Source organism: Ranitomeya imitator, chromosome 2 (assembly GCF_032444005.1).
Source record: "Ranitomeya imitator isolate aRanImi1 chromosome 2, aRanImi1.pri, whole genome shotgun sequence".
NCBI lineage: Eukaryota > Metazoa > Chordata > Amphibia > Anura > Dendrobatidae > Ranitomeya > Ranitomeya imitator.
Window position 1 is genome coordinate 846,337,690 of NC_091283.1, and position 72,089 is coordinate 846,409,778.

A 72,089-nucleotide genomic window follows, 5' to 3' on the forward strand; every position below is an offset into this window, starting at 1 on the left:
ATAATTGTATGATACAATATTGTTCTGCTCCAGGAAGACATCCAGGCCTCTCTTGAACCCCTCGACTGAGTTCGCCATCACCACCTCCTCAGGCAAGCAATTCCAGATTCTCACTGCCCTAACAGTAAAGAATCCTCTTCTATGTTGGTGGAAAAACCTTCTCTCCTCCAGACGCAAAGAATGCCCCCTTGTGCCCGTCACCTTCCTTGGTATAAACAGATCCTCAGCGAGATATTTGTATTGTCCCCTTATATACTTATACATGGTTATTAGATCGCCCCTCAGTCGTCTTTTTTCTAGACTAAATAATCCTAATTTCGCTAATCTATCTGGGTATTGTAGTTCTCCCATCCCCTTTATTAATTTTGTTGCCCTCCTTTGTACTCTCTCTAGTTCCATTATATCCTTCCTGAGCACCGGTGCCCAAAACTGGACACAGTACTCCATGTGCGGTCTAACTAGGGATTTGTACAGAGGCAGTATAATGCTCTCATCATGTGTATCCAGACCTCTTTTAATGCACCCCATGATCCTGTTTGCCTTGGCAGCTGCTGCCTGGCACTGGCTGCTCCAGGTAAGTTTATCATTAACTAGGATCCCCAAGTCCTTCTCCCTGTCAGATTTACCCAGTGGTTTCCCGTTCAGTGTGTAATGGTGATATTGATTCCCTCTTCCCATGTGTATAACCTTACATTTATCATTGTTAAACCTCATCTGCCACCTTTCAGCCCAAGTTTCCAACTTATCCAGATCCATCTGTAGCAGAATACTATCTTCTCTTGTATTAACTGCTTTACATAGTTTTGTATCATCTGCAAATATCGATATTTTACTGTGTAAACCTTCTACCAGATCATTAATGAATATGTTGAAGAGAACAGGTCCCAATACTGACCCCTGCGGTACCCCACTGGTCACAGCGACCCAGTTAGAGACTATACCATTTATAACCACCCTCTGCTTTCTATCACTAAGCCAGTTACTAACCCATTTACACACATTTTCCCCCAGACCAAGCATTCTCATTTTGTGTACCAACCTCTTGTGCGGCACGGTATCAAACGCTTTGGAAAAATCGAGATATACCACGTCCAATGACTCACCGTGGTCCAGTCTATAGCTTACCTCTTCATAAAAACTGATTAGATTGGTTTGACAGGAGCGATTTCTCATAAACCCATGCTGATATGGAGTTAAACAGTTATTCTCATTGAGATAATCCAGAATAACATCCCTCAGAAACCCTTCAAATATTTTACCAACAATAGAGGTTAGACTTACTGGCCTATAATTTCCAGGTTCACTTTTAGAGCCCTTTTTGAATATTGGCACCACATTTGCTATGCGCCAGTCCTGCGGAACAGACCCTGTCGCTATAGAGTCACTAAAAATAAGAAATAATGGTTTATCTATTACATTACTTAGTTCTCTTAGTACTCGTGGGTGTATGCCATCCGGACCCGGAGATTTATCTATTTTAATCTTATTTAGCCGGTTTCGCACCTCTTCTTGGGTTAGATTGGTGACCCTTAATATAGGGTTTTCATTGTTTCTTGGGATTTCACCTAGCATTTCATTTTCCACCGTGAATACCGTGGAGAAGAAGGTGTTTAATATGTTAGCTTTTTCCTCGTCATCTACAACCATTCTTTCCTCACTATTTTTTAAGGGGCCTACATTTTCAGTTTTTATTCTTTTACTATTGATATAGTTGAAGAACAGTTTGGGATTAGTTTTACTCTCCTTAGCAATGTGCTTCTCTGTTTCCTTTTTGGCAGCTTTAATTAGTTTTTTAGATAAAGTATTTTTCTCCCTATAGTTTTTTAGAGCTTCAATGGTGCCATCCTGCTTTAGTAGTGCAAATGCTTTCTTTTTACTGTTAATTGCCTGTCTTACTTCTTTGTTTAGCCACATTGGGTTTTTCCTATTTCTAGTCCTTTTATTCCCACAAGGTATAAACCGCTTACACTGCCTATTTAGGATGTTCTTAAACATTTCCCATTTATTATCTGTATTCTCATTTCTGAGGATATTGTCCCAGTCTACCAGATTAAGGGCATCTCTAAGCTGTTCAAACTTTGCCTTCCTAAAGTTCAATGTTTTTGTGACTCCCTGACAAGTCCCCCTAGTGAAAGACAGGTGAAACTGCACAATATTGTGGTCGCTATTTCCTAAATGCCCAACCACCTGCAGATTTGTTATTCTGTCAGGTCTATTAGATAGTATTAGGTCTAAAAGTGCTGCTCCTCTGGTTGGATTCTGCACCAATTGTGAAAGATAATTTTTCTTGGTTATTAGCAGAAACCTGTTGCCTTTATGGGTTTCACAGGTTTCTGTTTCCCAGTTAATATCCGGGTAGTTAAAGTCCCCCATAACCAGGACCTCATTATGGGTTGCAGCTTCATCTATCTGCTTTAGAAGTAGACTTTCCATGCTTTCTGTTATATTTGGGGGTTTGTAACAGACCCCAATGAGAATTTTGTTACCATTTTTCTCTCCATGAATTTCAACCCATATGGACTCGACATCCTCATTCCCTTCGCCAATATCCTCCCTTAAAGTGGACTTTAGACAAGACTTTACATAGAGACAAACCCCTCCTCCTCTCCGATTTTTACGATCCTTTCTAAACAGACTGTAACCCTGTAAGTTAACTGCCCAGTCATAGCTTTCATCTAACCATGTCTCGGTTATTCCCACTATGTCAAAGTTACCTGTAGATATTTCTGCTTCTAGTTCTTCCATCTTGTTTGTCAGGCTTCTGGCGTTTGCGAGCATGCAGTTTAGAGGATTTTGTTTTGTTCCAATCTCCTCACTGTGGATTGTTTTAGAAATGTTCTTACCTCCCTTCTGAGTATGTTTTCCTGGGTCGTCTTTGTTCGAGTCTAATGTTTTTCTTCCCGTCCCCTCTTCTTCTAGTTTAACGCCCTCCTGATGAGTGTAGCGAGTCTTCTGGCGAATGTGTGTTTCCCAGGTTTGTTGAGGTGTAGTCCGTCATCACCGTACCACCTAACGTCATCACTACCACCTAACGTCATCATTACCACCTAACGTCATCCGTACCACCTAACGTCATCACTACCACCTAACGTCATCACTACCACCTAACGTCATCACTACCACCTAACGTCATCCGTACCACCTAACGTCATCACTACCACCTAACGTCATCACTACCACCTAACGTCATCACTACCACCTAACGTCATCACTACCACCTAACGTCATCACTACCACCTAACGTCATCACTACCCCCTAACATCATCACTACCATCTAACGTCATCACTATCACCTAATGTCATCACTACCACCTAACGTCATCACTATCACCTAACATCATCACTACCATCTAACGTCATCACTATCACCTAATGTCATCACTACCACCTAACGTCATCACTACCACCTAACGTCATCACTACCACCTAACGTCATCCGTACCACCTAACGTCATCCGTACCACCTAACGTCATCCGTACCACCTAACGTCATCCGTACCACCTAACGTCATCACTATCACCTAACGTCATCACTACCACCTAACGTCATCCGTACCACCTAACGTCATCCGTACCACCTAACGTCATCCGTACCACCTAACGTCATCACTACCACCTAACGTCATCACTATCACCTAACGTCATCACTACCACCTAACGTCATCCGTACCACCTAACGTCATCACTACCACCTAACGTCATCACTACCACCTAACGTCATCACTACCACCTAACGTCATCTGTACCACCTAACGTCATCTGTACCACCTAACGTCATCCGTACCACCTAACGTCATCCGTACCACCTAACATCATCCATACCATCTAACGTCATCACTATCACCTAACGTCATCACTATCACCTAACGTCATCACTACCACCTAACGTCATCCGTACCACCTAATGTCATCCGTACCACCTAACGTCATCCGTACCACCTAACGTCATCCGTACCACCTAACGTCATCACTGTCACCTAACGTCATCACTATCACCTAACGTCATCACTACCACCTAACGTCATCCGTACCACCTAACTTCATCACTACCACCTAACGTCATCACTACCACCTAACGTCATCCGTACCACCTAACATCATCCGTACCACCTAACGTCATCCATACCACCTAACATCATCACTACCACCTAACATCATCCGTACCACCTAACGTCATCCATACCACCTAACATCATCACTACCACCTAACGTCATCACTATCACCTAACGTCATCACTACCACCTAACGTCATCCGTACCACCAATCATCACAGCCAGCCCAAACAGAAGCGGCTCCATTACGGATGAGTTAATTAAATGCTTATATAGCAGGATCCAAATGGCTTCTGGCAGAATAGGCCCCCACCCCTGCCTTATTCTAACAGCTGCCTGACGATAACATCCGGGAGAGGCGGCCTTTTCAAATGGTATGTAAACTTTTGCAACCAGGTATTTTTTCTCTCGAATACATCTATAATAATAAATAAAGTCACTCTACAAATCAACCTGATTTACCATTTCTGACCATTAAGTGTCTGTAGCTGCTGTGCAGTTTCCATGGTAACAGACCACAAACAAACCCTCTGTAGTCAGATTCTTCAGTCCTGTTACTCTCTTCACTTCTAGAACAGTAGTGGGGGAGGGGGGAGCGGAGCTGGACAAGAATGAATGGTGGAATCACAGGATGGAGACATCATTGATCTGTAAACGATGACAAAATGGAAACAAAATTAACAAAACCTCTGGATTTATTGATGGAGGCCACGTGAGCAGCGAGAGGAACCGGATAACCCCTATAAATGGTGGTCACCCAGAGAGGAGGACTGGTGGTCATGAGCTGTGCTATGTGTATAGTATATACAGTGGTGCAGGGCCGGTGCTGTGCAGAGGCTGGGGTATAAGGGAGTTATCACCGGGGGGGACACAAGGGGGTGCACTATAATTACCAGACACCGCAGATTGCTCGTGGCGCACCTGTGTGGCGGTGCGCAGAGCCGGCGCTCCGGGGAGGGCTGACCCAGTGCGCCTCTTCCCAGGATCTTCCTTCACATTCACTTCTCTGTTCCTAATTATTTCCCCTTCATATTCCTGTGACTGATTAATCTGGAATGAGCAGCGCGCCGTTCTCCCACATTAAAGAGGCGCGGGAGGAGGCTCATCTGCTGCTCCACCGCATTAACTGATGCTGAGAAATAAGCATATTACATGCATTATGATAATTGCCTGATAACTGAGAGAGCCAGCGGGTTCCACATGAAGAGCGCGCTACTGTAGACTCTGCGCTAATTGTTCTGTATGGATCTGCAGAACAGGATAATATCATTCTACACCCATCTGAGCCAGGGGAGGGGATGCGGACTATATGGCACAATGTGACGGAGACACATAGGTGCGGTCACAGGTCAAGTCACAGGTTTGCACACAGGTCTGGTCAGTGGTCTTGTGACAGGTCTGCTCACAGGTCCAGTCACAGGTCTGCTCACAGGTCCGGTCACAGGTTCAGTCACAGGTCCAGCTACAGGTTCAGTCACAGGTCTGCTCACAGGTCCGGTCACAGGTTCAGTCACAGGTCCAGCTACAGGTTCAGTCACAGATCCAGCTACAGGTTCAGTCACAGGTCCGCTTACAAGACCACTCAGACGTACGGTCACAGGTTTGGTCAGAGGTCTAGTCATAGGTCCAGTCAGAGATCTGGTCGCAGGTCAAGTCACAGGTTTGCACACAGGTCAGGTCAGAGGTCTGGTGACAGGTCTGCTCACAGGTCCAGTCACAGGTCTGCTCACAGGTCCGGTCACAGGTTCAGTCACAGGTCCAGCTACAGGTTCAGTCACAGGTCCAGCTACAGGTTCAGTCCGCTTACAAATCCACTCAGACGTACGGTCACAGGTTTGGTCAGAGGTCTAGTCATAGGTCCAGTCAGAGATCTGGTCACAGGTCAAGTCATAGCCAGTTTCCTACTCCACACTGATGAGAGGCAAAAACCCCTAAACAGCTGTCTGTGGATGGATACCATGCTTGGCATAGGTGGTTTTCCTTTATTGGATGTTTTCCTTTATTGGATGCTGCCCTTCCCGTGGTTGTTCCTTCCCGGGGAAAGGCCTGGCTATTCATTGCTTGCGTTGAGAAACACGTGGTGGTGTCTCTGCAGCTTACTTTACATGCATTTGTATGTAACGTAAGTCCGTTAATTCCGCCATTACTGTCCATGGCGAACGCATCGCTAGCGCACGCCCACAATGGGCGTGCGCTAGTGATGTGCCGTCATTGAGTGACGGACCCGAGACGCGGGCTGCAGCGTTTCCGGGTCCGTCACTCCTAGCGCACTGCTAGCGCAGATGGAGCAAGCAGATTCTCCATCTGCACTAGCGCAGTGCCAAAGTCGGCACTTGCGTTAGTGCAGTCCGTTTAACAGATTTGTTGAACGGACTGCACAACGCAATTGTGAACCTAGCCTTAGTGAGTCTGAGGGAGACAGTGGAGGGAGACAGTTGGTCTCCAGGAGTGAGAAGAAGGACGTCTGGAGCAGACGTGGGGGCTGAGCAGCCACAAAGGAGCTGCAACCCCTGGAAAGAGGATAACTGAAAGAGTTGAATTGTGGAGGAGCTTAGAGGGAAGAAACACAGAGGAGGAAGAGGCTCAGCAGGGGAACAGCGGAAGGACACCCTGGGAGCCAGAGCGCAGAATCGGGTACTGGGAGCCCGAGGCTATAGTGGACTCTAGGACACTTAGCAGAACCGGAGGGCATAGGACTGTATGTCAATTGCCTGCATCAAGTCTGAGGTGAAGCAGTAACCTGAGAGCCCGGGTCATGATAGAGACCCTATAAACAGGCTCGAACTGCCTATCGTACAGACATCTGTCTTAGGACAGGAGAACGGGGGATGTTGTGAGTTCTGTTTTTGGGCTCCCTCTGGTGGTTACTGATGGTACTGGGTGATTTGTGTTCTGGTGTCCACCTGTTCTATTAGGATTTGGGAGTTTCCTATTTAACCGGGCTTTCTTGTCATTTCCCCGCCGGCTATCAAGGTTATCAGAGTGTTTTGTTTCCTCAGCTTCTGGCTTCAGTAATCTTCAGGACAAGCTAAGTTTTTGATTTTCTTGTTCCACGTTTTGCTTTATTTTTGTCTTGTCCAGCTTGCATATAATTGTTTCTTTGCTGCTGGTTGCTCTAGTGGGCTGTAATTGCTCCTCATGTTCCATGAGTTGGAACATGAGTTCAAGTAATTACAGGATGGTTTTTTGAAGGGTTTTTTGCTGACCGCGCAGTTTACTTTTGTATCCTCTGCTATCTAGTTTTAGCGGGCCTCATTTTGCTGAATCTGTTTTCATACTGTGTATGTGCCTTCCTCTCATTTCACCGTCATTATATGTGGGGGGCTGCTATTTCTGTGGGGTATTTCTCTGGAGGCAAGAGAGGTCTGTGTTTCTTCTAATAGGGGAAGTTAGATCTTCGGCTGGTGCGAGACGTCTAGGATCAACGTAGGCACGTTCCCCGGCTATTGTTATTTGTGTGATCAGGTTTAGGGTCGCGGTCAGCTCAGGTTCCATCACCCTAGAGCTCGTTGGTGCTTGTCCTTTTGTGATTCCCTGCCATTGGAATCATGACAGGGGGACTTGCAATAAGCTTCAAGCGGCAGGGACCTAATCAACTAAATAGCGCAAGTAGGAAAGGCTTACAGACCTCACCTGGGAGAGGGATTTACTATTGCCTCCAAGCCGGCCGGATCACAGCTACTCTGCACTTGGTACCCTGGACTGAGGGACTACTACTACCATCAGTAAACCAGGTAAAGACTGCAAACCTGTGTCCTTGTTCTTTGCTATACCATCCACCGCACCATCGGTGCCCTACACTTGGGAAGCCCTGGGGACACAGCTTCACCTGTGGAAGCATCTCCATCTTGCTGCATACCATCACCCCAGAGGACCCCTTTAAGCAGCGTCGGTCCCCACTGACCGAACACCACAGGTGGCGTCACGAACAATAGACTTTATTCACAAATCCCCTTAAAGACCTTTCCCTTTAATTGGGCGCCCAGGGCCACGGACTGGGTCGCAACCACCGCAGCATCCTCTTTAAGACCGGACCCGGTACCAAGTACTCCGCTGCCCTGGTAGGGCGATCCATACACAGCCTCCTACCTTACACGCAATTTACAACATAAGAACTTCCATACATATAGCCTTTGGCATTTGTAAACAAGTCCATACATTTGTGTGAAATAACATGATAGATATTAACATAATAAAGTCACCACTAAAAACAAGGAAGTGCAAAAAAAAGTTGTGTTACCAGCAGTCAGTACTCAGCGGCTCCTGTGACTGCAACATACGTTTCGCCTAATGGCTTTCTCAAGGAGAACAGTAGTTGTTCAGTACGGATGTTGAACTTTACTGTTCGCCCATCTCTGGTGGTGATACCAGTAATTGTGAGTAATGATTATATTATTCCTACTGCTGGTGGTATTTGGTGGTGGTCTGGCGGGATTTCTTAGGACACGTTCCCATGATGAGTATTTGCTGAGCTATTGATAGTCCACCTTTTCTGCACCTATTAGGTAAATTAGGTCGCGTGCATTTTTCTTGTGGTTTTCTCTTCTTTGTGGGTCATGATGTAAATGAAGCTGCTTTGTTTTTGTTCTTGGTATTTGCCTTTTTTTTACCTGCGGATTTTCCACACCTGATGCAAGTCTATGGGGGAAATCCGCACATAATCCGTAGCGTAGCCGCATGAGACATTGATGTGTCATGGATCTGGAACTCGCACCACAGGTAAAATTACACTGCGAGTGTGATGATAATGTATAATATGATTTTTAGTTTTCCTTGTTATCACACACGCTGGGGGCTAAACCGACCCCCCTCTCTTCGCTTCCGCTGCTGTGTGTGTGCATGTGTGTGAATACCAAACCTCTCATTCCCTCCCACCAAAAGAATGTTTATTGCCCCTGTAGCTGTGGTAGACAATTCTCCCATCTAGTACCAGCTGAAACTGGTATACTCCCTCTCAAAAGACATGAGGTTCTTTGTTCTATTATAGTAAGATATTGGGCCACCGATTTGGGCTAGAAAAACAATGAGTACATATTGCGAATTGCCAACCACTGTAAGCGCTAGCAGCCAAACACAGCGAGTACAAAGTGCAGATTTCTCCTGAACTGTGTGGCATAACTAGTACGAATTTGGTATCATTAGATAGCTAATTTCAGTGCAAGATGAATGATGTGTGTGCCGTTACTCTGCTAGATTCGCAAGCCAAGTTATGAGAATTATTAGTATTGCTGCTAAAATCTGTATCTTTTATGAGAGGAGAGGGTGCAGGTAAACCAGCCCCATTAGTGATGTCACAAGCCTGCAAGTATAAGGCATGGCACTCAACCCAACCTTCAGTTTTGCCTGAGGAGCTGTTACAGCAGGTCCCTCTGATCAACTGAGACATTTGGCTCCGCCCACAGGCCTGGTTAGCTGAAATGATCTGAGCACATGTGAGTGTTACTTCCTTCTTTAATCCCTGTTTATTTTATAATTGCTGTACATACTTTAAATAGTCTCATTGTAAAATCGTATATACCTTTTATAAACACTGCCTACTCTTTTATGGAGTAAAATATAATAATTACTAGCTTCATTTTTCTTACTCTAAAACGTACCCTAAGTCTTCTGAAGTTAATTATGCTACTAATTTGAGTTGGCTCTGAACCCCTCTGTGGAGAAATCTGAGCTGGTGGCAGCGAAGTGTGTTTTGGGCTAGGTGGGTGCCGCTGGCAGCGACGGAACGGGGTTTTATAACGTATTGTCTGGCTGCGGCCTGAGCATTTATAATTCCCTCGCTGCAGCATGCCTGCTAGCAAGTCCACAGTGAAGTGGCCCATCCTGCGACCAATTATCCTAGGTGTAGTTCCCTGACTGACCTGAGGGTGTCGGAGAGCTGCAAGTTCTGAAGCGGAACTGGAAAGCGGGATATACATAAATCCCTGCAGTTCGTGTTATATTGTAGCAGCAGTGGGATGACTAAAATAAGCCCCTGTGGTAAATTGGTATGTCAATAGCCTTGTTTGTGTTTTCATCACATTGTAGCAGTGGTGGGATAACTAAGATAAGCCCCCTGTACATGTGATAGCCGTGTGCTGCCAAAGGTCACCCCCAATTCGTGACATATTGGTGGCAGCACGGTGGGATTCATGACAGCGAGAAAAAAAGAGAAGAATGACTCAAAGGGCAGGAGATGTCTACAAGTCACTTCTGCTGTTCCGCTGTGATCTTCTGGGCAGCAAAAATAGGCAGCGTGAAAAGCCCACTGAAAACTCAATATTATCATTACATTGAATATGGCAGTGTTATTGGAAGTAGAGGGAGTAGTAAACATTGATTTCCATCTGGCATATTACTAATGGAGACCCCCATCTGGGGATGAGGGCAGGGACAGTGCGGTCCTGGGGGCTCTGAATTGAGTCCTGGCCGCGGGTGACAGCTGTCGGGTATATGGGGGGCATTAGACTGGAGACCCTTCATCAGCTCGAGGTGTAATGTGAGGGTCCACAGCGTCCTTCATTCAAGTCGCACCCCGGACTGCCCTCATTATAATTTGTGCATTCGGATGGTGTCTGGAGCTGTCACATTTCTGTTCATGGCTGATGGCAGCAAGCGCCAGAGACCAGCACATCGGTTCAGATCCCGCTGTCACCTGTCCGGAGAGCAATTAACAGAGAGCCCGACATTTGCAACGCATCCCGGCCACTAAGTGGTTAATGATTTAATGAACGGATGAAGAAGAAATCTCATTTGTGCTGCCCCTCGGAATTAGGCGAACCTCAAAGAGCAGATTTTCTGTGTATCTGGGTCCAATATTGCTACCTGCTGGGCTCCCAACGCGGTCTCTAAATAAATTGCAAGTGGCCTTGGGCAAATGAAACACCGTGGCTTTGATCCAGGCAGAGAGAACATCGACAAGTGTTCAGTCAATCAATCACATCCAGAAACTTCCAGGCTGGAGTCTTCCTGACAAGATGCTATTATTTATTTTTAAAATCATATATTTCATTATTGCAAAACACAAGGTCCCCGATGGGGCACGCTAAATTATTGATGGCGCTTCTGTAGGACGGGTTTGTTATTTCTGACATGCTTGTCACTAACTATTGTTCAGAAGAGTTTACGAAAGAATCAAGTTGGAAAAGTTTGTGCGTCGCTCTGTGGAGCTTCGATTCACCGCCGCGTTCAAGACACAGACGTCTCTTTCCTCCTCACTGATCTCCTAACTGGCGCTGACAATCAGATCTGGAGGCCGCGCTCTGCATGGCTCCCGGGCAGCGGATAATAGCTGGAGACGCGGCACGGAGCCTACAAGGCGCAGGGAGTAAACTGCGCAGTGACAGACGCGGCTCCACGGTCACTGCTATGTGTGCGGAATACCGGCTGTACTTAGGTGATTGCAGCAAAAGCAGCGAGAAGAACAAGAAAATCTGCAGAGGGAGCCGTCTGCATAATGCCGAGAACCGGGGGGAAGGAGAGAGATACTAATGTATACACGAACAGTGACAGCAGCGCTCAGTGTGCACAGCGTCCAAGAGACTGATGTCAGCACATACCTTATATGCAGAAAAGTATGTACCCCCACATCTATAGACATTATCTGCAGAAAACCATGTGCCCCCCACATCCATAGACATTATATGCAGAAAACCATGTGCCCCCCACATCCATAGACATTATATGCAGAAAAGTATGTGCCCCCCACATCCATAGACATTATATGCAGAAAAGTATGTGCCCCCCACATCCATAGACATTAATATGGAGAAAGTATGTGCCCCCCACATCCACCTCCGGGGGCTTCTCTGTCCTCATCTACATCCATAGACATTAATATGGAGAAAGTATGTGCCCCCCACATCCTCCTCCGGGGGCTTCTCTGTCCTCATCTACATCCATAGACATTAATATGGAGAAAATATGTGCCCCCCACATCCTCCTCCGGGGGCTTCACTGTCCTCATCTACATCCATAGACATTAATATGGAGAAAGTATGTGCCCCCCGCATCCTCCTCCGGGGGCTTCTCTGTCCTCATCTACATCCATAGACATTAATATGGAGAAAGTATGTGCCCCCCACATCCTCCTCCGGGGGCTTCTCTGTCCTCATCTACATCCATAGACATTAATATGGAGAAAGTATGTGCCCCCCACATCCACCTCCGGGGGCTTCTCTGTCCTCATCTACATCCATAGACATTAATATGGAGAAAGTATGTGCCCCCCACATCCACCTCCGGGGGCTTCTCTGTCCTCATCTACATCCATAGACATTAATATGGAGAAAGTATGTGCCCCCCACATCCACCTCCGGGGGCTTCTCTGTCCTCATCTACATCCATAGACATTAATATGGAGAAAGTATGTGCCCCCCACATCCTCCTCCGGGGGCTTCTCTGTCCTCATCTACATCCATAGACATTAATATGGAGAAAGTATGTGCCCCCCACATCCACCTCCAGGGGCTTCACTGTCCTCATCTACATCCATAGACATTAATATGGAGAAAGTATGTGCCCCCCACATCCACCTCCGGGGACTTCACTGTCCTCATCTACATCCATAGGCATTAATATGGAGAAAGTATGTGCCCCCCACATCCTCCTCCGGGGGCTTCTCTGTCCTCATCTACATCCATAGACATTAATATGGAGACAGTATGTGCCCCCCACATCCACCTCCGGGGGCTTCTCTGTCCCCATCTACATCCATAGACATTAATATGGAGACAGTATGTGCCCCCCACATCCTCCTCCGGGGGCTTCTCTGTCCTCATCTACATCCATAGACATTAATATGGAGACAGTATGTGCCCCCCACATCCTCCTCCGGGGGCTTCACTGTCCTCATCTACATCCATAGACATTAATATGGAGACAGTATGTGCCCCCACATCCTCCTCCGGGGGCTTCACTGTCCTCATCTACATCCATAGACATTAATATGGAGAAAGTATGTGCCCCCCACATCCACCTCCGGGGACTTCACTGTCCTCATCTACATCCATAGGCATTAATATGGAGAAAGTGTGTGCCCCCCACATCCTCCTCCGGGGGCTTCACTGTCCTCATCTACATCCATAGGCATTAATATGGAGAAAGTATGTGCCCCCCACATCCACCTCCAGGGACTTCACTGTCCTCATCTACATCCATAGGCATTAATATGGAGACAGTATGTGCCCCCCACATCCTCCTCCGGGGGCTTCTCTGTCCTCATCTACATCCATAGACATTAATATGAAGACAGTATGTGCCCCCCACATCCTCCTCCGGGGGCTTCTCTGTCCTCATCTACATCCATAGACATTAATATGGAGACAGTATGTGCCCCCCACATCCTCCTCCGGGGGCTTCACTGTCCTCATCTACATCCATAGACATTAATATGGAGAAAGTATGTGCCCCCCACATCCTCCTCCGGGGGCTTCTCTGTCCTCATCTACATCCATAGACATTAATATGGAGACAGTATGTGCCCCCCACATCCTCCTCCGGGGGCTTCTCTTTCCTCATCTACATCCATAGACATTAATATGGAGACAGTATGTGCCCCCCACATCCTCCTCCGGGGGCTTCACTGTCCTCATCTACATCCATAGACATTAATATGGAGAAAGTATGTGCCCCCCACATCCTCCTCCGGGGGCTTCACTGTCCTCATCTACATCCATAGACATTAATATGGAGACAGTATGTGCCCCCCACATCCTCCTCCGGGGGCTTCTCTTTCCTCATCTACATCCATAGACATTAATATGGAGAAAGTATGTGCCCCCCACATCCTCCTCCGGGGGCTTCTCTGTCCTCAACTACATCCATAGACATTAATATGGAGAAAGTATGTGTCCCCCACATCCTCCTCCGGGGGCTTCTCTGTCCTCATCCTCATCCATAGACATTAATATGGAGAAAGTATGTGCCCCCCACATCCTCCTCCGGGGGCTTCTCTGTCCTCATCTACATCCATAGACATTAATATGGAGACAGTATGTGCCCCCCACATCCGCCTCCGGGGGCTTCACTGTCCTCATCTACATCCATAGACATTAATATGGAGAAAGTATGTGCCCCCCACATACTCCTCTGGGGGCTTCTCTGTCCTCATCTACATCCATAGACATTAATATGGAGACAGTATGTGCCCCCCACATCCGCCTCCGGGGGCTTCACTGTCCTCATCTACATCCATAGACATTAATATGGAGAAAGTATGTGCCCCCCACATCCACCTCCGGGGGCTTCACTGTCCTCATCTACATCCATAGACATTAATATGGAGAAAGTATGTGCCCCCCACATCCTCCTCCGGGGGCTTCTCTGTCCTCATCTACATCCATAGACATTAATATGGAGACAGTATGTGCCCCCCACATCCTCCTCCGGGGGCTTCTCTGTCCTCATCTACATCCATAGACATTAATATGGAGACAGTATGTGCCCCCCACATCCACCTCCGGGGGCTTCTCTGTCCTCATCTACATCCATAGACATTAATATGGAGAAAGTATGTGCCCCCCACATCCTCCTCCGGGGGCTTCACTGTCCTCATCTACATCCATAGACATTAATATGGAGAAAGTATGTGCCCCCCACATCCACCTCCGGGGGCTTCTCTGTCCTCATCTACATCTATAGACATTAATATGGAGACAGTATGTGCCCCCCACATCCACCTCCGGGGGCTTCTCTGTCCTCATCTACATCCATAGACATTAATACGGAGGAAAGTATGTGCCCCCCACATCCTCCTCCGGGGGCTTCTCTGTCCTCATCTACATCCATAGACATTAATACGGAGGAAAGTATGTGCCCCCCACATCCTCCTCCGGGGGCTTCTCTGTCCTCATCTACATCCATAGACATTAATATGGAGAAAGTATGTGCCCCCCACATGCACCTCTGGGGGCGTCACTGTCCTCATCTACATCCATAGACATTAATACGGAGGAAAGTATGTGCCCCCCACATCCTCCTCCGGGGGCTTCTCTGTCCTCATCTACATCCATAGACATTAATACGGAGGAAAGTATGTGCCCCCCACATCCTCCTCCGGGGGCTTCTCTGTCCTCATCTACATCCATAGACATTAATATGGAGAAAGTATGTGCCCCCCACATGCACCTCTGGGGGCGTCACTGTCCTCATCTACATCCATAGACATTAATACGGAGGAAAGTATGTGCCCCCCACATCCTCCTCCGGGGGCTTCTCTGTCCTCATCTACATCTATAGACATTAATATGGAGAAAGTATGTGCCCCCCACATCCTCCTCCGGGGACTTCACTGTCCTCATCTACATCCATAGACATTAATATGGAGAAAGTATGTGCCCCCCACATCCTCCTCCGGGGACTTCACTGTCCTCATCTACATCCATAGACATTAATATGGAGAAAGTATGTGCCCCCCACATCCTCCTCCGGGGGCTTCACTGTCCTCATCTACATCCATAGACATTAATATGGAGAAAGTATGTGCCCCCCACATCCTCCTCCGGGGACTTCACTGTCCTCATCTACATCCATAGACATTAATATGGAGAAAGTATGTGCCCCCCACATCCTCCTCCGGGGGCTTCACTGTCCTCATCTACATCCATAGACATTAATATGGAGACAGTATGTGCCCCCCACATCCTCCTCCAGGGGCTTCACTGTCCTCATCTACATCCATAGACATTAATATGGAGAAAGTATGTGCCCCCCACATCCACCTCCGGGGGCTTCTCTGTCCTCATCTACATCCATAGACATTAATATGGAGACAGTATGTGCCCCTCACATCCTCCTCCGGGGGCTTCACTGTCCTCATCTACATCCATAGACATTAATATGGAGACAGTATGTGCCCCCCACATCCTCCTCCAGGGGCTTCACTGTCCTCATCTACATCCATAGACATTAATATGGAGACAGTATGTGCCCCCCACATCCTCCTCCGGGGGCTTCTCTGTCCTCATCTACATCCATAGACATTAATATGGAGAAAGTATGTGCCCCCCACATCCACCTCCGGGGGCTTCTCTGTCCTCATCTACATCCATAGACATTAATATGGAGACAGTATGTGCCCCCCACATCCTCCTCCGGGGGCTTCACTGTCCTCATCTACATCCATAGACATTAATATGGAGAAAGTATGTGCCCCCCACATCCACCTCCGGGGGCTTCACTGTCCTCATCTACATCCATAGACATTAATATGGAGACGGTATGTGCCCCCCACATGCACCTCCGGGGGCTTCACTGTCCTCATCTACATCCATAGACATTAATATGGAGACAGTATGTGCCCCCCACATCCTCCTCCGGGGGCTTCTCTGACCTTCTCTGACCACCCCAGTAAGAAATCAGAAGCTTCTTGAAGGGAGAAAAAGGAGCGCTGTGGTGAAGAAGAAAAGAGAGTGATGGTCATGGGGTATTCCCTACTGAGAGGAACAGAAGCTGCTATCTGATGATCGGACATCACCTGACAAGAAGTGTGTGGTCCTCCAGGTGCCCAAATCAAAGATGTGTCTGATCAGGTATCAAGACTCCTCAGTTCTACAGACGACCACCCACGTCTACTAATACATGCAGGAAGAAATGACTCAGCAAGAAAGGACCTGGGGACTATAGGCAGAGACTTTGAAGACCTAGGCCGGAAAGTGAAGGATCTGGGAGCACAGGTCATCTTCTCATCCATCCTCCTTGTAGATGGACATGGACCAAGGAGATTGAACAGGATTCTACACGTGAACAATGAGCTTTGTCGATGGTGTCATGAGCAATGTTTTGGGTTCCACGACCATGGAGTGAATTACCTGTATGATGGACTCCTTGCTACAGATGGGTTGCATTTTACAAAAACAGAAAAACACATATTTGGTAGACACCTTGCTGCACTCATCAGGAGCGCTTTAAACTAGAGCAATATGGGATTGGAAACATACGGCCAGAAAAAAAATGCAGCTAATGAATTCTTGTGAGAACCCAGCTAAGAGAAGTAGAAAGGAAGAACAAAAACAACAAACTCTGAATGAAAACGGAGGAGAAAGAGAAACCGACTACAAACTAAAATGTGTCTATACAAATGTACAGAGCATGGGAAACAAACAAGGAGAATTGGAGCTGCTAACACAGGAAGAGAGATACAGTATGATGTTATAGGCAGCACTGAAACTTGCTGGGATGATACATATGATTGGAATACAAACCTTGAAGGCTACAACTTATTTATTAGAAACAGGATTAACAAGAAGGGAGGAGGTGTTACATTGTATGTTAGGAAAACATATTCAACAGAGATCCAAGCTTCAGAGAATGGTAGCTCTATAAAAACTGTTTGGGTAAGAATACAAGGAGACAAGAACAGAAAGAACACTATTGTATGTGTCTGCTGTATGCCATCTGGACAGACTGAAGATATGGATGAACTCTTTTTACATCAGATATATCTGGTCTCGAAAACGTATAACAAAGTGATCATGGGAGATTTTAACTATCCGGATATTTGTTTGGAATCTCTCTCAGGCAAAAGTAATGGGTCCAGAAAATTCTTGTCAGCAAGAGAAGATAACTTAATCTTTCAAAAGGTAGAATAGTGAATAAGAAGATCTGCAATCTTGGACCTAATTTTAACCATCATGGAGGAAATGGTTGAGGAAGTAAAGGTGGCTGGGGTAAGCGGAGGACGAGGGAGGCAGAAAAGGCGGCAGTTGAGGAGTTGAAGGAAGCAGAAGATGGGATGGCCACACTGGGAACCCCTGAGGCAGAGAGAAGGATGAAAAACGCACAAAATCATTTGGAAAAAATTCTGTTAGGCAAAGCTGAGAGGAAGCGGGATTTCCAAAGGGTATTGTTTTATCAGGAGGGAGAAACAGTGGGACATATGCTATCGGTAGTGGCTGCTGCTCAGAGAGGTTCTTCATATATACACTCTTTGGAATCTGCAAGTGGAGGTAGAATAACGGAAACGCCTGAAATCTTGAGGGCCTTCGCGGACTTCTATGCAGATTTGTATTCCTCTCGGGTTGGTGAATCGGTCGAGGACATATTGACTTTCTTGGAGGGTCTGGATCTGCCGAGACTGAATGAGGCAGATAGGGAGAGCCTTGAGGCCCCTATCACTGAGGAGGAATTGAGTCGGGCATTGATGTCTATGACTAATGGGAAGGCGCCTGGTGTCGATGGATTACCCGCTGAGATCTATAAAGGTTTGGCAGAAGTGTTGATTCCTAGATTAAAAATGGTACTGGAGGAAGCTAGGTCCTGTGGGTGCTTGCCAGCCTCTATGAGAGAGGCCATAATAGTGGTTATTCCAAAGGAGGATAAGGACTTGGGGAAACCGGAGTCGTACCGCCCAATTTCTTTACTAACTATTGATGTCAAGCTTCTGGCCAAGGTGTTGGCTCTCCGCCTCTCTAGTGTTATTGCGAGTCTGGTGCATTCGGACCAATCTGGCTTTATGCCTGATAGATCAACGGCGATCAATTTGCGGAGATTATATGTAAATTTGCAGGTAGAGTCTGATAACTGTGGTCGAAGAGTGATTGCATCGCTAGATGCGCATAAGGCGTTTGACAGTGTTGAATGGGGATACCTCTGGCAGGTGCTGGAATGTATGGGGTTTGGTCCGCAGTTTGTGGCCTGGATACAGCTGTTGTATTCATTACCGACGGCCAGAATTAGAGTGAACGGGGAGCTGTCTCAACCTATAGAGCTGGCTAGGGGTACTAGGCAGGGATGCCCGCTCTCACCCCTCCTGTTCGCGTTGGCTGTAGAACCTCTTGCTGCTAAGATTCGGCAGTCTGATGGGGTCCCTGGGTTTAGGTATGGGAAAGTAGAGGAAAAAATAGCGTTATACGCGGATGATGTTTTGCTGTTCCTGGCGGATCCAGACGATTCACTAAGAGGGGCCATTGAAATTGTTGAGAGATTTGGTACTGTGTCGGGACTAACAATTAATTGGGATAAGTCGGTTCTTTTTAGGGTGGATGACGTAGGAGAGAATGTGAGTGAGGATGTTGGGGATGAGAGGCTAAAGGTGGTTTCCCAATTTGAATACCTTGGAATATGGATTTCGGTGCCAATTGCGGAGTTCCTGCAAAGGAATTTGACTCCTGTTATGGGGGTACTCAAGGCGAAGGTAGATGCCTGGAATAAACTACATCTATCGGTCGTCGGTAGGGTAAACCTTATTAAAATGGTCCTGATGCCAAAAATTCTATATGTTCTACATAACGCACCAATTTGGATCCCTCGGGGGAAGTTCAGGCAGATTAATGCCCTCTTTAGAAGTTTGATATGGGGAAGACAATATCCACGTATTAGCCTGGAGACGCTTCAGCGACCCAAGGAAGATGGTGGTTTGGCTTTGCCCAACCCGGAAATATACTTCCTTGCGGCCCAGAGCCAGCATTTGAAGGGCTGGGCGCGAGGGGCGTCATCCAGTGCAGTACAACATCTAATGGAAGAGGTGACGGACCGACGACCGGTGGACAGGTGTTTGGAGGATGGCTCCTTGGGCGCTTTGGGGAAAGTATACCCAACCCTGTTCCTGATTCGCAAATTATGGAATAGACTAAGGCAGATTCGTGGGGTTACAGGGTTGACTAAATTCACACCGATATGGTCTAACCACAATTTAAAGGAATTTGAGGCCTTGGGGGGACTGATGGAATGGCAGAATAAGGGAATTTGCTTTGTTCACCAGATAATCCAGCGGCAGGCATTGAAGTCCTTTTCCCAATTGCAGGTAGAATTTGGTCTGCGATCCACAGGGGAATATCAGTATGCGCAGATGAGACATGCCTTTAGAGCTCAGAATAAGAAGGCTGATATCAGGGTTCAAGATGATATAGTGTTGGAGTATGTGTGTGGTGATGGGACTACAAGGGGAGTTATTTCCACTCTGTATAAGGACCTTATGCACACGTTCCTGCTAGATTTCCCTATAAAGGCGAGAGCTAAGTGGGAGAGGGACGTGGGGCCGATGGAGAATGAAACCTGGGAATCGGTGATGGAGTGGGTTCCGCGACTATCCTTGAGTGAACCATATAGGCTCTCGCAGCTATACATTCTGCATAGAGTATATAAATCTCCGGAAGTGCTATACAAAGCGGGATTGCGTGCCAATTCTGAGTGCCCGAGGTGTGCGAGTGAGAATGCAGGAATATATCACATGATGTGGACGTGTCCTAGGCTGGCTGCTTTTTGGGTGGTGGTTTTGAGCCGGGTTGAAGTAGCGTATAAGTGTAGAGTTCTTAGAGATCCGATAGTATGCATGATGGGATATGTGGAAGAAATTGGAGTTGACAATACTTGGAAGATTGCAATCGCTAGGCTACTATACATGGCCAGGAAAGTAATAGCACGAAATTGGATAAATGCGGAACCACCTGCGAGAAGGGAATTTCTCCAATATGTTCAACATGGACTAAAATTGGAAAAGGGGGTGTACAAAAAAAGGGGGAAAATAGAAATGTTTAATAAAATGTGGTCTCCTTGGCTTGAATTGGATTGAGGAGTATAGTCGTCGAGTTTCTTAAGACCTGGATAAGGATAAATTGCACGAGGCAGAGGAAGCCTCAGTGAGGTGAAGATTGAGACTGAGCTGTCTTAGGGGGGAGGGGGGTAGTTGGGGTAATGTTGGGGTTTATTAAATAAGAAAATGTGTATGTGATATTTAGCAATGTAAATGGCATTCTGATGTTCTTCTTTATATTGTTAATAAAAATCTATTTAAATTAAAAAAAAAGTAAAGGTGGCTGGGAATTTAGGAGGCAGCAATCATGCTTTCCTTGAACTTTGGATTAGAAGAGGATGAAGATCAGCAAGGACTCAGACTTTAAGGTTGATCTTCAGAAAGGCAGATTTTAATGGACTCAGAACGAGGGTAGGAAAGGTCCAATGGCCGGATGTTCTCAAGGACAGAAATGTCTAAGAAGGACGGGAGATTTTGCTAAATGAAATTCTCACCGCATCAGTAACAATCCCGAAAAGAAAGAAAAATTGAAAAAAGCAAAATAAAAGTCAAAGATGCTATAGGATTTTTACAGGATGAAAAGGGTAAAGTGGTCATAAATGATGTTGAGAAGCCGAATTTTTTAATTCTTGTTTTGCGCCTGTGTTCTCACACAAGAACAACATCCATTTATAGGTTCCTAAGATGTAAAGGGATTAGGTACTTGTGGTACATAATGACTCTTAACTAGCATGTCTTTCAAGTTTTTACGTCCTGCTATAATTAATGAATCTTGAGGGACATGGGTAGCCAATGTTGATTCAGTAGGCAAAAAGGACCAATTCTTAAGAATGGACCTCATAGTCTGCCATACATGATTGTAGCTAGAGATAAACCTAAATGGCCCATCAGGCTTATTAGATTTCTTTCCCTGGTGTAATAATTGGTTTTGAGGGGTAATACATGCTTTCCTGATACATCTATTACTGTAGCCCCTCTCCTCAAATGTGTCTCTCAGATCTTTCACTTGATCCTCAAAATTAGTGGTCAGCGAGCAGATCTGTCTCATCCTGACCAACTGGGACTGCATTAATGGTGGACGCATTGTGTGCAGACTTAGCAAGAGAGAATTGTCGGAGGTAGGCCTGTAAGTATCTGTGATCATCACTCCTACACAGATATCTACAAACTCCACTTTCTTGGAATCAAATTTAAAGGTCAATTTAATATTAAAAGAGTTTGCGTTAAGTTGGTCCATAAATCGCCGCAATTGTGCAGCAGAGCCCTGCCACAGTATCAGGAGGTCATCCATGTACCTCATCCACATGCGGACATGGTCCATGGCCTGCACGTCCCCATCGGATAACCAAAGTCTGTAGAAATAAACTTTTGTCCCTTTTTTAATTCATGTTTTAATTGTGTGTTATCTGTTTATATTTTGTGCATCTAACTGATCACTTCCTTTTCTTCTTCAGGTTCCGTATTCTTATCGCTTGTACATTCATCCAATGATTGCAGCCATAATAAGGACTGGACATTCAATCACATTTCCATAAATGTGCAGAATTGAATCTATGGATTATTCCTTATGCACCGTCCCTTCATAGTGTGACTTTATTGTCTATATACTGTATGTACTGTCACTCTAATGGTACTTTTATCACTGAATATTGTCTGCACTGTCACTTTAAAGGATATCATTATTATTGTAATATTCTCTATATATATTTTCATTTCTCAACTGCAACATGTGGTGTTTCTTGCTATATCCACTACTTCATTTATATTTATTTTGTCATTTTATTGTGTGGTTTTTTTTTTTGTGTTCTGGTCAACAACAAAAAATCTACATCGATGCACTTGCACTTTATGAATGCGGTTTCACTATGCACAAAATTGCCTTTTTTCTACCACACTTTTGCCCTTTGAAAACCGATATGCAAGTCCTTACTGTGCCGCCCCGTGTGTCTGCATGGCCTTTGGCATCTCCATGGTGTCTGCACATGCTTGGAAGTCATGGCAATGTGTCCTATCTTTCCCAACATGCGTGGTTCACCTTGACGGCGGCAAGATGCGCGGGCGACGTACGGGGCACAGCACGCATGCGCCAACAAATCATCTCTTTGGCCATTTTCACAGTTACATTACCTCTAGTATAGGATATTTTAGGACCTGTTTGATAGGAGGTGCATTCGCATGGACCAGGATCTCATTGGCCATTTTTCCGTCACATGACTGCATGCTTTAAGATATTTAAGGACCTGTATAATAGGAAGTTCAAAATTCCCCCTGAGGAAGCCACAAATATCACATGCGAAACACTCATGAGAATGTATTATTTTTTCCATGTGCATTATATGTAGGTATTTGGGAGATTCAATTCCTTTTTTGATTGCTGTGAACATTGTGTCCATTATGTACAATGTCATATTTCTTCTCCCCTCTACGTTGCATACGCACCATATTTGTAGATACTTTCCAATACACATGGATCATTCTGTTCCCATGTAAACCTGGTGATATGAATATGCCTCATTGATGAAGCTTTACATGTTCAGAAAGGACAATAAAGTCATATTTTTTCTATACACATACAATTATGGGAGATCTAATGCTTATTGCTTGACCATTGTGTCCCATGTATATAAAGACCCATGTTGGAATAATGCTTATTATTGTATATATTGCACCAACTACTATTTACTACTGTTTACCTGCATGAGCTTCTGACTCCAGCAATAGTGTTATATTGCCAATAAAGCATTGTTTAAAAAAAAAAAAACAAGAAGTTCCTGCTCACTGTGTGTGTAGTAGGAGCACACCTTCACTTTCACTCTGCAAGCTGACAGATCGGATGCTAAGATCCTAAGCTATAAGAAACACCAGTTGTAAGGTGTGTTATCTCTGTCACTGAATAAATATATATTCACTGTTGAACGTCTGGACAGTACAGAGATCAATCCACTGCCAACAAGTTATGGGCCCAGAGACCCAAAGATCCAAAGAACAGCCCAGAAGAGAGAGAACAGCAGAGTTATAAGAAGAAGAAAAGATGGCCAACAGCTGCAACTCTGTGAAGTTCACGGTGGCCAAATCTGACTAACCAGTACTATCAACCCTCTGGAAATTCAAGATAAAGATGCTGCTTATAAGAGAAGGTACATGGAAATACACACATGAGTATGGACCTGACTCACTACCTGAAGACTGGGTAGGGAAGGATCACAAAGCACAGAGCACCATTTCCCTCAGTACAGATGACAAATTGTGCATGTATGTAAATGTGAAACGGCAAAAGAAATGTGGGACCAGCTGCAGAAAGTGCATGAAAGGATAAATCTCAGCAATAAGCTCTATTTAATGAGAAAGCTATATCAGTCTAGGCAAAATAAGGAACAAGATATGCAGGATTACATAAGAAATACTCTAGATTATTATTATTATTATTATTATTATTATGAAAATCTAAAGGATTTCCATGTTGCTGCACTACTACTAAGCAGTCTACCAGAAAACTATGACACACTTGTAACTGCACTAGGTGCAGGTCCAGATTATCAGCTTACATTGGAGTACAGTACAGACCAAAAGTTTGGACACACCTTCTCATTTAAAGATTTTTCTGTATTTTCATGACTATGAAAATTGTACATTCACACTGAAGGCATCAAAACTACTTAATACTAAACAAACTTAACAAAAAAGTGTGAAACAACTGAAATTATGTCTTATATTCTAGGTTCTTCAAAGTAGCCACCTTTTGCTTTGACTGCTTTGCACACTCTTGGCATTCTCTTGATGAGCTTCAAGAGGTAGTCACCGGGAATGGTCTTCCAACAATCTTGAAGGAGTTCCCAGAGATGCTTAGCACTTGTTGGCCCTTTTGCCTTCACTCTGCGGTCCAGCTCACCCCAAACCATCTCGATTGGGTTCAGGTCTGGTGACTGTGGAGGCCAGGTCATCAAGAGAATGCCAAGCATGTGCAAAGCAGTCATCAAAGCAAAAGGTGGCTACTTTGAAGAACCTAGAATATAAGAAATAATTTCAGTTGTTTCACACTTTTTTGTTAAGTATATAATTCCACATGTGTTAATTCATAGTGTTGATGCCTTCAGTGTGAATGTACAATTTTCATAGTCATGAAAATACAGAAATATCTTTAAATGAGAAGGTGTGTCCAAACTTTTGGTCTGTACTGTGTGTCACAGGAACGCCTATAGATGAGTGTAAGTGAAATACAGAAAGAATAAGCAGCAGTGGGGTATCCAAAGCTTTAAAAACCCAAAATCTACCCAAAAGTAAAAGTACTTTGAAGGAAATACGTGAGTGTTTTGTCTGAAAGAAATCAGGGCACCTAAAGGCTGACTGCAGTCTTGAAAGCAATGTTATCTCTGAAGAAACTCACAAGACAAGGGGATGAAGTTACATTTAAAGATAACAGCTGTATCATCTCAAGAGATCACATACTAGCAGAAGAAAAAAATCAAAGATGAGTTGTACCAGCTAAAATGCAAGGAAAGTGTATACACTGCTAAACATGAACAGCATACATAATGTATCCATGTACGGCAAAGGTGTTTTGCACAGAGAGACCCAGAAGCAATAAGAAAGTTGGTTCAAATACAACTTGCTGATGGTATTACAGTCGATCTGTGTAATCAGGCAATGCAATGTACTAGCTGTCTTAAAGGGAAAATGTCAAGAAAATCCTTTCCTAAGAATAGTACTGCAAAATCAGAACAGCTTGTGGCCTTAATATGCACAGGTGTTTTGGTCCAATGATAACTCAAACTCCTAGAAAGAAGAGAGATTTTCTCACATGTATCAATGATTATTCAAGATATGCAGTTTTCTCTCTGACCATACGATGCACCTCAAATTTTGGGGTGGAAAATAAGAAAAAAAACATTTAAAAAAAGAATGGTGTGGCGTCTTGTAGTCCGTTTTATTGGTAGCATACTTGAGGTAACTGCAGTGGAATGGGGACACAAGAGGCAGGGTCACTGTTTCAGGAGACCGTCGATGGCAGGAGTGGGGCGATGTTGTGGGCCCTGGGTTCTCATAAGATGTTAAGGCCGTTGAGTGGAATCCCCTTTCCCATAGATTTCCCTGCAGTGGGCTTTGGGGAAAATGGCCTCCTGAGGTGGCACATGCGCATATTGAGATCTCGGGAGATGAGATCTTGTCTCCCAAGATCTCAATCTGTGCATGCGCTGCCTCTGGTGGCCATTTTTCTGAAGACCACTGCAGGAAAATCAACAGGAATAGGGATTCCACTCACACTGGTGCCAACATCTTATGAAGGCCCATGATCCACAGCATCGCCTCACTTCTGCTGTCGCCAGCCTCTTGAAACCGCAACCTTTCCTCCGTGACCCTGCTCCACCACTACTGCCTCCCCGGCAAGTTCACTTCAAGTTATAACACACATCCCCATTTTCCTCCCAAATTTGGAGGAAATATAGTGCGTTTTATAATAAAAAAAATATGGTATATCTGGAAAGTCTGCGTGCAGATAATAGAACTGAATATACAAATAATGAGACACAAAGCGTTTTAAGGAATAATGGGATCGTGTTTCAGACCACTGTACCATACAACCCTGAACAAAATGGTGTAGCACTAAGAAGGAACCGGACACTTTGTGAAAGTGGAAGAAGTATTCTATTTAACGCAGATTAGCCAACAACTTATCGGGGTGAAGCAATCATGACAGAAAGGATATAGAATCCTCCACCCAGAAACAAACAAGGTCACAATAAGCAGAGATGTAATGTTGTATGAGAAGTTTGTGGAAAAGGATACATAAGTTTGGATAGGTTCTTCAACCATTGAAGAAGCACCAGAAAACTCAGGTGAACCTAAAGTCAGGAGATTGTCGAGATCAAACAAGGATATACCAGCTAAGCATCTATCCTACTTTGTCAAAATACCAAGTGAGTCCGAACCCCAGTCAGGGGATGAGCTGCAACAACTACCTGTCCATGAAAAACTGAAGTGGATTAATGCTGTTAATGAGGAAGCCCAGTCCCTTCATCGACTTCAAACTTGGAAACTGACCAAACAACCACAAGGCAAGAAAGACATCAGATACAAATGGGTTTTTAAGACCAAGTATAACTCTGAAGGCAAGGTTCACGGATTTAAAGCAAAATTAGTCACCAAAGGATATTCTCAGAAATATGGTGACGATTATGATGCCACATTTTATTCGGCTGCTAAGCAGACCACATTCAGGACGCTAATGGCTTTAGCTAATGTACAAAAGATGTTTGTCAGACATTTGGACTCCAAAACTGCCTTTCTAAATGGTTACATTGAAGAGGACTTGTACAGGACTCAATATGAAGGTTATATTTACATAAGGTTACATTATACAACTGCTTCTCACAAAATTAGAATATCATTAAAAAGTTAATTTATTTCAGTTCTTCAATACAAAATGTGAAACTCAAATATGATATAGAGTCATTACACACATAGTGATATATTTGACGTGTTTATTTCTGTTAATGTTGATGATTATGGCTCACAGCCAATGAAAACCCAAAAGGCATTTTCTCAGTAAATTAGAATAATTAACATAAAACACCTGCAAAGCCTTCTAAGCATTTATAAAGGTCCCTTAGTCTGTTTCAGTAGCTCCACAATCATGGGGAAGACTGCTGACCTGACAGATGTCCAGAAGACAGTCATTGACACACTCAACAAGGAGGGTAAGCCACAAAAGGTCATTGCTAAAGAAGCCGGCTGTTCACACAGTGCTGAATCCAAGAATATTAATGGAAAGTGGAGAGGAAGGAAAATTTGTGGTAGAAAAAGGTGCAGAAGCAACCGGGATAACCGCAGCCTGGAAAGGATTGTTAAGAAAAGGCCATTCAGTCATTGCTTCACCACACACAGACGTCTCCAGGACATGGGCTACAAGTGTCACATTCCTTGTGTCAGCCACTCATGACCAATAGACAACGCCAGAAGCGTCTTACCTGGGCCAAGGAGAAAAAGAACTGGACTGTTGTCAGTGGTCCAAGGTCCCAGAGTCTGGAGGAAGAGTGGAGAGGCCACAATCCGAGCTGCTGGAGGTCTAGTGATGGTTTCCACAATCAGTGATGGTTTGGGAGCCATGTCATCTGCTGGTGTAGGTCCACTAGGTTTTATCAAGACCAAAGTCAGCGCAGCCGTCTACCAGGAAATGTTAGAGCACTTCATGCTTCCCTCTGCCGACAAGCTTTTTGCTTTTTGGAGATGGAAATGTCATTCTCCAGCAGGACTTGGCCCCTGTCCACATGGCCAAAAGTACCAATACCTGGTGTACAAACAACAGTATCACTGGGCTTGATTGGCAGCAAACTCACCTGACCTTAACCCCATAGAGAATCTATGAATCTATGGGATATGGTCAAGAGCGAGATGAGAGACACCAGACCCAACAATGCAAACGAGCTGAAGGCTGCTATCAAAGCAACCTGGGCGTCCATAACCCCTCAGCAGTGCCACAGGCTGATCGCCTCCGTGCCACGCCGCATTGATGCAGTAATTGAAGCAAAAGGACCCGACCAAATATTGGTTGCATTTACTGAACATACATTTCAGTAGGCCAACATTTCAGATTTTATAATCATTTTTTCAGGCTGGGGTTATAAAGTATTCTAATTTACTGAGATAATGACTTTTGGGTTTTCATTGGCTGTAAGCCATAATCATCAACATTAACAGAGATAAACACGTGAAATAGATCACTCTGTGTATAATGACTCTATATAATATGAGTTTCACTTTTTGGATTGAAGAACTGAAATTAATTAACTTTTGATGATATTCTAATTTTGTGAGAAGCCCCTGTGTATTATATAGCATGGAACACCAAAATGTCTTATTGCAAAAAGGTTTTAACAGAGGCCAAGCAGATCTGTTTATATCCACAAAATATACAGCCAAAAAATGGATGTACTGTATTTTTTGGATTATAAGATGCAATTTTTTTTTTCAAAATTTGGGGAGATAAGGAAGGTGCATCTTATAATGCGGATAAACCTTACCGATACCGTTGCTGCAGGCCGCAGGCTGTGATGAAGGGGTGTCTAGCGGTGCTGCGGGTGCCCTGCGGTGCTGCTGTGGGTGTCCGGCATTGCTGCTGCTGGTGCCCGCTGCTGCGGGGGTGCCCGGCAGTGCTGCGCTGCTGGTATCTTCGATGCTGCGGGGGGCTCTGTCAACATTTTGTGAAAGGCCAGAGCCCCCACAGTTCCATGGTTTCCTGTGCGGTGGACTCTGGGAAAATGGTTGCCGGGGCGGCACATACGCAGATGGAGATCTCGGCATCAAGATCTCGGGAGTCAGACAGCCATGGGGATAACTTTGTTTTGGCAAGAAGGGGCCCCATGATGAGTGTCATGCAGGCAGTCACCAGCTTAATCAGGACCGTTCTAAAGAGGATCCGAAGCTTACGGAAAGGATTAGGTGAAGCTGAGACAGCGAGCCTGTTACCCTATAATTCAAAGCCGGACCAGGTGAATGGCAGGAAGCTGGTAGGCCTAAAAGCACAGACGGGACAGAGATTGTCCAGGAAGAGCAGAGATTGCTAGGACAGGCAGAGATTGTCTGGAAAGAGGCAGGGATTGCTTGAAGTGAGGCAGAGATTGCCAGAAGTGAGGCAGGGATGGCCAGAAGTGAGTCAGGGATTGCTAGAAGTGAGGCAGGGATTGCTAGAAGTGAGGCAGAGATTGCCAGAAGTGAGGCAGAGATTGCCAGAAGTGAGGCAGGGATGGCCAGAAGTGAGGCAGAGATTGCCAGAAGTGAGGCAGGGATGGCCAGAAGTGAGGCAGAGATTGCCAGAAGTGAGGCAGAGATTGCCAGAAGTGAGGCAGAGATTGCCAGAAGTGAGTCAGGGATTGCTAGAAGTGAGGCAGAGATTGCCAGAAGTGAGGCAGAGATTGCCAGAAGTGAGGCAGGGATGGTCAGAAGTGAGGCAGAGATTGCCAGAAGTGAGGCAGGGATGGCCAGAAGTGAGGCAGAGATTGCCAGAAGTGAGGCAGGGATGGCCAGAAGTGAGGCAGAGATTGCCAGGAAGAACAGAGGTTGCCAGAAGTGAGGCAGGGATGGCCAGAAGTGAGGCAGAGATTGCCAGAAGTGAGGCAGAGATTGCTAGAAGTGAGGCAGAGATTGCCAGAAGTGAGTCAGGGATTGCCAGAAGTGAGGCAGAGATTGCCAGAAGTGAGGCAGAGATTGCCAGAAGTGAGGCAGGGATGGTCAGAAGTGAGGCAGAGATTGCCAGAAGTGAGGCAGGGATGGCCAGAAGTGAGGCAGAGATTGCCAGGAAGAACAGAGGTTGCTGGGAAGGCAGGGAAAGCTTTGGAATGTCACTCTGTAAACACTGTGCTGCATTTGTACTAAGAAGTCTGCTGATTACTAAAGTTGAACTGTTTGGAATGAACAACGGGTCTGGAGTGATTTGTGAGACCCATGGACCTGAACATGGAATGACAGAAACAACGGAGACTCCGGCAGTAAATGTGAGTGTTCTGTTGCACTTGCTGCACATGCAGCAGAAGGGACATTATGTTTCATCGGTGGGGTGCCAGGTTGTGGAAACACTACAGCTCCTTGCCACGAATACCACCCTGGCCTCCTTACAGTTCATCAATTGGAAACAAATTGAAAAGATTACTAAAATTCACCTGGCCGTCGTTCTGTCCCACGCCGTAATCCATGTCTGGGAGATAAATAGTTTTCAACCTGGACGGTGCCAAGATGCTACCGTCCAGGCTGAGAACCACTGGTGACTGAACTGCTGCGAGCGCAGCATCAGTGACTAGCGGTGACGTCATCGAGGTTACCTCCAGTCACTGAGGCTCCGTTCCAAGCCAGGCTGAACTGCGGTGACCTCAGCAACATGGAAAAAATACATTATCTGTACTCAGAGAGTTATCACTGTGTTATCTGTGGTGTTACATAGGACTGCAGGTGACATCTACTACATTATCTGTACTCAGAGAGTTATCACTGTGTTATCTGTGGTGTTACATAGGACTGCAGGTGACATCACTACATTATCTATACTCTTGAGAGTTATCACTGTGTTATCTGTGGTGTTACATAGGACTGCAGGTGACATCACTACATTATCTATACTCTTGAGAGTTATCACTGTGTTATCTGTGGTGTTACATAGGACTGCAGGTGACATCACTACATTATCTATACTCTTGAGAGTTATCACTGTGTTATCTGTGGTGTTACATAGGACTGCAGGTGACATCACTACGCTATCTGTACTCAGAGAGTTATCACTGTGTTATCTGTGGTGTTACATAGGACTGCAGGTGACATCACTACGTTGTCTGTACTCACAGAGTTATCACTGTGTTATCTGTGGTGTTACATAGGACTGCCACCCTTTTGTCATTACGTGGATGTGATGTCAGCGTCCTGGTCTCCAGTCACTGAGGCCTCACTGGGAATATTGCCTTTTGCGCTGTGAGTGACATGCGTCCTTGAAGTCTCTTCGGCAGGTATGATGACAGATCGGCTGCCTGATGTCTGCCGGGGGACGGTGGAGGCACAACGTGTCCTGGGTTCCTATGGATGATCGGCGTTAGATGTGGCGCTTGTACCTGTGTTTCTGCATCACAAACGGATGATTTTTTTGTTAATATTCAGTATCTGGAGAGAATATTATGCCTCCACTGCCTCTAATATTCCCTTTAATGTTATTCCTTAAACAAAGAGAAACAAATAAAAGAAATGAAATCAAAGCGCCAACGTTCCTTATTTATGATCCTTCCAATGGGGAAGGTTTGAGATAACAGATGCAAACTAATGCTGCGGTGCACCTCCCTGCCGAAATTAGGGTGCTGCTTGTAGAAGATAATCGGCCTGGCCAAACATCTCTTTATCATGGCTCAGACGCATGCAATGTTCACATATAGCCAAACTGTGCCATATCTACCTATATAGTGCTAAACATTTCCCATTAATGATGTCACCTGAGGCCTCGTTAGCACCAAAGATTTAAGACTAAAGAGAAGAAGAATGGACTGAGAGGGAAGCTGCGGCAGAGGCCTGGGAGAGAAGCTGCGGCAGAGGCCTGGGAGAGAAGCTGCGGCAGAGGCCTGGGAGGGAAGCTGCGGCAGAGGCCTGGGAGGGAAGCTGCGGCAGAGGCCTGGGAGGGAAGCTGCGGCAGAGGCCTGGGAGAGAAGCTGCGGTGTAGGCCTGGGAGAGAAGCTGCGGCAGAGGCCTGGGAGAGAAGCTGCGGCAGAGGCCTGGGAGGGAAGCTGCGGCGGAGGCCTGGGAGAGAAGCTGCGGCAGAGGCCTGGGAGGGAAGCTGCAGCAGAGGCCTGGGAGGGAAGCTACGGCAGAGGCCTGGGAGGGAAGCTACGGCAGAGCCCTGGGAGGGAAGCTGCGGCAGAGGCCTGGGAGGGAAGCTGCGGCGTAGGCCTGGGAGGGAAGCTACGGCAGAGGCCTGGGAGGGAAGCTACGGCAGAGCCCTGGGAGGGAAGCTATGGCAGATGCCTGGGAGGGAAGCTGCGGTGTAGGCCTGGGAGGGAAGCTGCAGCAGAGGCCTGGGAGGGAAGCTGCAGCAGAGGCCTGGGAGGGAAGCTACGGCAGAGGCCTGGGAGGGAAGCTGCGGCGGAGGCCTGGGAGGGAAGCTGCAGCTTAGGCCTGGGAGGGAAGCTACGGCAGAGCCCTGGGAGGGAAGCTGCAGCAGAGGCCTGGGAGGGAAGCTGCGGCGGAGGCCTGGGAGGGAAGCTGCGGTGTAGGCCTGGGAGGGAAGCTGCAGCTGAGGCCTGGGAGGGAATCTGCGGCAGAGCCCTGGGAGGGAAGCTACGGCAGAGGCCTGGGAGGGAAGCTGCAGCTGAGGCCTGGGAGGGAAGCTATGGCAGAGCCCTCGGAGGGAAGCTACGGCAGAGGTCTGGGAGGGAAGCTGCGGCGGAGGCCTGGGAGGGAAGCTGCGGCGGAGGCCTGGGAGGGAAGCTGCAGCGTAGGCCTGGGAGGAAAGCTGCAGCTGAGGCCTGGGAGGGAAGCTACGGCAGAGCCCTGGGAGGGAAGCTGCGGCGGAGGCCTGGGAGGGAAGCTGCGGTGGAGGCCTGGGAGGGAAACTGGGTCAGAAACCTGGGAGGGAAACTGCAGCAGAGAGACCTGGGAGGGAAGCTGCATCCGAGATCTGGGAGGGAAGCTGCATCCGAGATCTGGGAGGGAATATGTGGCAGAGGCCAGGGAGGGAAGCTGGGGCAGAGGCCTGGGAGGGAAGCTGTGGCAGAGGCCTGAGAGGGAAGCTGTGGCAGAGGCCTGGGAGGAAAGCTGGGGCAGAGGCCTGGGAGGGAAGTTGGGGAAGAGGCCTGGGAGGGAAGCTGTGGCAGAGGCCTGGGAGGGAAGCTCTGGCAGAGGCCTGGGAGGGAAGCTGTGGCAGAGGCCTGGGAGGGAAGTTCTGGCAGAGGCTTGGGAGGGAAGCTGCGGGAGAGGCCTGGGAGGGAAGCTGCGGGAGAGGCTTGGGATGGAAGCTGTGGCAGAGTCCTGGGAGGGAAGCTGCAGCAGAGAGGCCTGGGAGGGAAGCTGTGGTGGAGGCCTGGGAGGGAAGCTGCAGCTGAGGCCTGGGAGTGAAGCTGCAGCAGACTCCTGGGAGGGAAGCTGTGGTAGAGGCCTGGGAAGGAAGTTGCATTCGAGTCCTGAGAAGGAAGCTGCAGCCGAGTCCTGGGAGGGAAACTGCATCCGAGTCCTGGGAAGGAAGCTGCAGCAGTTGACAAGGAGAAAAGCTGCCATTTTGTAACAACTACCGCAGGCTAAATTAAGTCTCAAGTTTTGATACGTACCCGATGCCTCTTGTGGATTAACTCATTGAGAGACTTGGGTCCGCAAGGTACATTACAACCCTTGACCTGACGGCTATTGGCAGATCCCCATGTCCCATAGTGCCAAGGAGAAGACGGCCTTCTCAACGCCAGATGGGTGTTTTCAGTACACCAGGATGCCCTTCAGTCTATCTTCCAGAGGGCTATGGATCGGATCCAGGCTCCGCATAAAAAGTATCAGTATCACTCCCTCCATCCTCCCCATCCATCTCATCTCCTCCTCAGAACTTTTCCTCAACATACAATCCTTTGTCTCCAAACACACACAGCCACACTCTCACATACCAAAGCTTGCATGATAAACAGACAACCCTGGCACACCAGCCTCACTACAGAACTAAGGCAGGCTTCTAGGACTGCGGAGCTGAGATAAAAAAGTGTCTCATTCCAATGAGCACTTTATTACATTCAAACAGTCATACACTACTTTCAAGTCCACTTTTGCAAAACAAACCTACTTCTCATCTCTCATATCCTCCCTGTCTCACAACCCTAAACAGCTATTCAACACCTTTAATTCTCTCTTCCATCCCCCAGAAGCAGAAGATCGATAACATCAAAGAAAGCTTTGGCCTACAACACCCAGAGCCTTTCCTCATAACTACTTAGCCCTCCTCCAAAACCAACTTCTCCACCATTACAGAAGATCGACTTTCCGCCCTACTCTTGAGATCACATCTCACCACCTGTGCACTTGATGCAATCCTGTCCCACCTCATCCCAAACATCACCTCAGTCTTCATCCCAAGCCTAACCCATCTCTTCAACCTATCAACAACAACTGCTGTCTTCCCCTCATGCTTCAAACATGCCTCAGATACAAAAACCGTGTGCACTACTGGAGAAGAATGGTGCTAGGTTAGGTTCCCACACCTTCATAGACTATAAAGAAAAAGAACCCAGCACTCAACTGATGCTTTAGTGCAATTTTAATCGTAGTAGTACCCAATAAACGTTTCGGTCCTTGAATGGACCTTCGTCAGTAACTACATGTGAAAACCAAAAACAAGTGTAAACAAAAATTACAGAAAATAAAGTTGCATACAAAATAAAGTATATACAAGGTATTTTGGAAAAGGACAATAGCATCGATACAAAACTCTGGTCAATCTATACATAGAGTATATGCTGGGGAGAAAATAACCCGAATATCTAGGCTGAATTATGTTCCACTCAGGATGAAATAAGGAGAGATACACCAGAAAGATGATAGTGGGAGAGGAGGTACATACCGTACTGTAGAATAATAGAATAGACCGTATGGTCATAGGGTACAAAAAAGCAGCGTCTGTAAGTGTAAGAAAGTCCCATAAAATTCCCATGGACCGGTAAGCACAGGGTGTCGGGATATAAGGTAAAACATACCTTATGTATGAGTCAGATAGGAGCGGTACTGTGGGTGGATAATGAAAAAGAAATTACATGCCGAAAAAAAAAAAAAAAAAAAAAAAATTACATACAGCAAAAACCGGCCGATCAGAGAAACGCTCTAGTGCAGGGGATTTACCTGAGGAGACCGAGCTGGATGGTGGTGCTGTCAGACGCGGTGTCCACCGCTAGTCTGATCAGAAGTAAGTGCGGCCGCCATCTTATAAGAAAGGGGCGGGACAAGCCAGCTCCAACAGCCAATCAGCGGCTGGGTGGCAGACAGGAAGTGACGGCGCGCTGTGAGGACTACCTCAGTGTGCAGCTCAATGAGAGTTCCTGTGTATGGTAACCGGAAGTGACATCACGTTGTCATAGGGATAGGGCAATACAATGGAAAAAAAAAAAAAAAAACAAACACGAGCGCTGCGGAAAGCGCGGCAAGGAGAAAGTAGAAAAGGAATGAAAATACAGGCAACATAGGACAAGTGATATGGAGCTGAAGTGCCTATACGGAGATGATATGCTGGGTGAACAATCTCCATGGTGATAGGTGCTCCTATGGTCTATAGGTCTGATTAGTGATATGATCAGCTAGGTGAGGATAACCAGCTTGGTCCAGTGAGGTGTGCGGGTAGACCGAAGTGATCAGTACAGACGACTCTAGAGGTAAAAGAAAGGAAGAATTAGACAATGGTAAAAATTGCATCAATGACTTACAATGGTAAAAATAACAAAACCAGTAAGATAGAAGAAGTCCGTAATGACCTGTGGGAAAATAACATGATACCACATTGCAGGGCAAATCACCCGATAGTACCATACAGTCTCAGAGAAAAGAGGCTAAATCATAGTCTCTATTGAGTCCCAATGGGTGGAGGGTCTCCAATGTGTGGATCCAAAACGCTTCCCTCCGCTTTAGGCGAGCAACCCGATCACCACCCCGCCGGATGGGGGGGATATGTTCTATTACCTGGAACTGTAGCTGTGAGATATTATGACCCAAATTATGGAAGTGGAGGGGGATGGGTAACAACAGGTTCTTACAGCGGACCGTGGATTTATGTTTGGAAATCCGATCGCGAATAGGTTGCGTTGTTTCACCTATGTATAGAAGTCCACAGGGACATTTGATTAAGTATATAACCCATGATGAAGCGCATGTGAAATACTCCGGGATTCGGAATGACTTTCCAGAGCGAGGATGATGGAAGCGGGGTCCTTTAAGGACATTATGACATTGAGAGCAGTTCAGGCATGGGAAGGTCCCGGTACGTGGACTCTGTAAGAACCGTTGGCGGGGGGATGGAATACCTGATCCCAAGTCTGCCCTGACCAACGAGTCCTTTAAGTTGGGTGGACGTTTGAAACAGGGAAGAAAAGGGTTCTGAAACTCAGTAACGTTGGGGTAACCCTTGGACAGCAGGTGCCAATTCCGGCGTATTGACCTATGTAGAATGTACGCAAACGGGTGATATGAATGAACAAACGGGATCCGATTAGAGGCTCTATTGGGTCGTGGGGTAGGGGGGGCAGCGGCTTTTTCCAGTATCGCTGGCGGGTAACCCCGTTGAGTGAACTTAGAAGCCATTTCCTGGAGGCGGATCGATCTAAGCTCTGTGTCAGACACAATCTTAGAGACCCGATAAAATTGGGACTTAGGTACTGAATTTTTTGTGGCCGGAGGGTGGAAACTCGTAAAATGTAACAAACTGTTACGGTCAGTGCTTTTAGTGTAGAGGTCGGTAGTGAAAGAGCCATCAGGTTGTAGAATGACTAAGGTGTCTAGGAAATTGATCTGTGTAGTACTGTAAGACATGGTGAAAGAGATACCTGGCCAGGCCGTGTTCAGCCAATCGAAGAAGAACGCGAGGGCTTCCAACGAGCCCCCCCATATGCAAAAGACGTCGTCGATGTAACGTTTCCATACAAGGACGTGGTCACGAAATAGTGGGTGAGGGTATATCTGACTCTCCTCAAAATCGGCCATGTAGCAATTAGCATACGGGGGTGCTACGTTGGAGCCCATCGCGGTACCACGGATTTGTAGATAAAAGTCATCCTGGAACAAAAAATAATTACGGGTAAGAATGATGGTTAGTAGGTCAATACACAAGTTGATCTGGTTGGGTAGCAAGCCGGACTGGGTCAGGAGTTTATGGACCGAATTGATGCCTTCTATATGGGGGATAGATGTATACAAGTCTTTTACATCCATTGTTACCAGAATTGAGTGTGGAGGAATGGGACTTATGTCTTTCAGGATGTTAAGGAAGGATCCTGTGTCCAGGATAAAGGATTTTGATGTCCTAATCAATGGGGTGAGAATTTTTTCTAGGTAAATGGCCAGTGGGGAGAGGATAGAGTCGGTAGAGGCGACTATGGGCCTCCCTGGGGGTTTCTCTAAGTTTTTGTGGATTTTGGGAATGGTATAAAATACTGGGGTGATAGGGTGTAGTTTGGTGAGGAAGTCCCGTGTCTTAGGGTCTAAGACCCCTAACTCAATATATTTCAAAAGAGTGTCCGAGATGATTTGACGAGTCACGGATAGGGGGTCATGTGGTAATTTAACATAGATCGTGGGATCACCTAGTTGGCGTTTGATTTCAAGAAGGTAGTCCGATCTATTCATAATCACAAGGGCGCCCCCTTTATCTGCAGGTTTGAAAATGAGGTTGTTGTCGTTTTGTAGGTCCCGTATGGCTTGTCGTTCCATGGGAGAGAGATTGGGGGGAAAAAACAATTTACCCTTTCTGATATCCTCACATAGTAATTTAAATGATTCTTTCACGAAACCTATGAAAGATTCCATGGCGTGTGAGCCTTGGGGAGGTCTGAAATGACTTTTGGTGTAGAGCCCTAGGCTCCGTGAAGAGAGAGGACCGTCAGATGAGCCCGTGGAGGGTAGGGTAGAAGATGATTCGGGAGATGTGGAGAAAAAGGCCTTAAGTCTAAGTGATCGAAAGAATCTCTGAAGATCCATTTCAAGATCAAATGTATGACATTGGTATGATGGACAAAAAGACAAACCTTTCTGCAGGACTTTGTATTCCGCTACACCAAGTAATCTATCAGAGATGTTAATTACCAATGGATTGGTACCTGAGATCTCGTTATCCTCCCTTGGGCCGAGTCTCCTCCTATGTCCGTGGCCGCGCCTCGTGGTCTTCTTCTCGGGAAGCGTTGTCGTTGGCCTAAAAAACGGGGTGGAAGTGTGGCAGGGGTACCCAACTCCTGTTCTGAGCCTGATGTTGAGTAGTCGAGGGAGGTACGCTGGGCCTGGCGAGATGGGTTTCGACGTCCGGCATAATTGTCCTGCCATCTGTATACCTGTTGGCGCTCGTAGTCCTCCGTGTCCCTATTGAATTTGCTACGTTTTCTGTCCTCTGTCTCCCGTCGGTGCTTCTCGATGTTTCTGGATATTTGGTCCTTGAGGGTAATCAGTTCCTCGGGGGTCCCAGATGAAGACAGTTGAGCCTCGATGGATTTGATGGTCTCGGAGCTTGTGGAGATCGCTTTCTGCAGGTGCTCAATCGTCAGGGTAATAATGTCGAAAGAACATTTATTTAATATTTGTTCATATCTGGTGCAATACTCGGGAGAGTCCCGAAACAGTGTGGGACGTAGTGGAACCCGTAGACCCCTAGGGATCCGTTGTGCTCGAAGATACTCAGAGAGTGTGGCACAGTGAAGTTCGATGTTGGTAAAGTGACGGAGTTCCCTTTCTAGATCTCTCCCCCTTGCTTCCCTAGGAGGGATTTTTAAAAAATCGCTACTGAAAGTGGAACGTGCCAGGATATTCGAGGTCTCCTCAGCATTATAGGAGAATGTGGACATGACCCGTCAGTGTGCAATCACGTAGGGGAAGATTATCAGATACAAAAACCGTGTGCACTACTGGAGAAGAATGGTGCTAGGTTAGGTTCCCACACCTTCATAGACTATAAAGAAAAAGAACCCAGCACTCAACTGATGCTTTAGTGCAATTTTAATCGTAGTAGTACCCAATAAACGTTTCGGTCCTTGAATGGACTCTATCCTCTCCCCACTGGCCATTTACCTAGAAAAAATTCTCACCCCATTGATTAGGACATCAAAATCCTTTATCCTGGACACAGGATCCTTCCTTAACATCCTGAAAGACATAAGTCCCATTCCTCCACACTCAATTCTGGTAACAATGGATGTAAAAGACTTGTATACATCTATCCCCCATATAGAAGGCATCAATTCGGTCCATAAACTCCTGACCCAGTCCGGCTTGCTACCCAACCAGATCAACTTGTGTATTGACCTACTAACCATCATTCTTACCCGTAATTATTTTTTGTTCCAGGATGACTTTTATCTACAAATCCGTGGTACCGCGATGGGCTCCAACGTAGCACCCCCGTATGCTAATTGCTACATGGCCGATTTTGAGGAGAGTCAGATATACCCTCACCCACTATTTCGTGACCACGTCCTTGTATGGAAACGTTACATCGACGACGTCTTTTGCATATGGGGAGGCTCGTTGGAAGCCCTCGCGTTCTTCTTCGATTGGCTGAACACGGCCTGGCCAGGTATCTCTTTCACCATGTCTTACAGTACTACACAGATCAATTTCCTAGACACCTTAGTCATTCTACAACCTGATGGCTCTTTCACTACCGACCTCTACACTAAAAGCACTGACCGTAACAGTTTGTTACATTTTACGAGTTTCCACCCTCCGGCCACAAAAAATTCAGTACCTAAGTCCCAATTTTATCGGGTCTCTAAGATTGTGTCTGACACAGAGCTTAGATCGATCCGCCTCCAGGAAATGGCTTCTAAGTTCACTCAACGGGGTTACCCGCCAGCGATACTGGAAAAAGCCGCTGCCCCCCCTACCCCACGACCCAATAGAGCCTCTAATCGGATCCCGTTTGTTCATTCATATCACCCGTTTGCGTACATTCTACATAGGTCAATACGCCGGAATTGGCACCTGCTGTCCAAGGGTTACCCCAACGTTACTGAGTTTCAGAACCCTTTTCTTCCCTGTTTCAAACGTCCACCCAACTTAAAGGACTCGTTGGTCAGGGCAGACTTGGGATCAGGTATTCCATCCCCCCGCCAACGGTTCTTACAGAGTCCACGTACCGGGACCTTCCCATGCCTGAACTGCTCTCAATGTCATAATGTCCTTAAAGGACCCCGCTTCCATCATCCTCGCTCTGGAAAGTCATTCCGAATCCCGGAGTATTTCACATGCGCTTCATCATGGGTTATATACTTAATCAAATGTCCCTGTGGACTTCTATACATAGGTGAAACAACGCAACCTATTCGCGATCGGATTTCCAAACATAAATCCACGGTCCGCTGTAAGAACCTGTTGTTACCCATCCCCCTCCACTTCCATAATTTGGGTCATAATATCTCACAGCTACAGTTCCAGGTAATAGGACATATCCCCCCCATCCGGCGGGGTGGTGATCGGGTTGCTCGCCTAAAGCGGAGGGAAGCGTTTTGGATCCACACATTGGAGACCCTCCACCCATTGGGACTCAATAGAGACTATGATTTAGCCTCTTTTCTCTGAGACTGTATGATACTATCGGGTGATTTGCCCTGCAATGTGGTATCATGTTATTTTCCCACAGGTCATTACGGACTTCTTCTATCTTACTGGTTTTGTTATTTTTACCATTGTAAGTCATTGATGCAATTTTTACCATTGTCTAATTCTTCCTTTCTTTTACCTCTAGAGTCGTCTGTACTGATCACTTCGGTCTACCCGCACACCTCACTGGACCAAGCTGGTTATCCTCACCTAGCTGATCATATCACTAATCAGACCTATAGACCATAGGAGCACCTATCACCATGGAGATTGTTCACCCAGCATATCATCTCCGTATAGGCACTTCAGCTCCATATCACTTGTCCTATGTTGCCTGTATTTTCATTCCTTTTCTACTTTCTCCTTGCCGCGCTTTCCGCAGCGCTCGTGTTTGTTTTTTGTTTTTTTTTTTTTCCATTGTATTGCCCTATCCCTATGACAACGTGATGTCACTTCCGGTTACCATACACAGGAACTCTCATTGAGCTGCACACTGAGGTAGTCCTCACAGCGCGCCGTCACTTCCTGTCTGCCACCCAGCCGCTGATTGGCTGTTGGAGCTGGCTTGTCCCGCCCCTTTCTTATAAGATGGCGGCCGCACTTACTTCTGATCAGACTAGCGGTGGACACCGCGTCTGACAGCACCACCATCCAGCTCGGTCTCCTCAGGTAAATCCCCTGCACTAGAGCGTTTCTCTGATCGGCCGGTTTTTGCTGTATGTAATTTTTTTTTTTTTTTTTTTTTTTTTCGGCATGTAATTTCTTTTTCATTATCCACCCACAGTACCGCTCCTATCTGACTCATACATAAGGTATGTTTTACCTTATATCCCCTGACACCCTGTGCTTACCGGTCCATGGGAATTTTATGGGACTTTCTTACACTTACAGACGCTGCTTTTTTGTACCCTATGACCATACGGTCTATTCTATTATTCTACAGTACGGTATGTACCTCCTCTCCCACTATCATCTTTCTGGTGTATCTCTCCTTATTTCATCCTTAGTGGAACATAATTCAGCCTAGATATTCGGGTTATTTTCTCCCCAGCATATACTCTATGTATAGATTGACCAGAGTTTTGTATCGATGCTATTGTCCTTTTCCAAAATACCTTGTATATACTTTATTTTGTATGCAACTTTATTTTCTGTAATTTTTGTTTACACTTGTTTTTGGTTTTCACATGTAGTTACTGACGAAGGTCCATTCAAGGACCGAAACGTTTATTGGGTACTACTACGATTAAAATTGCACTAAAGCATCAGTTGAGTGCTGGGTTCTTTTTCTTTATAGTCAAACATGCCTCAATCACACCTATCCTCAAAAAGCCCTCTCTTGTCCCATCCTCTGAATCTAGCTATCACCAGATATCACTTCTCCCCTTTGCCTCCAAACTGGTGCAACAACACATCCATCTTGAACTGTCCTTCCACCTATCCTTCCGCTCCCTCTTCAACCGCTTACAATCTGGCTTCCGACCGCATCACTCCACTGAAACTGCCATAGCTAAAAAGTCACCAATGACCTATTAACCGACAAAGCCAAGCGACGCTACTCTGTCCCCCTCCTCCAGGACCTGTCCTTTGCCTTCTACACTACTCTGTCCTCCTCCTATGGGATGTGTCCTCTGCCTTCTACACTACTCTGTCCTCCTGCTCCTGGACCTATCCTCTCTCTTTAACACAGTGGACATTCCCTCTTCCTACAGACCCTCTCATCTCTTGGCATCACACTCTTGGCCCTATCTTGGATCTCTTCATACACAACAGACCGGACATTCAGCGTCTCCCACTCACACACCACCTCCTCACCTCGCCCCCTATCTGTCGGAGTCCCACAAGGTTATGTCCTAGGGCCCCTGCTCTTCTCCATTTACACCTTTGGCCTGGGACAGCTCAGAATCCCACGGCTTTCAGTATCATCTCTATGCTGATGACACACAGATCTACATATCTAGACCAGATATCACCTCCCTACTAACCAGAATCCCACAATGTCTGTCCACTATTTCATGTTTCATCTCTGCTAGATTTCCTTAACATTTATAAAATTTACCTTTGATAAAACAGAATTCATAATCTTTCCCCATCTCACTCGACTCCCCCAACAGACCTATCCATCAAAGTCAATGGCTGTCCACTCCCCCCAGTCTCACAAGCTCGCTGCGTCAGGGTAATCCTGGACTCTCCTTCAAATTACATATCCAAGCTCTTTCCACCTCCTGCCAACTCTAACTCAAAAACATCTCTCAGACCCGACATTCCTTAATCAAGTAGCTGCAAAAACACTAGTCCATGCCCTCATCATCATCCGCCTCGACTACTGCAACCTCTTGCTTTGTGGCCTCCCCTCTAACACATGCCATCTATCCTAAGCTTTGCTGCCTGACTAATCCACCTCTTTTTCAAAAACCTGACCGGCACATCCAAACATAGACTAAGTGTGAACAGGTGCTGAACCTAGAGTCGCCAACTCGTATATAGTTAAGTAAATAAGGCAGCACACTGCAGCGCTAAAACCTGCAAACTTGAAACACGAAATTTGAACTGCATTACTGCACTAGAAACATGAAAAATGAGAGCGTTTAGCGCATAAAAATGGCCAATTTTATGTGTACCTGGTAGCCCCTTTACGGCATCTCTCTTATATATTTTTCATGTTTCTAGTGCAGTAATGCAGGTCAAATTTTGTGTTTCAAGTTTCAGCACCTGTTCACACTTAGTCTATGTTTGGATGTGCCGGTCAGGTTTTTGAAATGTATTCTTTAGCCTTCTGATCATGCACTCCGCCTCCTAGCCACAGGTGTTTTAATTACAGCAGGTCCAATACCCCTCCATAGAGAGAGAGAATTTTAGTCTAGGAAGAGGTTTCACATGTACCCATTCAGATGGAGACGTTTATTCTCAGCGAGGTAAGGCAAGTTTAGGACCTGGTATAAGAGAGATGCCGTAAAGGGGCTACCAGGTGTTATGACCTGGTGGTAAGGACAATAATGGACCTGGTGGTTAAGAGCACACGGAATGACATGATAGTTACAAATAATATAGGACGAGCTCTGAGACGTGGGAACTCTGCTGACCGCAATCCCTAATCCTATCACACACACTAGAAATAGCCGTGGATTGCTCCTAACGCTCCCTATGCAACTCGGCACAGCCTAAGGAACTAGCTAGCCCTGAAGATAGAAAAATAAAGCCTACCTTGCCTCAGAGAAATTCCCCAAAGGAAAAGGCAGCCCCCCACATATAATGACTGTGAGTAAAGATGAAAATACAAACACAGAGATGAAATAGATTTAGCAAAGTGAGGCCCGACTTACTGAACAGACTGAGGATAGGAAAGGTAACTTTGCGGTCAGCACAAAAAACTACAAAAAGACCACGCAGAGGGCGCAAAAAGACCCTCCGCACCGACTCACGGTGCGGAGGCGCTCCCTCTGCGTCCCAGAGCTTCCAGCAAGCAAGACAACAATCAAAATAGCAAGCTGCACAGAAAAATAGCAAACAAAGAAAAACAAGCAGGAACTTAGCTTCTGCTGGGAAGACAGGTCACAAGACCGATCCAGGAGTGAACTAGACCAATACTGGAACATTGACAGGTGGCATGGAGCAATGATCTAAGTGGAGTTAAATAGAGCAGCCAGCTAACGAATTAACCTCGTCACCTGTGGAAGGAAACTCAGAAGCCGCAGCCCCACTCACAACCAACAGAGGAAGCCCATGGACAGAACCAGCCGAAGTACCATTCATGACCACAGGAGGGAGCTTGACAACAGAATTCACAACAGTACCCCCCCCTTGAGGAGGGGTCACCGAACCCTCACCAGAGCCCCCAGGCCGACCAGGACGAGCCAAATGAAAGGCACGAACCAGATCGGCAGCATGAACATTGGAGGCAAAGACCCAGGAATTATCTTCCTGACCATAACCCTTCCACTTGACCAGGTACTGGAGTTTCCGTCTCGAAATACGAGAATCCAAAATCTTCTCCACCACATACTCCAACTCCCCCTCAACCAACACCGGGGCAGGAGGATCAACGGATGGAACCACAGGCGCCACGTACCTCCGCAACAACGACCTATGGAATACATTATGGATGGCAAAAGAAGCCGGAAGGGTCAAACGAAACGACACAGGATTGAGAACCTCAGAAATCCTATACGGACCAATGAAACGAGGCTTAAACTTAGGAGAGGAAACCTTCATAGGAACATAACGAGACGACAACCAAACCAAATCCCCAACACGAAGTCGGGGACCCACACAGCGCCGGCTTTTAGCGAAGCGTTGAGCCTTCTCCTGGATTCCTTTACATAACTCTGCATAGCGGCGTGCTCTGGCACAGATAAATTGAACAGTCGGCCCTTAGGAAACTTACTACCAGGAATCAAAGAGATAGCACAATCGCAATCCCTATGAGGAGGTAGGGCACTGGATTTGGGCTCATCAAATACATCCTGGTAATCCGACAAAAACTCCGGGACTTCAGAAGGGGTGGATGACGAAATGGACAAAAATGGAACATCACCATGTACCCCCTGACAACCCCAGCTGGACACAGACATTGATGTCCAATCCAATACTGGATTATGGACCTGTAGCCATGGCAACCCCAAAACGACCACATCATGCAGATTATGCAACACCAAAAAGCGAATATCCTCCTGATGTGCAGGAGCCATGCACATGGTCAATTGGGTCCAGTACTGAGGCTTATTCTTGGCCAAAGGCGTAGCATCAATTCCTCTCAATGGAATAGGATACTGCAAGGGCTCCAAGAAAAAACCACAGCGCCTAGCAAACTCCAAGTCCATCAAATTCAGGGCAGAGCCTGAATTCACAAATGCCATAACAGAATAGGATGACAAAGAGCAAATCAGAGTAACGGACAAAAGAAATTTCGACTGTACCGTACCAATGGTGGCAGACCTAGCGAAACGCTTAGTGCGCTTAGGACAATCGGAGATAACATGAGTGGAATCACCACAGTAAAAACACAGCCCATTCCGACGTCTGTGCTCTTGTCGCTCAGCTCTGGTCAAAGTCCTATTGACTGCATAGGCTCAGGTCTATGCTCAGATAATACCGCCAAATGGTGCACAGCTTTACGCTCACGCAAGCGTCGATCGATCTGAATGGCCAAAGACATAGACTCATTCAGACCAGCAGGCATGGGAAATCCCACCATGACATCCTTAAGGGCTTCAGAGAGACCCTTTCTGAAAATTGCTGCCAGGGCACATTCATTCCACTGAGTGAGTACAGACCACTTCCTAAACTTCTGACAATATATCTCTACCTCATCCTGACCCTGACACAGAGCCAGCAAGATTTTCTCTGCCTGATCCACTGAATTTGGTTCATCATAAAGCAATCCGAGCGCCAGAAAAAAACGCATCAACATCACGCAATGCCGGATCTCCTGGCGCAAGGGAAAATGCCCAGTCTTGAGGGTCGCCACGTAACAAAGATGTAATGATTTTCACTTGTTGAACAGGGTCACCTGAGGAGCGAGGTTTCAAAGCAAGAAACAATTTACAATTATTTTTGAAATTCAGAAACTTAGATCTATCCCCAAAAAACAAATCAGGAATTGGAATCCTAGGCTCTAACATCGGATTCTGAACCACAAAATCTTGAATGTTTTGTACCCTTGCAGTGAGATTATTCATACAAGAGGACAGACCTTGAATGTCCATATCTACACCTGTGTTCTGGACCACCCAGATGTAAAGGGGAAAAGAGAGACAAATCACACTGCAAAGAAAAAAAAATGGTCTCAGAACTTCTCTTATCCCTCTATTGAGATGCATTAATACTTTGGGCCACCTGTACTGTTATGACCTGGTGGTAAGGACAATAATGGACCTGGTGGTTAAGAGCACACGGAATGACCTGATAGTTACAAATAATATAGGACGAGCTCTGAGACGTGGGAACTCTGCTGACCGCAATCCCTAATCCTATCACACACACTAGAAATAGCCGTGGATTGCTCCTAACGCTCCCTATGCAACTCGGCACAGCCTAAGGAACTAGCTAGCCCTGAAGATAGAAAAATAAAGCCTACCTTGCCTCAGAGAAATTCCCCAAAGGAAAAGGCAGCCCCCCACATATAATGACTGTGAGTAAAGATGAAAATACAAACACAGAGATGAAATAGATTTAGCAAAGTGAGGCCCGACTTACTGAACAGACTGAGGATAGGAAAGGTAACTTTGCGGTCAGCACAAAAAACTACAAAAAGACCACGCAGAGGGTGCAAAAAGACCCTCCGCACCGACTCACGGTGCGGAGGCGCTCCCTCTGCGTCCCAGAGCTTCCAGCAAGCAAGACAACAATCAAAATAGCAAGCTGGACAGAAAAATAGCAAACAAAGAAAAACAAGCAGGAACTTAGCTTCTGCTGGGAAGACAGGTCACAAGAATGATCCAGGAGTGAACTAGACCAATACTGGAACATTGACAGGTGGCATATAGCAATGATCTAAGTGGAGTTAAATAGAGCAGCCAGCTAACGAATTAACCTCATCACCTGTGGAAGGAAACTCAGAAGCCGCAGCCCCACTCACAACCAACAGAGGAAGCCCATGGACAGAACCAGCCGAAGTACCATTCATGACCACAGGAGGGAGCTTGACAACAGAATTCACAACAACCAGGTACACATAAAATTGGCCATTTTTATGCGCTAAACGCTCTCATTTTTCATGTTTCTAGTGCAGTAATGCAGTTCAAATTTCGTGTTTCAAGTTTGCAGGTTTTAGCGCTGCAGTGTGCTGCCTTATTTACTTAACTAATCCACCTCTTTCCCGCCTTCTATCTGTCAATCCCTTCACTGGCTCCCCATTACCCAGAGACTCCAGTACAAAACCCTAACCATGATGTACAACGCCATCCACAACCTGTCTCCTCCATACATCTGTGACCTCGTCTCCCGGTACTTACCTACACGCAACCTTCGATCCTCACAAGATCTCCTTCTCTACTCCCCTCTTATTTCCTCTTCCCACAATCGCATAGAATTTATTGTCCGTGAGATCTTGTACGTTCTTAACACAATGATCAAGTTTACCTTTGCAAATTTAATTCCAATGTTCGTCAATTCTTTTGTTAAGTTTCCTCGCTGTGCAAATCATAAATCGCAGGAGCGCTATAACATGTAAGATAACCCCCTCTGCATTACATGTAGTGAAATCAATGGTTTTGTGTTGAGACTTTTTTGAAACGTCTGAACTTACTTATTGAATATTTTCATTCGCCCTGTGTCCTTCCACATTACATAACTTGCAATTAAGACCCAGAAAAAAATTGTCTCTGATGGCTTTGTACTCTGTCTTAATATGTTGAAACCAGAAGTTTCCGTCCACTATATATAAAGACACATCTGCAAGTTTTTCTCAATATCTGACATGAAATCAGAATACACCTTTCCCGTTTTAGGACAATTAGGATTACCATAATTATTAATATTTGCCAAATGCTGGAATAATGAGAGAGAGAGAATGTTTTAAGGCATTTTTATTACTTACTGCAAAGGCAAACGTTTTCATATACAGTATTTAATTAGTATTTGGTACCATTGCCCTTAACCTGAATGACTTGGGTGACATGTTTGGGATTTCCTTCCACAAGCTTCTCACAATAGTTGGTGGGAATTTGGGCCAATTCCCCCTGACAGCACTGGTGTACCTGGTCCAGGTTTGTAAGTCCTTTGCTCGCACCGGCCTTTTCAGCTCTGCCCATATGTTTTCAATAGGATTGAGATGTGGGCTTTGTGATGGCCGCTCCAAAACATTGACTTTGTTATCCTGAAGCCACTTTGTCATCAGTTTGGCAGTATGCTTCTGGTCGTTGTCCATTTGTAAGACCCATTTCCATCCAAGCTTTATTTCCTGGCTGATGTCTTGAGATGTTTCTTCAGTATTGCGACATAATCTTCTTTTATCATGATGCCACCTATTTTGTGAAACACACCAGTCCCTCCTGTCTCTAAACAACCCCACAATATGATGCTGCCGCCCCTGTGTTTCACAGTGGGGATGGTGTTCTTAAGCTCCAACCATGGTCATTGTGCCCAAAAAGTTCAATTTTAGTTTCATCAGACCACAAAAATGAAGGTATTTGCTACTATGTGCATTTGAAAACATTAATCTTGCTTTTTTATGTTTCTTTAGGAGTAATGGCTTCTTCCTGGCAGAGTGGCCTTTCAGCCCATGTTGATACAGTTCTCATTTCACTGTGGATAGTGACACAATCTTACCAGCTTCCGCCATCATCTTCACAAGGTCTTTTGCTTTTGTCCTTGGATTGATATGCATATGTCGGACCAAACCACGTTCATTTCTGGGACACAGAACCCGTCTCCTTCCTGAGCGGTATGATGGCTGGACATTCCCATCTTGTTTGTACTTGTGTATAATAGTTTGTACAGATGAACGAGGCACCTACAGGTATCTTGAAATTGTACCCAAGGATGAGCCAGACTTGTGCAAGTCCACAATTCTCTTCCTGATATCTTGGCTGATTTCTTGAGACTTTCCCATGATGCTACACAAAGAAGCAGTGTGTTTCAGGTGCGCATTAAAATACATCCACAGGTGAGTCTCTAATCAACTCAGACATTGCCAAAAACCAGAATCAGAAGCTTCCAAACACATGACATCATCATATGGGCAGTCCAGAATTGTTTACAGGCATAGTAATATTAGTGTATGTAAACTTCTGACTTTGCAGTAAGTAATAAAAATGCCTTAAAACCTTCTCTCTCTCATTATTCCGGCATTTGGCAAATATTAATAATTATGGTAATCCTAATTCACCTAAACCGGGAAAGGTTTATTCTGATTTCTTCTCAGATATTGAGAAAAACCTGCAGATGTGTCTTTATATAGTGGACGGAAACTTCTGGTTTCAACTGTACACGGAATCAGGGAGAGGGAAGAGGAGGTCAGCTCACCATTATCCACCGCACCTTGCTTGGATGGAAGCCTCCGCACAGAGCCGTCCATGACTAAGACTGTCAGAATGTCAACTTTTATGAAGATGGAATGAATGTAAAGTTGTAAATATTTGACCTGCGCTGGAGAATCTCCTTTTCATTTGGGTTTGTCCATGGAGCTTCATAGACCATTATAACACTAATATGGAGCTTATACCTGTGTATAGTGATGCCCAATTCTGGCTCGTCGGATATGGTTCCTATGATGCCTTTGGCTTTCCAGAGGGGGCGAAGCTCATCACATTGCTCTCCCTCCTATCTCATGGCAGATGTATGAAAACTATCTAAAGAAGAAACTATTTCCACTGCCTGTAATAGCCAATCGCAGCGCAGCTTTCATATTAACACATCAGTTTAAGAAGAGAAAGCTGTGATGTGATTGCTTCGAAAGCATCACCAAACCAGGGATTCAAGCTTCAGGAGGCTAATTTGCATATTCCAGGTGCCTTCTGGGAGAAGCGAAGTCTCCCTAAGCTAGAAGATCGTTGGGTACAGCCGGGACCAGCTGCTTCGAAAGCATCACCAAACCAGGGATTCAAGCTTCAGGAGGCTAATTTGCATATTCCAGGTGCCTTCTGGGAGAAGCGAAGTCTCCCTAAGCTAGAAGATCGTTGGGTACAGCCGGGACCAGCTGCTTCGAAAGCATCACCAAACCAGGGATTCAAGCTTCAGGAGGCTAATTTGCATATTCCAGGTGCCTTCTGGGAGAAGCGAAGTCTCCCTAAGCTAGAAGATCGTTGGGTACAGCCGGGACCAGCTGCTTCGAAAGCATCACCAAACCAGGGATTCAAGCTTCAGGAGGCTAATTTGCATATTCCAGGTGCCTTCTGGGAGAAGCGAAGTCTCCCTAAGCTAGAAGATCGTTGGGTACAGCCGGGACCAGCTGCTTCGAAAGCATCACCAAACCAGGGATTCAAGCTTCAGGAGGCTAATTTGCATATTCCAGGTGCCTTCTGGGAGAAGCGAAGTCTCCCTAAGCTAGAAGATCGTTGGGTACAGCCGGGACCAGCTGCTTCGAAAGCATCACCAAACCAGGGATTCAAGCTTCAGGAGGCTAATTTGCATATTCCAGGTGCCTTCTGGGAGAAGCGAAGTCTCCCTAAGCTAGAAGATCGTTGGGTACAGCCGGGACCAGCTGCTTCGAAAGCATCACCAAACCAGGGATTCAAGCTTCAGGAGGCTAATTTGCATATTCCAGGTGCCTTCTGGGAGAAGCGAAGTCTCCCTAAGCTAGAAGATCGTTGGGTACAGCCGGGACCAGCTGCTTCGAAAGCATCACCAAACCAGGGATTCAAGCTTCAGGAGGCTAATTTGCATATTCCAGGTGCCTTCTGGGAGAAGCGAAGTCTCCCTAAGCTAGAAGATCGTTGGGTACAGCCGGGACCAGCTGCTTCGAAAGCATCACCAAACCGAATTTTTGCCTGAAGGACATTATTGCAAGAGAGCTTGGCTGAGTAGATTACACAAGAAGGAAAACACACAGCAAGTCAGCAGGATCTAGGAGCAACATGGCAGATGTGACAACCTACATGGTGAGCTGCAGCATGTGCTACATGTTCACAGATCGACCAGAAGAAGAATCCAATTTCACCTGTCAGAAGTGTAGACTAGTGGCCCTTTTAGAAGAAAAGGTGCGGGGTCTGGAAGAAAGAATAGCAACTTTGAAACTCATCAAAGAGAATGAAGACTTTCTAGACAGAACAGAAGCATCTCTACTGGTCACAGAAGGTGCAAAAAGTGTCAGAGAACCTCCAAAAGCAGATGAGTGGAAGCATGTGACCAAAAGAAGCAAGAAGACCATGGAGAAATCACCAACCACACAACTGAAGAACCGATATCAAATCTTTGTAGAGGATGAAGATGGCACACCTAAGAATGAAGCAATACCAGCAAGCAAAAAAGAAAAGGGCACACAGCAACAAGTGACAGCAAAAAGTACAGCCAAGAAGCAACGAAGAGTGGTGGTGGTGGGAGACTCACTACTGAGAGGCACCGAAGCAGCCATCTGCAGACCGGACATAACTGCAAGAGAAGTATGCTGCCTTCCAGGTGCGATGATCAAGGATGTGACCGATAGGATACCAAAGCTCTTCAGCTCCAAGGACGTCCACCCATTTCTTCTGATACATGTTGGCACCAATGACACGGCAAGGAAGGACCTACCGACAATCTGCAAGGACTTTGAAGAGTTGGGGAAGAAAGTAAAGGAACTGGATGCACAGGTAGTTTTTTCTTCTATCCTTCCAGTAGACGGGCATGGCACCAGGAGATGGAACAGGATCCTTGATGCAAACAACTGGCTAAGACGATGGTGCAGACAACAAGGATTTGGATTCCTGGACCACGGTGTGAATTACTGGTATGATGGACTCCTCGCCAGAGACGGACTACACCTCAACAAACCTGGGAAACACACATTCGCCAGAAGACTCGCTACACTCATCAGGAGGGCGTTAAACTAGAAGAAGAGGGGACGGGAAGAAAAACATTAGACTCGAACAAAGACGACCCAGGAAAACATACTCAGAAGGGAGGTAAGAACATTTCTAAAACAATCCACAGTGAGGAGATTGGAACAAAACAAAATCCTCTAAACTGCATGCTCGCAAACGCCAGAAGCCTGACAAACAAGATGGAAGAACTAGAAGCAGAAATATCTACAGGTAACTTTGACATAGTGGGAATAACCGAGACATGGTTAGATGAAAGCTATGACTGGGCAGTTAACTTACAGGGTTACAGTCTGTTTAGAAAGGATCGTAAAAATCGGAGAGGAGGAGGGGTTTGTCTCTATGTAAAGTCTTGTCTAAAGTCCACTTTAAGGGAGGATATTAGCGAAGGGAATGAGGATGTCGAGTCCATATGGGTTGAAATTCATGGAGGGAAAAATGGTAACAAAATTCTCATTGGGGTCTGTTACAAACCCCCAAATATAACAGAAAGCATGGAAAGTCTACTTCTAAAGCAGATAGATGAAGCTGCAACCCATAATGAGGTCCTGGTTATGGGGGACTTTAACTACCCGGATATTAACTGGGAAACAGAAACCTGTGAAACCCATAAAGGCAACAGGTTTCTGCTAATAACCAAGAAAAATTATCTTTCACAATTGGTGCAGAATCCAACCAGAGGAGCAGCACTTTTAGACCTAATACTATCTAATAGACCTGACAGAATAACAAATCTGCAGGTGGTTGGGCATTTAGGAAATAGCGACCACAATATTGTGCAGTTTCACCTGTCTTTCACTAGGGGGACTTGTCAGGGAGTCACAAAAACATTGAACTTTAGGAAGGCAAAGTTTGAACAGCTTAGAGATGCCCTTAATCTGGTAGACTGGGACAATATCCTCAGAAATGAGAATACAGATAATAAATGGGAAATGTTTAAGAACATCCTAAATAGGCAGTGTAAGCGGTTTATACCTTGTGGGAATAAAAGGACTAGAAATAGGAAAAACCCAATGTGGCTAAACAAAGAAGTAAGACAGGCAATTAACAGTAAAAAGAAAGCATTTGCACTACTAAAGCAGGATGGCACCATTGAAGCTCTAAAAAACTATAGGGAGAAAAATACTTTATCTAAAAAACTAATTAAAGCTGCCAAAAAGGAAACAGAGAAGCACATTGCTAAGGAGAGTAAAACTAATCCCAAACTGTTCTTCAACTATATCAATGGTAAAAGAATAAAAACTGAAAATGTAGGCCCCTTAAAAAATAGTGAGGAAAGAATGGTTGTAGATGACGAGGAAAAAGCTAACATATTAAACACCTTCTTCTCCACGGTATTCACGGTGGAAAATGAAATGCTAGGTGAAATCCCAAGAAACAATGAAAACCCTATATTAAGGGTCACCAATCTAACCCAAGAAGAGGTGCGAAACTGGCTAAATAAGATTAAAATAGATAAATCTCCGGGTCCGGATGGCATACACCCACGAGTACTAAGAGAACTAAGTAATGTAATAGATAAACCATTATTTCTTATTTTTAGGGACTCTATAGCGACAGGGTCTGTTCCGCAGGACTGGCGCATAGCAAATGTGGTGCCAATATTCAAAAAGGGCTCTAAAAGTGAACCTGGAAATTATAGGCCAGTAAGTCTAACCTCTATTGTTGGTAAAATATTTGAAGGGTTTCTGAGGGATGTTATTCTGGATTATCTCAATGAGAATAACTGTTTAACTCCATATCAGCATGGGTTTATGAGAAATCGCTCCTGTCAAACCAATCTAATCAGTTTTTATGAAGAGGTAAGCTATAGACTGGACCACGGTGAGTCATTGGACGTGGTATATCTCGATTTTTCCAAAGCGTTTGATACCGCGCCGCACAAGAGGTTGGTACACAAAATGAGAATGCTTGGTCTGGGGGAAAATGTGTGTAAATGGGTTAGTAACTGGCTTAGTGATAGAAAGCAGAGGGTGGTTATAAATGGTATAGTCTCTAACTGGGTCGCTGTGACCAGTGGGGTACCGCAGGGGTCAGTATTGGGACCTGTTCTCTTCAACATATTCATTAATGATCTGGTAGAAGGTTTACACAGTAAAATATCGATATTTGCAGATGATACAAAACTATGTAAAGCAGTTAATACAAGAGAAGATAGTATTCTGCTACAGATGGATCTGGATAAGTTGGAAACTTGGGCTGAAAGGTGGCAGATGAGGTTTAACAATGATAAATGTAAGGTTATACACATGGGAAGAGGGAATCAATATCACCATTACACACTGAACGGGAAACCACTGGGTAAATCTGACAGGGAGAAGGACTTGGGGATCCTAGTTAATGATAAACTTACCTGGAGCAGCCAGTGCCAGGCAGCAGCTGCCAAGGCAAACAGGATCATGGGGTGCATTAAAAGAGGTCTGGATACACATGATGAGAGCATTATACTGCCTCTGTACAAATCCCTAGTTAGACCGCACATGGAGTACTGTGTCCAGTTTTGGGCACCGGTGCTCAGGAAGGATATAATGGAACTAGAGAGAGTACAAAGGAGGGCAACAAAATTAATAAAGGGGATGGGAGAACTACAATACCCAGATAGATTAGCGAAATTAGGATTATTTAGTCTAGAAAAAAGACGACTGAGGGGCGATCTAATAACCATGTATAAGTATATAAGGGGACAATACAAATATCTCGCTGAGGATCTGTTTATACCAAGGAAGGTGACGGGCACTTCCCGGGTGAATGCCCCCTGCATTCTTTGCGTCTGGAGGAGAGAAGGTTTTTCCACCAACATAGAAGAGGATTCTTTACTGTTAGGGCAGTGAGAATCTGGAATTGCTTGCCTGAGGAGGTGGTGATGGCGAACTCAGTCGAGGGGTTCAAGAGAGGCCTGGATGTCTTCCTGGAGCAGAACAATATTGTATCATACAATTATTAGGTTCTGTAGAAGGACGTAGATCTGGGTATTTATTATGATGGAATATAGGCTGAACTGGATGGACAAATGTCTTTTTTCGGCCTTACTAACTATGTTACTATGTTACTATGATTGGTGGTATCAGCAGAGGAGAGGAGCCTAAGGCAGAGGCGTAGCTAGAGCTTTTGCCGCCTGGGGCTGTTCCCGAGTTTGGCGCCCCCCACCCCATCCCCCCCCCAGCTCAATACACACAAAGGTTACCAAAAATGGTTTTCCTGTTTTGTAGAACTTAAACTGGGCCTAATGGTGTCACCCCCACATGCCACACCTGTGACTTAATACCACCACACCATGACCAGGCCACATAGTGACCGAATAATACTACATACAAGGGACAAATACCACCGCACCATTTCCAGACCACATATTACCACCACATAGTGACTGAATACTACAATACTGATCAGTAATAAAAAAAAACCCACAATACTATCACCATAAGTGCCAGTATTCACAGGAGATCTGTACTTAGTATGCAGTGTCTGTGTAGAGGTAATACAGAGATCACTGGTGACATTATACACAGGACCTCTATATAGTATACAGTGTATAGTGTCAGTGTATAGGTAACACTGACTCACCAGTGACGTCTCTAGGTGAAGTCCTTCATCTTTCATCCAGCACAGACCGCCATCATTCCTTCCAGCCAGGACTCGTTTCTGCAGGAAATAACACAGTTATCTCGAGCTCCGCTTGCAGAACACATTACTTAATTTTTCACAACTTCTACATTACCCCACATGAAGAAAAAAAGGTGATATAGTGTCACTCTGCACAGTAACAGGACCGCCCCCCCATTTAAAACAGTATACTAAAAAAATAAAATAAATACATCACTGTAGTAACAATATCCCTTAATTATCCCCTATGGTAATAATATTCCCCACCCTGGCCCCGTTTATCTCATTCCTGGCTCCAGCCATATGTTGTCGTATCCTGCCCTCATGAGTATCCATTCTACCCCATATGATCTCCCCATCCTGCCCCACCAGCCTCCATCGTATCCGTCCTGCCCCATGATCCAATCCTGCCCCATGTCTCCAATCATGCCCCGTATCTACATTCTGCCCATGCCTCAAGTCCTGCCCCCAGTGTGTCCAGCATATTACCCCCATGTTGTCCAGCAATCTGCCCCAGTGTGTCCAGCATATTACCCCCATGTTGTCCAGCAATCTGCCCCAGTGTGTCCAGCATATTACCCCCATGTTGTCCAGCAATCTGCCCCAGTGTGTCCAGCATATTACCCCCAGTGTGTCCAGCAATCTGCCCCAGTATGTCCAGCATATTACCCCCAGTGTGTCCAGCAATCTGCCCTCAGTGTTTCCAGCTATCTGCCCCAGTGTCCAGCCTTTCCCCAGTGTGTCCAGCAGTCTGCCCCAGTGTGTCCAGCATATTACCCCCAGTGTCCAGCATTGCCCCAGTGTGTCCAGTATATTACCCCCAGTGTGTCCAGCAATTTGCCCCAGTGTCCAGCATTGCCCCAGTGTGTCCAGAAGTCTGCCCCAGGGTCTCCAGCATTGCCTCAATGTGTCCAGAAATCTGCCCCAGGGTCTCCAGTATTGCCCCAGTGTGTCCAGCAATCTGCCCCAGGGTCTCCAGTATTGCCCCAGTGTGTCCAGCATCTGCCCCATGGTCTCCTGTATTGCCCCAGTGTGTCCAGCATTCTGCCCCATGGTCTCCAGTATTGCCCCGGTGTGTCCAGCAATCTGCCCCATGGTCTCCAGTATTGCCCCAGTATGTCCAGAAGTCTGCCCCAGGGTCTCCAGCATTGCCTCAATGTGTCCTGAAATCTGCCCCATGGTCTCCAGTATTCAGTGTGTCCAGCATTCTGCCCCATAGTCTCCTGTACTGCCCCAGTGTGTCCAGCATTCTGCCCCATGGTCTCCAGTATTGCCCCAGTGTGTCCAGCAATCTGCCCCATGGTCTCCTGTATTGCCCCAGTGTGTCCAGCATTCTGCCCCATGGTCTCCAGTATTGCCCCGGTGTGTCCAGCAATCTGCCCCATGGTCTCCAGTATTGCCCCAGTATGTCCAGAAGTCTGCCCCAGGGTCTCCAGCATTGCCTCAATGTGTCCTGAGATCTGCCCCATGGTCTCCAGTATTCAGTGTGTCCAGCATTCTGCCCCATAGTCTCCTGTACTGCCCCAGTGTGTCCAGCATTCTGCCCCATGGTCTCCAGTATTGCCCCAGTGTGTCCAGCATTCTGCCCCATGGTCTCCAGTATTGCCCCAGTGTGTCCAGCATTCTGCCCCATGGTCTCCAGTATTGCCCCAGTGTGTCCAGCATTCTGCCCCATGGTCTCCAGTATTGCCCCAGTGTGTCCAGCAATCTGCCCCATAGTCTCCTGTATTGCCCCAGTGTGTCCAGCAATCTGCCCCATGGTCTCCTGTATTGCCCCAGTGTGTCCAGCAATCTGCCCCATGGTCTCCTGTATTGCCCCAGTGTGTCAAGCAATCTGCCCCATAGTCTCCTGTATTGCCCCAGTGTGTCCAGCAATCTGCCCCATGGTCTCCTGTATTGCCCCAGTGTGTCCAGCATTCTGCCCCATGGTCTCCAGTACTGCCCCAGTGTGTCCAGCAATCTGCCCCATAGTCTCCTGTATTGCCCCAGTGTGTCCAGCAATCTGCCCCATAGTCTCCTGTATTGCCCCAGTGTGTCCAGCAATCTGCCCCATGGTCTCCTGTATTGCCCCAGTGTGTCCAGCAATCTGCCCCATAGTCTCCTGTATTGCCCCAGTGTGTCCAGCAATCTGCCCCATGGTCTCCTGTATTGCCCCAGTGTGTCCAGCATTCTGCCCCATGGTCTCCAGTACTGCCCCAGTGTGTCCAGCAATCTGCCCCAGTGTGTCCAGCATTGCCCCAGCCCCAGACAGTCAGACATAAAGAAAAAAAAAAAAAAGTAAAATCCTCACCTCTCCCGTTCCCAGCGCAGGTCCGGTGCAGTCAGCGTCTCTCCGGCTCTGCGACGCTCAGGACAGAGAGGCAGAGCGGCGCGCACAGTAGTGACGTCATCGCGCCCTCTGCTCTGAGACGTCGCAGAGTCAGAGGACGCTGAAGCCGCAGGAACCAGGAGAGGTGAGTATTAGAGCGGGGGACGGGGGCGGGGGCGGGACCCGGGGGTGGGGGGAGCTGGCCCTGGTCGTGGCGGCGGACGGCGCCGCCCGAAGATTTAAAGGGGCGTCTTTTTTTTTTTTTTTTTTTATCTTCTTCTCCTGCAGCGCCGGCCGCCCCCAGCATTGTGCCGCCCGGGGCGGACCGCCCCCCCCGCACCCCCCTTCCTACGCCACTGGCCTAAGGGCTGATAAGTGATAATATCATTCTGTAGTGTCACAGGAAGTCCCAGACTGACTTCCTGTACACACATTAGCGCATGGACTGGTCTGGTGGTCACATGACCCAACATCCCCTAATGGAGGGGGAACATGTAGAAGTGACCAACGTGAGAGGAAACAAATAAATCAGAATATTACTGTCAGAATTACACTGCTCTGCCATCCTCGTGAGGGATACAATGATCGGCTGCAAGGAATTAGCCCCATAAACCTTAATGCACAGGCACTGGGATAGACCTGCCATAATTCATTACTATAGCAATCAGACGGCAGGTGGAGCTGACCTTGTAGAATTTCATCCCTGGCCTGGGGTGAGGCAATTATATAACACCGATTATTTCTAAATACAGAGAGAACTGGGGGTGCCATTATTTAAATAGTTTTCATAAAAATTATGGATCATCCAAACTTTCCATAAATTCAGCAGTGCAGTGCAGGTAATTATAAGAAACCTTATAATATATCTGAAAATAGAGGAGAAAGAGAAACCGACTATGAGCTAAAATGTGTCTATACAAATGCATAGAGCATGGGAAACAAACAAGGAGAACTCGATCTGCTAACACAGGAAGAGAGATATGATGTCATAGGCATCACTGAAACTTGGTGGGATTATACACACGATTGGAATACAAACCTTGAAGGCTATACCTTATTTTTTATAAACATGATTAACAAGTGGGGAAGAGTTGCTGCATTGTATGTTAGGAAAAAAGGTATCTCCACAGAGATCCAAGCTTCAGACAATGGTAGCTCTGTAGAAACTGTTTAGGTAACAATACAAAGAAGAGAAGAACAGAAAGGACACTATTGTAGATGTTTACTATAGGCCACCTGGACAGACTGAAGATATGGATGAACTCTTTTTACACCAGATGTCTCTGCTCTCAAAAAGATATGACACAGTGATCATGGGAGATTTTATCTATCCAGATATTTGTTGGGAATCTCTCTCAGGCAAAAGTAGTGGGTCCAGATAATTCTTATCTTCTCTCCATGACAACTTTATCTTTCAAAAGATATAAGAGAAAACAAGAGAATCTGCAATCTTGAACCTAATTCTTACCAACAAGGAGGAAATGGTTGCTGAAGTAAAGGTGGCTGGGAATTTAGGAATCAGCGATCATGCAATCCTCAAATATTGTATTACAAGAGGAGGAAGACCAGTGTGACTCAGACTTTAAGTTTGAAATAAGAAAATTGAATTGCATTACTGCACTAGAAACAATAATAATCTTAGTCTATGTTTGGATGTGATGGTCAGTTTTTTAAATTTGTATTCATTAGCCTTCTGACTGAGCACTCCGCCTTTTAGCCACAGGTGTTTTTAAACACAGCAGGACCACTACCCCTCCACAGAGAGTTATTTTAGTCTGAGAGAGGACTCACATTAGGTTCCCATTCAGATGAAGACTTTATTCTCAGAGAGGAAAGGCATTGTTAGGTCCTGGTAAGCGAGAAATGCCTTATCGTGGCTACCAGGTACACATGAATTGGCCAATTTATGCGCTAAACTTTCTAAATTTTTCATATTTCTAGTGCAGTAATGCAATTCAATTTTCACATTTCATGTTTGCAGGTTTTGGCGCTGTAGTGTGCTGCCTTATTTGTTTGATTGTAGATGAGTTGGTGACTCTAGGTTCAGCACCTGTTCACACTTAGTCCATGTTTGGATGTGACGGTCAGTTTTTTAAAATTTGTGTCCATGATTTTCAGACATATTCCTGGCAATTTTTTAATGTGTCCCAGGCTAGAAAAAGGTTGGATTTGTGTATGCCACACTCAAAACTGTGTTTCTGTGTAATACTGGAGTTCCTCGTGGGTGGGACTTAAACATCTTAATGTCTGAATGTTGAGGTTCGTAAATGAAGCCTATAACATGGCATCAGGACCGATTCATCTAGGTGGCTTGTTACATGTCTAACAGGAGGCTATAAGAGGATTCTTCTTCATCTCCTATCCTAGGAAAGCTGTGTGACCACCAGTATATAGTCTTCATTGTCAAGTCATGGAAGAGGAATGTTGGCTGTCACTCAGATTTCCTGGAAGCAAAAAACATCGAATAGACTACAATGTATGCCCAAAGTCCTGCTCCATTCAGTAAGGGGTTGTGAGTCTTGTGTTGGTGGGAACAGAATCCAGAACCCCCCTCCCCCACCCAACCATATATCCCATATAACGAGTCTCCCACAGACGCATCTCGGAGCAGAAATAATAATTCCTCTCTACGGCTTTCATCTCTGAATTCAAAACCTTATCACCATCACCCAGCATCTTGCAAACAAGCCCGGCGCAGCGAATAAATACACATTAGTGGCGGCCGTGCTTGTGCAGAGAGAAGAAACACAACGCGAATCTCCTGAGATGGAACTTACATGGGAAGCAAATATAAATAATGGATGGTCTCTTCCCACGGATTATTTTTATCGCTCTCCATAGTAATAGCCCCCCCAAATAAAATAAAATTCCGCAGCCACAGAAGTCTTTATTAAATAACAATTGGCCCCCGGCGGAGAGGCAAAATAATTACTCGCCATCGCGTCCTATTTATAAACTATAGGTTCTGAGGTTTCCATGCCACGTGTGTCTCTAATTTGTGCAGTATCGCGGGAGTCGTCGAACTTTTTGAAGCAGCAAAGGACTAAGAAATGCAAAGAAATGAAAACTGGAAAAACATTTTTTTTTTTTAATTTGCGCGCATTGATTCTCTTGAGTGACAATTGTGACTCGCAGTTTTCTGCCATTAGCTCCGGTGACATTTCCATTCTGTAAGCTGGAAATATATTAGCGCTAAACAGATGTAGAGCAGTAATTCTTTCCTGGGCGTCGGGGACGCTTTAATCTTGCGGGATCTGACACGGTTTCATCTTGGCATACCGTCATGTTGAAATAATGACATCCTCGTTGAATGTCTTTAGCATCTATTCAAATCTTGTTAAAACACGAGTAAAATGGAGCAGAACAGAATTCACTTTAGAAATTCATCATTATCAGGATTTTTTTTATATTTTTTTTTTTTTAGCCTTGAAAAAAGTCACGGAAGCCAGGAAGTGTCACATGTAATGGCTGACGGATCCGTCTCCACGCTACCTGCATGTGTCATCATCACCGCGGCACTGGCATCTGGGCCTCCAGACATTTTTCATAATTTATAGAAGCTCCATTGGGGACGGGGGTCTAAATATATAGACGCTCATAGACTTTATTACGTGAAGTCATTTATTCTGTTTTTACCTTTTTTTTACTTTATTTTTCATACAAATTGTATTTGAATTTTCACGTTCCTTTAATTCATTGTTTTTTTTAAATATTATTCAATTTTTATTCAGATTCTAATTAATATTGTTACTTTTTAATTCACTGAGCTTTTTATTTTGGTTTTAGCATTTTTTAATATTATTTTCTATATAAAGTTTATGTTAGTTTTTTCTATTTTTTGTTTTGTCATTTATTCTCTTATTTTTCATTTCATTTGGATGACAGTTACTTTTTTAATTAATGGAGTTACTTATTCTGTTTTTAGCATTTTTTTTAATGAAAATTATATATGATTGTTTTCTATCCTATTTATTATTTTTGTTTGAATTTTCATTTCTTCTATTTTTCAATTGATTTAGATAATAATAATAATAATAATAATAATAATAATAATATGATTATTTTTTATTTAATTGACTTACCGTATGTCTTCATCTGCCTCTTGCATAATTATGACATTTGATTACAATTTATTTATTTATTTAATATATATTTTTATTTTATTTAAAAGGAGTCAGTCAGCAAGATCAACTTCCCTACATGTTTATATGGACATATAATGTAAGTCAGTAAGTAATTATTATTATTAAATAAAGATTATTATTATAAAGTAAGTGGTAAGCTCATTGGCACCGTTATGTCTGTTGCCTGAATCCAGAGAATTGCCAAGATTTTAGTAATATGCAAATGAGTCATTAAGTGCTCTGGGAGTGACAAAGCACTTAATGGAGCTCTGCCTCCTCAGATTATTTCGATTCTTAGCACCTCTATGTTGAGTGATGGCTCAATGTGTCTGTAACGTCAGGCACCGGACAGAAAATATTGTATCTGTGCAAATGCAAGAACAGCGGTGATCTGTGCAGGCACAAATTCCTGGCCCTGGTGCGAGAAATAGAGACTGTGAGCAACGATAGTGTGACCCGCCGCTTTGGGTCGACACAGTACACTGATACACATCGAAGGCTGTTCAGAAAACCAGCGTAGAGTAAACATGATAATTACAATTTGCCAAAAGGCCACTAGACCCTAACTAAATGTTAAGGTAAAACATAACTTTTAATTCAACTATTAAAGAATAATAATAAAATTTGCTAAGCTAGTGGGTGTCCACTCTTAGGATATTATAATGTGAACTATCTAATTCTCTGGATTTATCTCCAATATCCTATCTATTATGAATTCCATAGAGTTGGTGCGGCCTCCACTACTTCTCGCATTGGGAGTTTACAGACACTCCATTAGCTAGCTCCTAAAAACAACTCCTAGACCTCCCCACAACTCCTAGTACACTGAAAACAGTGAAGACGCTGGGGCCACGTACCTTGCATTAGCTCCTGAATCCGCACTCAGTCTGTACAATTCCCCCACCCAGGGAAGAGGGGAGTAGTAGTGCACCATAATACACCAACCAGACTAACAAGGTAAAACCAACAGGGATAAATGAAAATACTGATCATACAAATATACTCACACAAACAACAGAGGTAAACACTGGGAAGTAGAGGATTGAGTAAAACCAAAGTAGGAGAAGGAGGGGAATTAGCACACACCTAAAACCTAGCAAGCGTCGCAGATAAAACCACCAAAATGCCTTTTCAAACAACAACCACAAACCACTATCTCCTTACCATGCAGCATGATGCTAGCTCTGACAATGAGTGCTAGCCAGAGCTTAGGATGTATAGGAGAGGGGAGAGATTAACAGTGAAGAGCTGAGAGCCTTAATGCAGGAAAGCTTCCAGGAGCTCTCAACTGAGCAGATTAACCCCTAAACTGCTAAAAGAAATTAAGGTGAAGTGATTATAAATAGTGCAGGAGTATGAGAAATCAGACACTGCGATCAGCTGACTCCTCTCTGTCGCGGTAAACCCGTGACAGTATCGCCCTTCTACGAGGGACCTCCGGAACCTCAGAACCGGGTTTATCAGGGTCTGCTACGTGAAAAGATCGGACCTAGCCGCATGGATGCTGCAACCCACATCCTCTCTTCAGGACCATATCCCTTCCAGTGTACCAGATACTGAAGCAAACGACCAACTAAGCAAGAGTCAACAATCTTGGCTATCTGAAATTCCAAATTTCCATCCACAATGACTGTAGATGGCGGCAACGGTGATGGCGCAGAGGACGTAACTTATTTTTTGAGTAGAGATTGATGAAACACATGATGGATCCTGAAGGTGGGCAGCAAAACAAGGCAGAATGCTATGGGATTGATAACAGCCACAATCTTTTATAAGAACCGATGAACCTGGGACCCAGTTTCCAAGAGGGAACCTTCAACTTGATGTCCCTTACTGACAGCTTCAGAAAGGCTGGTTATCAAGAATAGAGGAATCCCCACGCCGTATTTTTTTTTATTATTTAAATAAAGATTGAAAGTCGCTTTATTATGTTTCAGTCTGTTATAAACTGCATAGGTATTGTATCCAACAATCACGATCACATGACCTGGATGCGTTGTTCCCCTGATGTCATGGGGGCGGTCTTGTTACTGTGGACACCACCGTGGCTTCATTGACGCCCCTGGACGTCGCTTGTTGCTGTGCACATCCACGCGTGCGCACTGTGCCTATTCGTCATCCGGTATGCGGTCATGTGACTATTGTCATGTGGCCTCTCCGGTGTGGCGCGCTTTGGTGGTGGGAGCACTGGTATGGAGTACAGGTCAGGCATGAAAGGGATATGGCGATTGGTTAGTGGGTCTATATAGTCACTGTGACACTGGCAATGATAGGATAGATCTATGTCACGCCTGCTTTACTAGAATTTTCACGCACTTGCCTTTGGCAACCCATCATTTTTACCCCCTGAAGTTGCCTATTACATATTAATGACCCACCCTGAAGTGGTTGGCCTATGGTATCCATTACTTTGGGAGATGCCATCATTTGATTGGCTGATTACTGTTTGCAACTTATGCAAATAATCAATGTACTTAGGGGCTTTTCCATCTTCTAATACATAATATGTTACTATTGTTATTTATAACCAGGGTGAGTAACCTGAATTAATGTTTGCATATATAATGCATTTATGGTAAGTGGGTTTGGCCTTTGTGGTGATTGGGGCAGACGTGGTCTCCACACCATATGACCGGCCATTGCTGATTCTGTGTATACTTGACAAAGACCTGTTACAGGTTGAAACTTTGTATTTTCATGGCGGAATAATCTTTTTCCTGATTTTTGAAACTCATCACCTGGAATTGGACACGGTTTTCTTTTCATTTTGATGTCGCTTTCTCGGTTCCTCAGGTCTTGAACAAGTATTCTTACGCAGTGAGTGTCGTCAGCCTTCTTCCTTTTGTGTCTTTTTGTGTGTTTCCCTGTTACTAATGCCATAATTTCTCTCAGTTTTTTAGAAATGTATGCGCATGGACGCCATTTACCAGGAGACGCACCCTGCGACAATACAGTCCCCACTCCCACTTCAGACGCGTCAACCTCGGCGATAAAAGGCTGAGAGACGTCAGTCTGTATGAGAACTGGCGCAGATGCAAAACACTCCTTCAAGGTATCAAATGCCTCCCTGGCTTGACTAGACCACTTGGAGAAGTCTGTCCCCTTCCTGGTCATATCTGTCAGAGGTTTGGCCACTACCAAAAAGTTTTTGATGATCTTACAAAAATAATGTAGTTGGAGAAGCCCAAAAACGTTTGTAGCGCCTTGAAATCCTCAGGACGATCCCAATCCAACACCGCCCTAATTTTCGCCGGATCCAAGCAAAAACCGGTGGATGATAAAATATGTCACAAGAAATGATCTCCTCAACTGAGAACATACACTTCTCGGGTTTGACATATAATTTATTGTCCAGGAGTCACAGAATCATAGAATGGTAGAGTTGGAAGGGACCTCCTGGGTCATCTGGTCCAACCCCCTGCTCAAAGCAGGATTCACTAAATCATCCCAGACAGATGTCTGTCCAGCCTCTGTTTGAAGACTTAAATTGAAGGAGAACTCACCACCTCTCGTGGCCGCCTGTTCCACTCATTGATCACCCTAACTGTCAAAAAGTTTTTTCTAATATCTAATGTGTGTCTCCTCCCATTCAGTTTCATCCCATTGCTTCTAGTCTTTCCTTGTGCAAATGAGAATAATGATGATCCTTCTACAATGGGACAGCCCTTGAGATATTTGTAGACAGCTATTAAGTCTCCTCTCAGTCTTCTTTTATGCAGCTAAAGATTTCGAGATTCTGTAACCGTTCCTCATAGGACTTGGTTTGCAGACCGGTCATCATTCTGGTCGCTTTTCTCTGAACTTGCTCCAGTTTGTTGATGTCTTTTTTAAAATGTAGTGCCCAAAACTGGACACGGTATTCCAGATGAGGTCTGACCAAAGAGGAGTAGAGGGCAATAATGACTTCGCGTGATCTAGACTGTATGCTTCTGTTAATACATCCCAGAATTGTATTTGCCTTTTTTGCTGCTGCATCGCACTGTTGACTCATGTTCAGTCTGTGATCTATTAGTATACCCAAGTCTTTTTCACATGTGCTGTTGCTTAGCCCTATGCCTCCCATTCTGTATATGCTTTTGTCCTAGCTTTGTGTCATCAGCAAATTTAATCAGTGTACCCTCAATTCCTTCATCTAAATCATTGATAAAGATGTTGAACAATACAGGGCCCAGGACAGAACCCTGTGGTACCCCACTTGCGACATTCTTCCAACTGGATGTGCAGCCATTTACGACCACTCTTTGGGTCCAATCACTAAGCCAGTTATGAATCCATAAAGTAGTTGCCTTGTCAATTCCATACTTAGTCATTTTTTCAATAAGGATGGTGTGAGATATTTTGTCAAATGCTTTGCTTAAGTCAAGATATACTATATCTACAGCATTTTCCTGATCTACCCAGTGATTCTGTCATAAAAGGAAATTAAGTTAGTCTGATATGACTTATTAGTTACAAACCCAAGTATATGTAAGACCGGCCTGCCATGTACCTGGTGTGACTCAAGGTCAGGTGAATAAATTAAAATGTCATCCAGATAGATAATCACCAACCTGCCTACCAGGTGACTAAAGATGTCATTTATAAAGTGCTGAAAGACAGCGAGAGCATTCATCAATCCAAATGGCATCACCAGGTTCTTATAGTGTTCCTCAGGTGTATTGAAAGCTGTTTTCCACTCACCCCCTCTTTAATAGGAATGAGATTATGCGCACCTCTGAGATTCAGTTTAAAAAAAAATTTTGCTCCTATAATCCGATTAGAGGTCTGGGATGAGAGGGAGCGGATACGGATCCCGAACTGTGATCTGATTGAGTTCACGGAAATCTAGGCAAGGGCGTAACCCCCATCTCTTTTCTTTACAAAGAAAAACCCGGCAGCAATGGGGGATGAGGATGGTCTGATATGACCCTTTGCAAATATAGTCCCTCATGGCCTGCCTCTCTTAACCAGAGATATAATATAGAAAAGATGAAAAAACTACTTGAAAAGTATAAATGAAATGACAAGTTTAGTAATAATCAATGACATTATTTTATTAGAGACACCAAAATTAAACAAACTTGATTAAAAAGCACAAGACTATAGGACATGATATAAAATGTAAACCTATAATTAAAAAGAGGTGGCAGATTAGTATACACAGCACTATTAGTTTATAATAAGTCCGAGAATATTATATATTTATAAAGTGCAAATTCACATCATAATTTTGAAATCCATAAGAAAGAGATATTAGAAGATTATATATACAGTGGGGCAAAAAAGTATTTAGTCAGTCAGCAATAGTGCAAGTTCCACCACTTAAAAAGATGAGAGGCGTCTGTAATTTACATCATAGGTAGACCTCAACTATGGGAGACAAACTAAGAAAAAAAAATCCAGAAAATCACATCGTCTGTTTTTTTAACATTTTATTTGCATATTATGGTGGAAAATAAGTATTTGGTCAGAAACAAAATTTCATCTCAATACTTTATAATATATCCTTTGTTGGCAATGACAGAGGTCAAACGTTTTCTGTAAGTCTTCACAAGGTTGCCACACACTGTTGGTGGTATGTTGGCCCATTCCTCCATGCAGATCTCCTCTAGAGCAGTGATGTTTTTGGCTTTTCGCTTGGCAACACGGACTTTCAACTCCCTCCAAAGGTTTTCTATAGGGTTGAGATCTGGAGACTGGCTAGGCCACTCCAGGACCTTGAAATGCTTCTTACGAAGCCACTCCTTCGTTGCCCTGGCGGTGTGCTTTGGATCATTGTCATGTTGAAAGACTCAGCCACATTTCATCTTCAATGCCCTTGCTGATGGAAGGAGGTTTGCACTCAAAATCTCACGATACATGGCCCCATTCATTCTTTCATGTACCCGGATCAGTCGTCCTGGCCCCTTTGCAGAGAAACAGCCCCAAAGCATGATGTTTCCACCACCATGCTTTACAGTAGGTATGGTGTTTGATGGATGCAACTCAGTATTCTTTTTCCTCCAAACACGACAAGTTGTGTTTCTACCAAACAGTTCCAGTTTGGTTTCATCAGACCATAGGACATTCTCCCAAAACTCCTCTGGATCATCCAAATGCTCTCTAGCAAACTTCAGACGGGCCCGGACATGTACTGGCTTAAGCAGTGGGACACGTCTGGCACTGCAGGATCTGAGTCCATGGTGGCGTAGTGTGTTACTTATGGTAGGCCTTGTTACATTGGTCCCAGCTCTCTGCAGTTCATTCACTAGGTCCCCCCGCGTGGTTCTGGGATTTTTGCTCACCGTTCTTGTGATCATTCTGACCCCACGGGGTGGGATTTTGCGTGGAGCCCCAGATCGAGGGAGATTATCAGTGGTCTTGTATGTCTTCCATTTTCTAATTATTGCTCCCACTGTTGATTTCTTCACTCCAAGCTGGTTGGCTATTGCAGATTCAGTCTTCCCAGCCTGGTGCAGGGCTACAATTTTGTTTCTGGTGTCCTTTGACAGCTCTTTGGTCTTCACCATAGTGGAGTTTGGAGTCAGACTGTTTGAGGGTGTGCACAGGTGTCTTTTTATACTGATAACAAGTTTAAACAGGTGCCATTACTACAGGTAATGAGTGGAGGAAAGAGGAGACTCTTAAAGAAGAAGTTACAGGTCTGTGAGAGCCAGAAATCTTGATTGTTTGTTTCTGACCAAATACTTATTTTCCACCATAATATGCAAATAAAATGTTAAAAAAACAGACAATGTGATTTTCTGGATTTTTTTTTCTCAGTTTGTCTCCCATAGTTGAGGTCTACCTATGATGTAAATTACAGACGCCTCTCATCTTTTTAAGTGGTGGAACTTGCACTATTGCTGACTGACTAAATACTTTTTTGCCCCACTGTATATGCAGTGCAAATGCAAGTAAATTTACCTTCGTTATCAAAGTAGATCACAATAGATCAAAAAATAACCTCAAGTGAAACCAGTATGGTTGATAGAAACAAGCATATTATGATAAGGGATTCCAAAGTCAAGTTACCGACCTGAATTCATGCTGTGGATTCCGCTGCTGTCCCCGCACACTCAACACGTGTTTCACATGTTGCTTCCTCAGGGAGTCATACAGGTATTTCGGCACAGACTGGGTATCCACTCTTGCCAGCCAGGTCCCCAAGCAGCGCCCTTGACAATGCTAACTCCACTTCACCACTTCCTGAGTCCGCCAATCTACCACAGGATTGTGCAGAGGGAGCCAAGGTAGTCCCAGTACCACAGGCGAGGGCAGACCCTCTAGCACATAACAGTCTATTACCTCAGAGTGCATGGCCCCCACCTGAAGACGTAACCCTCAGACGACTTGAGAAAAATACCCCGGTCCCAAGGGTGTGGAGTAAATGGCGAATATGGATATGGGTCTGGATAGTGAATGTGGTTTGTGGCCGTGGACCTGGATGAACCTAGCATCAATCAAGTTAAACCCAGCGCCACTGTCCAGAAATGCAGAAACAACCACCTTATTTTTGCCCAGATGGATTTCAGCTGGTAGAAAAAAATTGTTTCCTCCCCAGTGAGGTGATAAGTGCACCCAGGTTGCTAACCTCCTTAGTTTTCCGGCGGTTGTTTACAGTGAGATAGGGAAGGACACATGACCACAACGTGGCCCTTTCCCCTACAGAAAACATACTCCGCCTTTACACCGAACTATAGTTTGATTCCCTGAACGCGTCGTCCCACCCAACTGCATGGGGTCCTCTAATGACTCAGACCAGGTTTCCCTTGGCCTCGAACCTCCCGCACATTGGGTGTCTCTTTAGGTCAATGGTGATGATGATTAACCACCCAGATAGCCAGAGACATACTGGGCTAAGGCATCCTTCACCCTTACCGATAGTCCTTGACAGAACTGGCTATGGAGTGTGGGGTCATTCCACTTAATGTCAGTGGACTACCTCCGAAACTCGAAGCAGTACTCCTCCAGGGAGACCGGTCTCCCTGCTGAAGCTGATGCAGTGTGGACCCAGGGAGACACAGTTGGGGTTGTTGTATATATGATCCGGTGCCAGAAAAAAATCCTCCACCGTCTGGAGCTACTGGGAGTCAGACAGGAGAGAGAATGCCCATGCTTGGGGATCACCCTTAAGGAGAGAGATTATTATCCTCGCACATTGCTCCTCGGTTCCTGAGGAACAAGGATGTAACCTGAAGTACAGTTTATAGGCCTCTCTGAAAACAGCAAACTTGTCACATTCCCCAGAGAACCTGTCAGGCAAAGCGATCTTGGGCTCCACTAAGGGTTGGCTGGGAGACACGGTCCCCAAACCTGATGTGTTAGGGTGCTGCAAAATCACCGTGTGTAGATCTGCCACCACCAGGCTGAGCTGCCCTGTCAGAGCAGTGATAGGATTAATAATGGATCAGAAAATTGTTTCAGTTAGAGCTAATGTCACAACTCTGTTGTCGTCGGGTGTCCCGGGACCAGGGGCTCCTTCCCTGTCCCTAACGCTAGGGGTGACCTAGCTCGCTGTTATGGACTGACCTGAATTGAAGTAGTGATATTGCAACCACTGGGGGTTATCTGGGTTATCTGTGGTGTAACACAACAGATAACACAGTGAGATCTCTCTGAGCACAGATAATTGTCACGGGTTTACCATGACAGAGAGGATCCAGAAGACTACTCTTAAGGTACCTTCACACTCAGCGACGCTGCAGCGATACCGACAACGATGTCGATCGCTGCAGCGTTGCTGTTTGGTCGCTGGAGAGCTGTCACACAGACCGCTCTCCAGCGACCAACGATCCCGAGGTCCCCGGGTAACCAGGGTAAACATCGGGTTACTAAGCGCAGGGCCGCGCTTAGTAACCCGATGTTTACCCTGGTTACCAGCGTAAAAGTAAAAAGAACAAACACTACATACTTACCTACCGCTGTCTGTCCCCGGCGCTCTGCTTCTCTGCACTCCTCCTGCTCTGGCTGTGAGCACAGCGGCCGGAAAGCAGAGCGGTGACGTCACCGCTGTGCTTTCCGGCTGACCGACGCTCACAGCCAGAGCAGGAGGAGTGCAGAGAAGCTGAGCGCCGGGGACAGACAGCGGTAGGTAAGTATGTAGTGTTTTTTTTTTTTACTTTTACGCTGGTAACCAGGGTAAACATCGGGTTACTAAGTGCGGCCCTGCGCTTAGTAACCCGATGTTTACCCTGGTTACCAGTGAAGACATCGCTGGATCGGTGTCACACGCCGATCCAGCGATGTCTGCAGGGAGTCCAGCGACGAAATAAAGTTCTGGACTTTCCTCAGCGACCAACGATCTCCCAGCAGGGGCCTGATCGTTGGTCGCTGTCACACAGAACGATTTCCTTAACGATATCGTTGCTACGTCACAAAAAGCAACGATATCGTTAACGATATCGTTATGTGTGAAGGTACCTTTACCCTTGCACTGATTAGAGGCACTTCACCTTCATATTAAATGGTGAAAGTTTCTTTTAGCAGTGCAGGGGTTAAGCTGCTCTGTTGAGTGCAGTGCCAGGCTTAATCAGGAGATCACAGGGTTGAGTCAATCAGGAACTTGGGGTCGAGTCAATCAGGAACTCGGGGTCGAGTCAATCAGGAACTCAGGGTCGAGCCAATCAGGAACTTGGGGTCGAGCCAATCAGGAACTCAGGGTGAAGACCATCAGGAATAACACAGGTACTAGTATCTCATTTAGCACGGAACGGTCCAGCACACTGAATAATTCAGAGGGAAGAGCTGCTGCCTTGTGCACAAGAGCTGCTGGGTTCAAATCCTGACACTCGCCCTGTTCCCTGAATTACTTCTGATGGTGAAGATGCCAGGGTCACGTACCTTGCCTTAGCTCCTAAATCCACCCTCAGTCTGTACCCTTTCCTTTCCCCACCCAGGGAACCAGACTAACAAGGTAAAATGAACAGGGGTAGTGAAAAATACCAAACATGCAAATATACTCAAACAACAGAGGAATGTACCAGCGGCTGGAGGTGGGGGTAAAAACAAAGGAGAAGAAAGAGAATTATCACGCACCCAAAACCTAGCAACAGTCACAGATAAATCCACCAAACACCTTCTCCAATAATAACCAACAACCTCCAGCCACGCAGCATAAGCTACTCTGACAATGAGTGCTAGCCAGGGCCCAGATTATATAGGATATGGGAGTGGCTAACACTGCACAGCTGAGTGCCTTAATGCAGGAAAGCTTCAAGGAGCTCTCAACTAAGCAGCTTAACCCCTGCACTGCTAAAAGAAACTTACACCATTTAATATGAAGATGACGTGGAGCGCCCGCTAGGGTCGTGGGGCACTCGGTACCGGGTCCGGCAGTACTTAAAGGGGTGGTCACAGT

General features: G+C 45.6%; 1 protein-coding gene across 1 annotated transcript; it reads right to left on the reverse strand.

Annotated features, from left to right (window-relative positions):
- Positions 1 to 34,715: 34,715 nt before the first annotated feature.
- Positions 34,716 to 38,689, reverse strand: LOC138666134 (uncharacterized). Its single transcript, XM_069754336.1, has 2 exons — positions 37,793 to 38,689; positions 34,716 to 35,353 (listed from the first exon to the last, which is right to left on the reverse strand). The coding sequence occupies exons 1-2, from the start codon at positions 38,525 to 38,527 to the stop codon at positions 35,339 to 35,341; spliced, it is 750 nt and encodes a 249-aa protein (XP_069610437.1). The 5' UTR covers positions 38,528 to 38,689; the 3' UTR covers positions 34,716 to 35,338.
- Positions 38,690 to 72,089: the final 33,400 nt, after the last annotated feature.

Excerpts from the sequence above, each read along its gene's own strand:
- LOC138666134 (XM_069754336.1), bottom strand. The coding sequence starts at position 38,527 with ATGTCCACATTCTCCTATAATGCTGAGGAGACCTCGAATATCCTGGCA.